At 38.5% G+C, this 72,089-nt stretch overlaps 1 long non-coding RNA gene across 2 annotated transcripts; it reads right to left on the bottom strand.

The window, feature by feature from the left end:
- Positions 1-21,320: 21,320 nt before the first annotated feature.
- LOC144300173 (uncharacterized) lies at positions 21,321-65,811 on the bottom strand. 2 transcript variants are annotated; one of them, XR_013366767.1, is made up of 5 exons: positions 65,692-65,811; positions 27,270-27,387; positions 26,799-26,919; positions 24,051-24,543; positions 21,321-21,557 (listed from the first exon to the last, which is right to left on the bottom strand). It is a non-coding gene; the product is annotated as an uncharacterized LOC144300173 (long non-coding RNA). The 2 variants fall into 2 exon arrangements; XR_013366768.1 differs by lacking the exon at positions 21,321-21,557 and adding an exon at positions 21,564-22,043.
- Between the last annotated feature and the right edge of the window lie 6,278 nt (positions 65,812-72,089).

Below are 72,089 nucleotides of genomic sequence, written 5' to 3'. Positions count from 1 at the left end.
TATTGCTTAGGATTAATCATATACATATTTGTGTGTCTGTATTTTTAAATTGTGGGGAGCAAAGACGGGTGGGAAGTACTACGACATATGTAGTATGACTTTTAGATGTTTTAGACTTGCAATAAAGCTGCACTGTTTAAAAAAAAAAAGGAAGAAAAAAAGGAAAATGTGAAAGCATCCTCAAAGTCTTGGCTGCCTTTGTTGTTGCTATTTTTAGCCTGCCCTGCTTCTGTCAGACTGGGTCAGTGCCCAATGCCTGGAGCAAGATGGCGTCCTTGGCAGAAGCAAGTTAGTGTGGTCGGGATGTTTTTAGAAAGCTGCATCTAAAGAACTCAGAGTGTGTAATAAGGAAATTCTTGCTCTTGAGGGCAGGATGTTGTGAACCCTTAAATGGCAAAAGACTTTGAATTGAAAAGATACCACAATGCCCTTGATCAAGTGAAATAAGCACCATTGGCCACGTTGGCCATTCCTCCAAAGCATGTTAGTGCTATAGTGCTGATGGTGCACACTCCATAAAGGTCAGTGCTCTCTAGATCTTTATTTGGAAAGATTACCTAAGCATCACAGTGTCTTAGAGTTCAATTTAAGTGGCAGGGTCAGAAGCAACTCCTGAACTGTACATCAAAGGAATACCTCAGAAAGAGGAGAAGGATTAGTCTTGATTCTTGGGTTCTTATAGTTATTACACAGAATTGCTAATTAATTGTGAAACAATCTTCCAAAAAGGCACTGCTTTGTTGTTCTTCTCTCATGTTTTCATTAAAGAATCAGGATGACTAGCATATAGTTTCTTGAATCCAGGTGAAGGGTGAAAGTAGTTCAAGTAGTTCAGGTGAAGGGTGAAACTACCCTAATATGTAGTTTAATATTCTCCAGCAGAAGGCTTCCCATATTTAGCATTGGCTGGGAGGAATCTGCTGCTAAGTTCCCAAGATCCATTCCAGATGGTAGGAATTGGGTTCGTTGTTGTCCCAAATTCCTCATTTGTACCCTGACAAAATTGGCCCCAAATTGGCCTTCCACACAAAATAACATATCTTCCTAGTCAGTCTTTTTTGATGATCAATTCTCCCTTTTTATAGTAAGTAGGGTCCTGAGACAGCACATGAGTCTGAATTTTGCAAATTCAAACTAACGGTCAGGTCTGTTTTTTCACCTGGTTCTGAAAAAGCCAAGTCTTTACCGACCAGTCATGCAAATCCAAACTGTAACTGAAATTATATTGCTCTTAACTTTCTTTTTTTTTCTTTTCACATAGAAAGCCATCCTTTTCTCTTTTTTAAATTAGAACATGATGGGAATGTGTGTTCCTGGGTTGGCTTAGAGAAGCTATGACATTGATTCTGTTAAATAATATACTATTTCGGCTGTTGAATAAAGGTTTTTGCTTTCAGAAAGCACCATTAGGTTCTAAAATCTTTGTGTTTGTCTTTCCTAAGGTAATTGTTAATCAAAATCATTATATCACTGTACTCTATTAGCAGGGTTTCTCTTCTAAGTTAGGAAGATCTTTGGCCTGAAATTAATTTTTTTCAGACGTAAAAGCTACTATGACTGCAATCATGAGTGTACACGAGATATGCTTATAGATTCAATATACACCATACTTCCTCTACGCATCGTGACCTATTTAACCTTATACTGTTCCTTGTAGAAGGGTAAGACACAGAATGTTAGCTATAGTGATGTAGTGATGTAAAGTGTCTTAGAAAGCTGAGTGGAATAAGGATCTCTAGACCTAAGAAGGCAAATTCCCATGCACATTATTAAAGGTAGTGTAATTATATTGGCATGTTTCAAGACTTTTTTCAATAGTGATATTGGACGAAGTAACATTTTTGTCATGCCCTCTTCCAAACACTTTATGTGTTTTATCTTATTTAATCCTCACAAGTTTATTACAAGAGTCTTATTATTGGCCCCATTTTAAAATGAGGAACTGGGGTCCCAAGACAATAGGTTACAAGTTTAGTTAGTGGCAGTTCCCTGATAGAAGGCAGTAAAAGACCTGTTTTCAATTCATTGAACCAGCGGCTTATAAATATGTTGTGAAGTTGTAAAATACATGCAAGTTGTAAAAAAAAGGCATCACGCAACTCTTAACTCTAGGGAACAAACTGAGGGTCCTGGAGGGAATGGGATAGGCCAAATGGCTGATGGGCGTTAAGGGGGTCTTTTTTTTTTTTTTTATAAATTTATTTTTTATTGGTGTTCAATTTGCCAGTGCTCATCCCATCAAGTGCCCCCTCAGTGCCCGTCACCCAGTCACCCCCACCCCCTGCCCTCCTCCCTTTCCACCACCCCTAGTTCGTTTCCCAGAGTTAGGAGTCGTTCATGTTCTGTCACCCTTTCTGATATTTCCCACTCATTTTTTCTCCTTTCCCCTTTATTCCCTTTCACTATTTTTATATTCCCCAAATGAATGAGACCATATAATACAATCAATGTGATTCATCATATCAGCAAGAGAAAAAACAAGAACCATATGATCCTCTCAATAGGTGCAGAGAAAGCATTTGACAAAATACAGCATCCATTCCTGATCAAAACTCTTCAGAGTGTAGGGATAGAGGGAACTTTCCTCGACATCTTAAAAGCCATCTACGAAAAGCCCACAGCAAATATCATTCTCAATGGGGAAGCACTGGGAGCCTTTCCCCTAAGATCAGGAACAAGACAGGGATGTCAACTCTCACCACTGCTATTCAACATAGTACTGGAAGTCCTAGCCTCAGCAATCGGCAACAAAAAGAAATAAAAGGCATTCAAATTGGCAAAGAAGAAGTCAAACTCTCCCTCCTCACAGATGACATGACACTGTACATAGAAAACCCAGAAGACTCCACACCAAGATTGCTAGAACTCATACAGCAATTTGGCAGCGTGGCAGGATACAAAAATCAATGCCCAGAAGTCAGTGGCATTTCTAGACACTAACAATGAGACTGAAGAAAGAGAAATTAAGGAGTCAATCCCATTTACAATTGCACCCAAAAGCATAAGATACCTAGGAATAAACCTAAGCAAAGAGGTAAAGGATCTATACCCTAAAAACTATAGAACACTTCTGAAAGAAATTGAGGAAGACACAAAGAGATGGAAGAATATTCCATGCCCTTGGATTGGAAGAATTAATATTGTGAAAATGTCAATGTTACCCAGGGCAATTTACACGTTTAATGCAATCCCTATCAAAATACCATGGACTTTCTTCAAGGAGTGTCCTTGTTGTGATGAGCACTGTGTGTTACGTGTAAGCGATGAATCACCAGATTCTACTCCTGAAACTAATACTAGGCTGTATGTTAACTCTCTTGAATTTAAATAAAATCTTGGAGAGGAAAAAAAAAAGAAAAAGAAAGAAAGAAAGAAAAAGGAATCATGCACATGTCAGCTTTTCTGAGATATCATATAAATCTATCCAAGCCTATTTTGTCATATTTAGGCATGATTGTATCGTGCTTCACTCTACAGGATTATGCTTAAGACTAGAAACCAGGACCCTGTACTTGAAATCTTTCTAATATTCAGTGAGGAAATACTCAAGGAGCATAGAAATTAATCCTCTAATTTGCCCCAGTTCATTCACAAGGGAAATTAAATTATTTTCCAAAATCTGGATGAAGGATAGCATATAAGAGGCAGTAACAAAGGCTGGATAGCACTGAGTCACAGATTTAAACAACTAACCTTCATTCTTAGAAAGCATGACTGTGACCGACCTGGAAATCTGTACAAATAATTTGAGAGGCTCGCTTTACCAAGAGATATAATTCAAGTCATAAGCCGTTTAAGTAACAGAGCGCCACCTTTCTGTACCATGTATGTTGTGGATAGAGTTGTATAAACACACGTGTGTGTTGTTTTCTACTATCCTGTTAACAAATAGCTCTAGGTATTTTCCTTTTTAAAAAATATGTCTACAGCTCAATTCAAAAGAACGGATTAAAGCAGGTAAACCATAGGCTGAATGCTAACTATTGATGACCTATCTCCTTACACAGCTGGACTGCCCTCTTATCTAAAAAGACCTGGTTAAAAAAAAAAAAAGAAAAAAAGAAAAAGACCTGGTTATATAATGTGTTCTAAGCTCTTTAGTGAGAGGAAGGTAGAGTAGACCCTGTCCCACAGTCAGCCTGGAGGGGGTTTCTTCTCTTTCCTTTGTTGCCTCTTTGCTGAACAATGTGGAGCCGGTTAAGCTTTCTCAGTCTATACCTTAATGTGAGGTAAAATTTTGAGAGATTTTTAAATCAACTCACTCCCCGGTATATGTGCGAGGTGCACATAAACACACGCTCATGCTCTCAGTGCTTTAACAGCATGAAGTTTTCATAATATCCTCATGGGGAAACATTATACTCTAGTGCTCAATAAAAGGGCTCTGGAGAACAATTTCCTGAGTGTGAATCCTGTGACTGGCTTGGGAACCTTGGACAAGCCATTTAAATTCTTTGACTCTTCAATTTTCTTCTATTAAAAATTGAAGAAATAGTGATCATGGTCATCTTAAATGATTTTAAATGACAGGTTTCAAGCATTTAATATGTGCCAGGTACCGTTCTAACCACTTAACATATACAAAATCATTTAATCTTTACCACAACTCTAAGTAGTAAGTATTATTATTATTATTATTAATTATTATTATTTCCCCCGTTTTAGATAAAGAAATGGAGGCACAAAGAAATTAATGTATTCAAGCTTACGCAAGGTGACTGCTTTGTTTTCAAAATATTGATATCTTCTTCATCACTGATTTATTTGGATTGCATTTGATTTAAAAAATATTACATTAAGATATTGTTTATCTTGAAACTGAAATTTTTGTTGCCCCCTTAGATTTTGTACCTGATGTGAGTGCCTCACCCTAATCCTGATCTTGAATTGCTTACCTCCAAAGGTTGCTGATGAACTTAAATACTTTTGCACTGCCAGTGGCCTGTTAAATAGTAGCTGCCACTACCATTACTATTCTTTTATATAAAGAAAGAAAAAGAAGAGCTAAGTAATTTTTCTAAATAAGCACATAATGATAGTTTGAGGAAGAATTTACCAGTTTTACCTCTTTTCACATAATAAACAGTATATGACTTAAAAATATGCTTTTATTGCTAGAGTTACCAAAATTTATGTAACGCTTTGTCCTTTTCCAAAATACTTCTATAAATTATATATAATATATGTGCTATCTTTTATTAGGTATTTATTGTATATATAATTTATACATGTAATTTGAACTTTACAACAAGATTAGATAGTAAGGGAAGTATTTTTGTCTTTTTTATTTATTTATTTTTTGTCTTTTTTAATATATGGGGAAAGCAAAGACTCAGTGGGATTAAGTGGTTTGCTCAAGGGATCTGGCTGACAAGCCATGGAAAGCTTTATGTTGTCTTTTACACCCACTTAAGGGAGATTCTTAGTGATTGCATGAGCCAGCCGTGCTACTGACTTAGCATTTATATAAGGCCAGTTCAGAAGTTTGCTTCACACTTTTGCCAACTCCACCTCTGCTCTTCTGTAGACAAAATGCTGGAGGGAATAGAATGGATGAGGAAATACTACTAATTGCTGAATCTCACAAATCCCTTCTTTTCTTCTTAAAGGAACCATAAATGCTTGATGCTTTTATTAAGAGACAGAGTAGCATGAGCACCAAGTAGGGGTGGTGATTGTAGTTAGAGTGAAACAAAGAATTTACAGTTTTTACTTCTTCTTTGCTGCTTTTACGTTTTCGAAGTCATCTGTAAGAAATGTGTACTAGCATTGTAGCTTTATTTGTGAAATATTTTTTAAAGGAAACTTGTGAGTTTTTAGCTTTAGGGTTCTCAAGCCCCATTACTATTAAATTTGCCTAGAAAACTTAGAAAAATTATTGTTGTAATTTCATTTTAAAGGTTTTTATTTTCATCCTGTGCTTTATGATTAATCTGATACTGCTCTTGCTCTTTTCAGATTTTGATTATAGTTTCCTAATTATCAAATGCAATTAACCATAGAACAAAAGGTAATGTCTTTAATTTTCCAGAAATAACACACAGTCTTATGACTTCTGAGATCAGCTGTTCACACTTGGGCTCTTGCTGGGAAGGGGCAGTTTTTAGTACAAATATCTTTTTTCAGGGAAAATGGAAATAAGCAAAGATCTAATGTATAGCACCAATAAAATAGTCATGACAAAATACTGTTCTCTTATTTTATCGTCTAAAGAATAGTTTTAATTCTACTGATACTCCTTTTTAAGAATTGTTCCATAGCTATGTGGTAAACTATCACTCAACTATTTTAAATTCTGAGATTTTTTTTCTCTCATTATTTTTAATTAGTGTGTCTCATTTTGAAGTCAAAACACCATGTTCATGAAATATGGAGGAATTACAATTATCAACTACAGAAAAGTCAATGAATAGTTGATATAAGATAAATTATTTAAGTTAACTGCTTTTCCTATTTTAACACTACCTGCTATTCATTGAGCATTTCCTTAATGAGAAGTGTCACCCGGAGGCTAACAGAGTGGACACTGGAGCCAGATTGCCTGGCTTTGCATTTCGCAAGCTCTGTGACAGCAGGCAAGTTGCTTAATCTAAGTCTCAAATTTGTCTTTCATCAAATGAGACAATTAATACACATATCTCAGGATTTCTTTGAGGATTAAGGTATTAATTGATTAAAGCACACAGAGCAGTGTCTGGCACATAGTAAGTACTCTGTATGTCAGCTATTATTATGAAGTGGTTATAACTGAATAAAATGTTTATGATTACTATAAGGAAGCTCGATAGATAATGATACCCAGTTTTGTACACAAGGAAAATTCACACTCTGTGAAGTTTGTATGCAGTATGGAATAATAAAGAAAGATGGGACTCCGTTTCTCGTATGACCATCCGCTATATCCGATACATAGTCAACCAGTATTGACCTTAGTCAGCCATTCATCTACATGTACTTATATCAGTGTACCTATATCGCTATGAAAATACTAAAGAAATACCACTTTAGAGGGCACCTGGATGGCTCAGTGGTTGAGCATCTGCCTTTGGGTCAAGTCCTGATGCCCGGGTCCTGGGATCGAATCCTGCACCAGACTCCTCGCAGGGAACCTGCTTCTGCCTCTGCCTGTGTCTCTGCCTCTCTCTCTCTCTGTCTCTCATGAATAAATAAATAAAATCTTTAAAAAAATAAAAGAAATACCTCTTTTAGAGACAAACATAAGAATATTGAAGAAAATTCTTAGGGTCTTTTGGAAAGATTGGCATGGGTGAGTCAGAGACACCTTAAGTTAGGTCTTGTGTGAAGTGTAGGATGTGGAGTGACGAAGAAATAGGAGTCAGTATGGGCAGGAACATAGCAATCATAGGCATGGTGAGGGGATCAATATCATCAGTTTAAAGTGCGTCTTCATCAAACCTGATGCGCAGGGACTAGCCTCATCTTTTTAAACAACCCGTCCTCAGTGTTTACCATGGTGATAGACAGAAAAAGTATTTATTAAGTGAATGAATGAGCATAAGCAGTGTGTTCAAGGTATAGACCTGCAACAGCGGAGGTAGAAAAGGTCTTCTCTTGTAAGTTGACTCCTGCACAGAATGGAAGAGAGCTAGGGAAAGATCTGTAATTTCACTTAGAGAAATTTATCTGACAACTCTTTTATCCTTATGGCTAACAACATTTTCAACTGCTTTTTGAAGCAGTTGAAATTAAGTTATAACTTATACCATAATTTTTCTTAACTCTCTCCTTTCCCCAAACATTCAAAGAATTAAAATTTGAAATCAATTGAGCAGAGCAAGTTGCCTACCTAGTAGGCCCTAAGTGATTTCATTTTCTATTATATAAAGAATACATAACTGTGGAAAACATTTAAAATTTTAATGTGCTTTTAAATTTAGTTTTTATTTCTATAAATTTTTATGTACATTCAGTTCATTTTTTCCCTACAATTTTCCCCTCACAAGATGTGAAAAAGATAGAGCAATTTCTTGAAGGTCATCAATTTCATTGTATTTTCTACTTTCCCAAAACAACCATTTTCAATGTTTTAAGCTTATTCTTTGGGAGTTCAACACCATTTCTCCTAATAATTGCCAGTATCTTCCTTCTTGCTTTTTCAGATTGGTTCATTATTTATAGACTTTTCACTCTGAAATATAAGGATTTGACTCCTAATCACACCCCACCCTGCCCCGCCACTACTATGTCTTCCCATAACACTTTGGCCCATGCACTGAATCCAATTATATAGTAATTTTTATTGAATCAACATTCAGTGTATGTCTTATTATGACAATGTAAGTACTAAACCATGTAGTGTACCATGATCATTTTTTATATCTTGTGCAACTCACTACTTCACCTCATGAATAATTACATATATTTTTTGTTTGAATAGTTTTCTATGTGATTATCACTAATTCAATACTAAAATTTACCACCTGCCCCAATTGTGTAAATTGTCTCTCAGAACATTCAAACACTTGATTATTTCAAAGAGAAAACTGCCAAGACCCTTCTGGCCTTCTCCAGTCGGGAGTGGTTGCTGTGTGGGATCACTGACGGCTACCATTTTAGAATCTCCCTTTACCGTGATCCCGTGAGTGCCCTTTGCCTCTTTTATGTTTGATGCCCTGTTTCCTAAATTCTGTGTGTATCTCTTTCTTGATTTACCTGCCCAATTGATAAAACAAGTCTTCCAGTAGATTCCTTATAGTGGTGCAAAAAATGTAAATTATTTGATATATTGCATACCTGAGATTATCTTCACACTTACAATTAATAATTTGGCTTGAAATAGTTAAAACTATATATTCTTCAAAATATTCAAAATATTATTCAATTGCCTTATATTTTCCAATGTTGTTTTAGAGATACTCTCCATTATTCTTCAAATGAATTCATTACTCTTTAATTATTGAATTTCCTCCCTCTATCCCTTTTTCCTTCCTCCTATATTCAATATGTGATATATACACAACTTTGAGGACCCTATGTAAGAAAAAAAATACAAAATCACTTGTGAAAATGAATATTCCTTTGAATGAGCAAACAAATCACAACAAAATATAAATTATAAAAAACTATCCGATTTTGGGACACCTGGGTGGCTCAGCAGTTAAGCATCTGCCTTCGGCTCAGGGTATGAACCTGGAGTCCCGGGATCGAGTCCCACATCAGGCTCCCTGCATGGAGCCTGCTTTTCCCTCTGCCTGTGTCTCTGCCTCTCTCTCTGTATATCTCAGGAATAAATAAAGTCTTTTTAAAAAATAAAATATAAAGAAATAAAAAGCTGTCCAATTTCAGACTATAACCAAATCTAGAAAAATAATATAGTAATGTTATTCACTAGATGCTTGGCATGCTTCTAATAGTTTTGTTCTAGATTATTTATCTGTAAACACTTTGATCACCTACATACATAACAATAATTTTATAATGTCATTTTCTGTCATGAGGATAAGATAATTCAAATCTGTCTTTTAGCTAGCTGTTCACATTATTACATTAATACTGGTCAATTAAAAAAGTTTCTTTCAGACTTATGACTTATTGTAATGTCACAAACCTTTAGGATTGTTGTCAAATTTGGGATAAACTTCCTTTAATTTTCTTTTATATATGAGCTATAAATTTCAAGGCATTATCACCTGTATTCCTAAAAGGAGAGGACTTTTGACTGTTCATTGAGGAGAACTGTATTCTCTGCTTACAATCTATGCATCCTTTTTTTTTTTTTAAGATTTTACTTATTTATTCATGAGAAACACAGAGAGAGAAAGAGAGAGGCAGAGACATAGGCAGAGGGAGAAGCAGAAATCCCTGAGAGGAGCCTGATGTGGGACTCGATCCCAGGACCCCGGGATCATGACTAGAGCTGAAGGCAGACGCTCAACCACCAAGCCACTCAGGTGCCCCATAATCTACATACCTGATAGATGGAAGAGTTTACTGCATTTCAGCTTCAAGTTCCACATTTGTCACCTCTTGGTGCTGGTGCCATAGGGTAACACTTCAGTGCGGTATGATCTTTGGTTCCATACTTTTGTGTCAGGACATTGGGTAAGACCTGTATAATAATTAGCTTTGAGGTAAGTCTACTTATGATACAAAGAATATTGAGACCGGGAAGCCTTCACAAGTAAATTCTTCCAATTAATAAAGAAATGGCATAAATCGTTTACAAATCCTTCAGCAAACAGACATAGAGGAAATACTTCCTAACTTGTTTTATGAAGCTAGTAAAAGTTTTACACTGCAACCTAACAAGAGCATTGCAAAAAAAGAAAGATTGCAGGCATTCTCTCATGATTTAAATGTAAAAGTTTAAACAAAATATTGACAAACCAAATCTAGTAATATATATAACATGAACAAGTTTGGTTTATTCCAAGAATTCTGGGTCTAATCAAATATTGAAATCCATATAATTCAATACATTAACAGAATAGAAGAGGAAAAAAGTCACATGACTATCTCAATAGAGGGATAGCTGCCTTTGTTAAAATATAACATTGACTCATAATAAAAAGGATTAGTGAACTAAGAAAAGAAGAAAACTTCCTTAATATGATAATGGGCATTTATAAAAATCTTAGAGCAAACCTGATGAGAGAAGTGAATCAGGAATGAAATAAGAATGTCTGCTAGTCAAAATTGTACCCGAAGTCTTAACCAGTGCAATAAGGCAAGAGAAAGAAATAAAAGATATAAGGGATTAAAAAGAAGTGATGAAACGTCTTATTCACAAATGACACATTTGTGTATGTAGAAAACCCAAATGAATCTCCTACAGGTCATTATAATTAATAAGAGAATATAACAACATTGCCAGATATAAGATCTTCATATAAAAGGAATTGTATTTTTACATAATGACAACAATTAGCGATTACAATTTTTAGAGTTACAAATGCAGAAAAATAATCCCATCAAATATCTATGAATTAAAGATGTAGAAAACCTTAACATAGAAAACTACAAAATGTGGTTGAGAAATTAAGGGTAGAATAAATTGAAGCATACACCATGTTTATGTATTAAAAGGCTCAATATTATGAAGATTTGATTCCTCTCAAACCACTCTATGAATCAGTGTAATCTCCATTAAAAAATCTCTTTTCTCCTCTTATATCATTGACTGAGTCGCTGGGTAAACATGAAGAAGCTAACTTCTGTGTCTCAGTTTCTTCATCAATAAAATGGGCCAATAGTAGAACCTACCTTATAGGCCAAAGCAAAGTCATCACAGAGCTGACAAGTACCCTTACGGTTTTGTAAATTGGCAGAAGTAAGATCTATAAAGCACCACTGACAACCAAAGTCACAATTAAACATACATGCCGCAATGCTCCAGTTACTTATTCATAATACCTCCTTCTTCATAAAATGACACCTGAAAAACAAATGTTTTAAATAAGAATTTCTTAAAAAAAAAAAAAAAAAAGAATTTCTCTTGGTGATTATAAAAATCAGAGAAAGGATTTTGATTTGGGGAAACAACTCCCCTAATGTCTAGGGGAACTTTGATGAAATAACTCTGCCACCCAGGAAGTTCTATCTTTTTAGTGAAAAGATGGCTCTAACCTCCCAAATGCACTCTGTCTCTCACTTAACCAGTGCTGGGTGAGCTCTGTGGATCTTGTCTTTCAATGTGCTGTCTTTCCTGCTGACCGCTCCTTCTCTCTCGAGATGCAGTCACTTTGTTTAGATGCAGTCACAGTCTGCATTGGCCAAAGGCACATTGTGTCTTTAGACCTAGAGCATTATGTCTTCTTTCATTATGTGCTGATTTAATTAGGCCATTTCTCAGAATTCCCTGACACCCAACTGGCAGAAACCACAAAGCACTGTGAAATTCTTCACTACAAATCCACAAACATTCAGCCAGCACTTGTGCAGACAGTCTTTTGCAAAATGCAGCTTTCCTCAACTCAATTCCCATTTTAATATAGAACATATGTATGTTTGAAATGCTAGGAATTATTTTAATTATGCTTAGGAAGTTTGCTTTCAAGTGTGATTTACAACTTCCTTTAAAAGATGGCAGCAGGTTTATCATAATGATGATACAAAGCTGTCTCTATAGATTGTAGAAAAAGGGTGCAGATCCAACAAAGACAGGAAGAGATAAATGCACAAATTACACAATCGGCATGGCAGAGACAAAGGATCTACCCACACTGCATTTAAGACAATGGTCTGGTGCCAAAAGAAACCCCCACACTGGGCTGTGGGAAGACATGGTCATCCCTCCTCATATTAGCCTCAGAGAAGAGTGAATTCCACCTTTTTACCTGTCATTTATTGCCTCTGTCACACAGATTGGTTCAAAGCTTTTCAAAATCTAAATTATGTCTATCCTTCAGTTGGAACATATTCTATGATTAGTTCCTTAAGTGAAAGCAGTTCTATGTGATAATGTGCTTACATCTTTATTTTATTATTATTGTTTGCCTCTCAAAGATTATTTATTCCTGTTAATGTTTCAAGAGCTGGTGAGCAAATTTGTGCTCACTTTCTTCAAACTAAGCTTTGTTTTCTAAAGTTCACCTTTGACCCCTCTCAGTCTTTTGGGTTGCAGACCAAAGAGCTATCAGCTTTTGTGAGACACTAATGTGGGGCTTTGTTGGTATGCTATACAGAGAAATGCAGGACAATTCTTGTATTAGAGACTTTTAGAAAGTTTGAAGAAGCCAACTGTAACTGCTGATTAGTCACTTTTTGAATACAACATAGAAAGTGAGCAGGGGGCTGATAATACTGGGAGAAGATGATTGTACCCTTTTTCTAAGAAGTTACCACAAACTTAGTGGTTAAAACAACACAAGTGGGGCACTTGGGTGCTCAGTGGTTGAGTGTCTGCTTTCAAGGCTCAAGTTGTGATGCCATGGTCTTGGGATTGAGTCCCCCATCTTGCTCTCTGTAGGAAGCCTGCTTCTCCCTCTACCTATGTCTCTGCCTCTCTCTCTCTCTCTCTGTGTCTCTCATGAATGAATGAATGAATGAATGATCTCAAGAACAACAACAACAACAACAAAACCCAAAAACCCACACAAGTTTATTTTCTAAGTTTCTATAGGTAGAAGCCCAGTCATGATATTGCTGGATTCTCTACTCAAGGTCTCATCAGGCTGAAACCAAGAGCTATGATTTTCATATGGGGCCTGAGGTCTCAGTAGTTGTTGGAAAAGTTCATTTTCTTGAGGTTGTAGGACTGAGGTCCTCATTTTCCTGGTAGCCTTTGCTAGGGATCATTCTCAGTTCCTAGAAGCTGCCTTCACTTCTTTGCCAATGGCCTCCATGGGCAGTTAATGCATGGAGGTTTGATTCCCTCTGGGAGAGCACATCTCTCTGATTTTCTCTTCTGTGACCAACCACGAAAATGCTCTCATCAAAACAGGCTCACCCAGGATCACTTCCTGATCTTAAGTTCAAAGATCTAAGAACTTAATTAAATTTGAAAAACCCCTTCATTTTGGTGCATAAATTGATTCTTAATTGAATCACCTGAAAAAGTGTGAGTATATCAGGGGCCTGGAATCTTGGGGACTTCCTAGAATTCTGCTTAGCAAAATGAGCTAGGAAGAAATGGAGATTTTATTATTGCTGCACAACTATGGTATAGAGAGAATGAGCTTACTCTGACTGGTGGGTGTAAATGATAGAAGTCATGGTCTAAGTGTAAGTTGCCTCTCAGTAGAGGTTTGTGGGCCAAGAGAATTTCCTTCCCAATGGTCTTACCCATTTCCTTTCCACTAATGCAAGTCTTATATAATAACCCCTACCTACAATGAAAATAGGGTCTTGAAACTTCTGCAGTTGATATGTAATTTGTAGATCTGTTAGCTGGACCACTTTTAAAAAATCTCATTATTGAAGTATTACATTTATATGGAAAAGCAACAAGATCATAAATATATACACCTCAACAAATTATCCCAGAATGAACATACCCATTTAACCACACTCAGCTCAAGAAATAAAGAATTGCCAGCATCTGAAAGGCTCTCAATGTCTCCTATCAGACTCTAGTCCTCCTACATCTTCCAAATTAATTACTTTTTTACAATTAGAAACTCACAATAGGTGACATATTGTATGTGACTTCTTTTATTCAACATTATTTCTGTGAGTTTCCACTGTGAGAATGTGCTGCAATTAGTTTATCCATTCTATTGCCAAGAAACCTTTGGGTTGATTCTAATTCTTGATCATAAATAATGGTCAAGAATGGTCAAGAATGGTCAAAGATGGGACTGATTGGTTATGGAACATGAATGACATTCAGTTAAGTAGTCACTCCCAAAGAGAATCCCCATCCTTACTGTGTTTAATGTCTCCCAGTTTGGAGACTCTCTCTTTACCCTCTCCAGAGGAAAAAAACCTTCAATTTTCTGAATGAGTGGGGAGGTTCCATCATCCAGCCTGTTGGAGTGAAAGAAACAACCTGATCCAGCTACTTCTTAGCTATGGTTTCAACTCCTTCTCCTTATTGCAGCCCCACCATCTCTCTTCATCCTATTCCAGAGGTACCAGGTGCTGTCAACTCCAGAATTTTGGGGGCCTCACCACATAAATCAGATTGGTTTGCAGATTTCCCTGCTTCTGGTTTGAAATTCACCTTCCTTGGGTCCACCGCCTTTTCCATCTTTCTTGTTTTTAGCATTTTGATGCTGTTACCTCTTTCTCATTTCTCTGCCCCTGTGGGGCTTATATCTCTAAAACAAAGCCCATCGTCTTTTACTGGGGAGTTGGGAAAACACAAGAGAAGAAGATATGTGTGTTCAATCCAGGCTAGCTGGTAAGGGAACTTTCTTTTGGTGCTCAACATTCTTCCCAGAGTAACAGAAGTTACTTTGCATTATGTGAAATGGCTCATGATTTCATAAATGAGATTCCAGCCTGCCTCCTGTGGGTTGGAATTTGTTTTCCTTTCTTCTGTCACCGTTTTGGAGGTAGTTGTGCATTTTTAGCTGGCTTGAAAAGTGTCCATGGGGAATATACTGTCTGCAGCACCAAGCCCGATGTTACATAACCGCATGTTGATAGAACCAAGTTATTTATGAGCTGTGACTTCCACTGTAATGGGCTTGTTTTTGAGATGATCTGGAATTATTTAGATGTTTTGTTTCTGTTTTATTTCAGCAGTTTGAGAAATGATGTAGCCTAGATAGCGATATAAACTGTTTGGCTGGGCACATTTTAGAGGCAAAGAAAACACCGGTGTGATTAAAATATCGCCCAATTGATGGATTCCCGCAGGAAGTAAGGGGTGTCTGGTAACATAGAACTCTGAAAATTGAGCCAGGCTCTTTTATGTTTGGAGGCATAGTCACCTCGAAGCAAAAATTTTTAAATTATTTTTATTTGGAGAAGTTACTTTAGGGGCCTACATTAGTTATGACAATGTAAGCCCAATATGTACCCATTATCCTAGAGGGGAAAAAATAACAGAACTGAGTAAGGGACAGGCGGGTCTAGGTAAGGAGAGATAGGTAGGGGGCTACAGGATTAGGCTCATGGAAATCCCAAAATGCGGAGATGTAAGGAACAAGAGATAAGGAAACAAATCAGACCATCCTGTCATAGGTGTTAGAGATGGGGTCTTGTTATAACAGCTACTTGTGCCCAAAAAGAATTCCTGGGCCCTAAAAAGGAAGTAAGCCATTAAAGGTATTATCTCTCGTCCTTCCTCAGTGGTGCTATCAGTAAGAGATGTTAAAAGAATTTAAGTTCCCTGGTTAGCCTTCAGTAAGAAACCAACCAGAAAAGCCCTCAGTGGCAACCCTGTGGGGACCCCTCTCACTCCTGAAAGCTTTTACTGTATCCTTGCTTAATAAAACTCTATCGCTTTACTCGCTCTCCTTTGTCCTTGAGATTCATCTACCCCGAGACAAGAACCTCGCTCTCCCACTTCAGAACCATGTGTGCCCTCCTGAACGTGGCCCTCTACATATCATGTAAAATGGGATCTGGTTTCAGGAAGAAGGCAGAAAAATTTATCCAGGCACCAAGGAAATGCTTAGAAGTAAAGGAAACAAGACCCCTTTCCTTTTTTTTTTTTTTTTTTTTTTTTTTAAATTTTTATTTATTTATGATAGTCACAGAGAGAGAGAGAGGCAGAGACACAGACAGAGGGAGAAGCAGGCTCCATGCACCGGGACCCCGACGTGGGATTCGATCCCGGGTCTCCAGGATCGCGCCCTGGGCCAAAGGCAGGCGCCAAACCACTGCGCCACCCAGGGATCCCTCCTTTTTTTTTTTTTATAAATTTCTGCATTGGGAAAGATCTCCTTATCGCGCTGGAATGTCAGTAACAGATGTCCTCTGGTGGGAAAGAATGTCATAGGCCTCAGAGGGGAAGCTGCCAGGAATGAAGGTGGAGCCGGAGGCTCACGGCCTAGAGCTGGTTCTGGCACAGTGGGCGGATGAGGCTGACACCCTTGCACACCCAACCCCCTCAGGCTTGTTGATCCTGTTTGGGGATCAGTGGTCAAGTACGGAAACATAAATTAATGAGCCCCAGTAAATGGGTTTTCCAGCAGCCCCTGCAAGAATCAGGACCAACGCAGGCTTTATTGACAGAATAATATTGTTTGGACCTTGGACTTTGGAAACATCCAAGTGTTCAATAGGACACTGAGGGACAGTAACAGACACTGCGGGAGAGGAGCAGAACCAATGACGTGAATGCACCAGCCAGATGCTTCCATTTTCTGTCTGCCTGGCATTCAGAGGGAGGATTAATTCTTTTGAACTGAGTGGGTTTGTGGCCTTCTCGAACCGTTTACAGTGGGAGAACATGTACGCTGACCCCTCAAGAGAGCAACCTTAGACCTTCTATTACTGAGTTCCTGTTCCTAGACAGTTAAGGGAAGAACGAGGACTTATCTGATTATATGTTCAGCTGGTGAAGCAGGTGTCACCCATTTTTATCACGTGCTCCCACCTTCCCGCCGTGTGCAGGTATTGCGTTATCAGTCCCTGTTGGAGACGACAGTCCCCAAGCTGTGGGATTGCTACTAGCAGTGAAGAAAGTAAAGAATGCAAACGTTTAGCCCAGGGCTTAACACGCGGGGAATGGGGCTGCCACTCTCCAAAGTTCTTTGTGGTAGCAGCAGGGTGTTGGGGGGACAGACACATCTGTGTTATTGGCTCTGCCATCGGAAGCACCTTACAGTCTTCTTTGTTGGACCTTGCTTTCTCTTGCAAGGACCCACAGAAAGAATAGGCAAAAAGAGACTGACCTAGTGCCTCAGGGACAGCCAAGGAAGGAGAGCAGAAGAGTGGGAAAAGGCCCACGAAGGCCGCTGATTTAATTCTCTGAGCCTACAGGACTAGCCCCCTAAGGAAACCAGGCAAAAGTCCTAAAGCTGAACCTCCAAGCAGGACAGAGGGCCACTGTAGCTCCCTTAAAAAAAAAAAAATCCTGAAAAATGGGAAATGGGAAAGCAAGCACATTTCTGGGTGCTGGGTGGACACTGCACACCCTGCGAGAAGCTGGGCGCCCACCCAGGATGCCCCAGGCCGCAGTCCTCACCACACAACCCCCTTGGGGAAGCCAAGTGGCCACCCCGGGATGCTGGGCAGGCTGCTGGGAGGCCTGGTTTAACAAGGTCCAGAGTGTCCTCCAGCGCTCCCTCTCCTCCCTTCCCTGCAAACCTGCCCCTAGTGTCTGGCAATTGGTGCGTCAGCCCAGGGCTCTTCTTTCTTTTAGCTTCTCTGTGAGAAGTGGAGGCTTGTTAGCAGCTGCTGACTCCCCTTCCAGAGACGCAGCCCTTCGCGGTGGGAGCCCTGCTTCTTCACGTCCCTGCAGGGCTCCACACAGGGTCTGTGCCAACCTAGGCCTCGTTGTGAGTCGAAAGGGCGATGGTAAGAAGGGCCAGCCCTGAACAGAGATTTCCAAGCCATGTGGGGAGCTAAGGAATTGTTATTCTTGAGTGATGGCCTTGTCTTTTGGATCCATTTTTATGTTTTATTCACGATTGAGCTTCCCAGTGTTTGTCATACCAGGACACCGAGAAACCATCCGTCTCTTGCCTCACACAGGACTCTGAGTTACCACCGACACAGGAGTGGGTGTAAGGGGGTCAGTCTTCTTAATGATAGAACATTCCTCATTTTCTGTGCTTTCCCCTCACAGGTTTCCACCCTTTCCGTGGTATCTCACTCTAGTGCAGGGTTTCTCAACTTCAACACTATGGACATTTTATGCCAAGTGTATGTATTCTTAGTCATGGCAACCAAACATGCCTCCTTGGGGGCAAAATTACCCCTATGGAGAACCAGTAGGCTAGTGGAAGACAAAATGTTGGGGCAAAATTACCCCTATGGAGAACCAGTAGGCTAGTGGAAGACAAAATGGGTTAAGAGGAGGGATGCCAAGGGCTTGAGTCCAAGTCCTAATGCAATGGCCCTTTGCAGTGCTTTCTAAGTCTTATCTTTGATTCTGGAATGGGTTGTGCTCCTACAGTCTGAAAGCCACCTACTGCTGCTGGCAAGGGCTCGGGGAAGATTAAGCCAAAGCCATTTGTCTCATCCTGAGTGGACCACCAGGGCCCCAGGCTGTCTCTGTGATCCCATGCAGCTGTAGTTATGAAAACTCCTTCTTTCCAAGGCCTGAAATTCTTCTTTCTACTCTCCTCCTCCAACCCCTTGCCACCCAGCTATTATCAGGTATCCTCCCAGAGTCTCTGTTTGAGTATGTGAGCAAATGTGAGAATAGATTCTTATTTCTCATCTGTTTACCATAGAAAGAGCATATGATACTGAACCTTCCTTCCTTATCAATGAATCAGAGAGTTCTTCCTGTGGTCTATACAGAATATTCCTTTTTTTTTTTTTTTGGGTAAATAGCTGTTTTATGTTCCATCATGTTAAATGTATTGTAATTCATTTAACCACTCTCTCACAGATGCATGCTCGTACTGTTATATATATATATATAAAGGGTTATAGTGGAAAATTTGCATATACATCAAGAAGTGGAATTGCTTGGTGAAATATAATATGCATTTATAATTCTGATAGATAGTGCAAAATTGTTCTCCACAGGAGTTGTAATAATTTACCACCCTACCAACAGTACATGACAGCACTGATTTCTCTATAAACAGATCAACAGAGTGCCTCTACTTTGGATTTTTACGCATTGGTGGAAAATTGTGTTTCAGTGTAGTTTTAATTTGCATGCACCTTATTATCTATGAGGTTGAGTGTCTCCTCATATGTTTGGATCATTTTAATTTACTCTCTGTGAACCGTCTGTTCATTCCTCACGCATTTTTCTTTTGAGTTATTGGGTTTTTCTCCTGATTTTTTACAAGCTCTTTATATATTAGAGAAATTAGTCTTTTGTGATAGGAGTTGCAAATATTTTTCCCATATGTCGGTTGTCTTTTGAGGTTGCTTACAGTATTTATTTTCCTAAACTGGCTTTTAAAATAAATTTGTTTTTAGTCTAATAATTTTTCCTTAATGATTGTTGATTTTGAGTTATAAAAACATTCTCCTACATTTTTCTTCTAATTTTTTAGGATTTCATCCTTTATAATATTACATTTTTCATCTTGTGAAATTTATCCTGTTAGCTCAGTGTGCATTAAAGATCCAACTTTGTATTTGTATCCCAGGGGGTCACCCAGATGTCTAACACTATATACTAAAATATCCATTATTCCTACATTTATTTAAGATGGCACCATTATCAGATACTAAATTCCTTCTTATATTTGACTTTTTATTTATGTCTGGACTTTGTGTTCTGTTTTTTTTTTTTTTTTTTATTTTGTCTATTGATGCAACACTGCCTCACTGTTTTACATACACACACACACACACACACACACACACGTACTGTTTTCATATTTGGTCAGCTTGGGGATCCCTGGGTGGCTCAGCGGTTTAGCACCTGCCTTCCGCCCAGGATGTGATCCTGGAGACCCGGGATCGAGTCCCACGTCGGGCTCCCTACATGGAGCCTGCTTCTCCCTCTGCCTGTGTCTCTGCCTCTCTTTCTCTCAGTCTGTGTCTCTCATGAATAAATAAATAAAATCTTTAAAATATATATATTTGGTCAGCTCTTTTTCTTTTTTTTCAGAATACATTGGTTTCTCTCTAGTTTATTTTTTAAGGGTCTTTATTTTAAAAGAGAGCACACAAATATAATTTGTTCATGCTTCAACAGTGCCTCCTTCAACAGGAGTCAGGGGCTGGACTGAGGTTCAGGACTGCAGGCCATCTCTTGCTACATGGCCAGTCCTACAACCTACTTCAAGATCACTGACTTTCCTTTCACAAAATCCTCACATATTTGTTCATAGGATTTGTGGGAGTTTATGGGGTAAAAAGAGAAACACAAAGAGTAGGGGAAACCCCGCCCTTTTATTTTTTTTATAAACTTGGTCAATTTGAAGAAAATGCCAAGCAGATGGAGTATTAAGTTTGTAAGCTCACTCTTGAGTTCTTGAATGTAGCCAGAGTATCTCAAGCATTTGACTTTCAAATGTTTACCTTCAAGCAGAAGTACTCATTCCTCTGTTACTTTGTGCTTCTTTTTCCCTAGGTAACCTGTCTTACTTGAATAGAAGAAAAGATACGATGAGGATGAATGGTTCTTTTGGGTCCTTGCTATCCTCAGGAAGGTCTCTAACCTGATACCCATTTTCATGGAAAGGAAGTAGGTCAAGATCCCCTGAGAAAGTAGATCTACCCTCTTCTACAGTCACTTATAAAAGATCTTGCCATTCCTTTACCAACCTTTTGAAACTCGTATTATTGAAATGGTCAAGTTCAATGTCTTCTGTGTGCATGCCAAAGCCAGACTACAAATGCATCTATTACTCCTTCAGGCCCATTTTTGTCAAGCTGGTACCGAATAAGAGGGGATATTCAGAATAAGAGTGGGCACCCGCACACCTTGGCATCAGAGCATAAGCACACAATTACTAATGTGAGAAAATAAGTGTAGCTTAGGAAAAATCAAGAATTCCAATTCCGATGACTCATGATGATGGCATCATTTAACTCTGTGAGTCCCAGACTTATCCTGCATTTTAAAAATATATTATGCATTTGTCCTTTCTTTTTATAGAATGTAAGTTAAGAATTCATAAGGCATGATACTTACTTTGAAAGCCCCAGCTCACCCCAATTCATGCCAAAATTGATGTTTTTCTTTCCAAAAACTATATTTTGTCTGAATTAAAATTTAAAAATGATTGATTGATAATCACTATCTTTAAAGACTATGAAAATAACAGCACCTTTAAATTAATCCTTTATGTGTTCAATTTTCAACATGTTAAAACAACAAAATCGCAGAACCCTTTGATTTCCTTTATTTTGAAGATAACACATTTGCTTCATTTTAATCTTTAGAGAACATTAAGTGGTATGAAAACGATGCCCCTGCGGGGCCCCTGGGTGGTGCAGTGAGTGAGCTTCTGCCTTTGGCTCAGGTCGTGATCCCAGGGTCCTGGGATCGAGTCCCACTTCTCCCTCTGGCTGTGTCTGTGCCTCTCTCTCTGTGTCTCTCATGAATGAATAAATAAAATCTTAAAAAAAAAAAAAAAAAGAAAGGAAAGTTAGGAGCCTCAGGCTCATAAGGGACAAAGGAAAGAATGGGCACGCTGGAGGTATGCTGGGGAGTTAAGCACCCTTCTACCCCTGAGTCTGTGCTGTCAGAGACATCTTAACTGCTTTGCTCCTCAGGCAGCTACCTCTGCAAATGGAAGTTACCATGCTGAGGTCCTGCTGTGCCAACAACAGTAAAGGAGACACAGTCTGTTGCCCCTGTTAACTTGTGAGCCCCTTAAGGTCAGTGACCATACTTTTTTTTTTTTTTTTTTTTTGAGATCCTACTTTCTTAATTTTGCTTTGCTTCTTCCAATCCCAGCTTCCTGCCTGGCACAAAATAAACTGGCAACACTTTTAGAATCATCCTTGATTCTCTGACGAGTCACATGGTTTCTCTTCACAGCGCAGGCACTCATATGTAGCTTCCTACAGTTCACGGTCATGCCATGTCCTAGATTTCTTCTCTAAAAATGAGGGCAAAAACTTTATTAGTGCCGTATAAGGCATTTTAAGCTTTCTTTACCATGTTCTTACCATGAGCGATTTTCTTAGAAGTTAAGCTAAGAGCAAAAGAAATGTGTGGGGGAGTGGGGTGGGGTGGGGTGGGGTTGGTGGGAGGCTGGGGTGAGGGTGGGTATCAACAGATTCTAGCAAGACCATCTGACCTCAGGACCTTTGCATTCTGAGAGAGGTTTCTCCCAGCAAACAATTTAAAGACACATCACCCAGCTATATAGCTTGTCCTCTATGTTCTTTGTGCCCTTATCGGACTTAATGGAGAGTTAGGGACCTTCACATTAATGCTGTTTATTAAAAGTCTGAGTTCAGAGGATACATTTCTTATCTCTTCCTTGCTATAGTTGGCTTTAAATATACAAAAAAGAATCACAGTGTTTGCATCAGCACACCTTAATCCTTATTCCTGGGCCATGACCCTGCCTGTTTCCTCTCATTTCTCTGGGGCAATTTGGTTGCTTCAGCTCCTTTTAGCTCATCCAAGCATTACCTCAGCATCATCACCGTGGCCCCTATTGCCCACATTAGAAAGATCTCTATGTTCTATTTTAGCTCTTCTTCCCCAAAGGTATGGCATAAATATGGAATGTCAGACTTGTGCAAAGTGCCTACATGCTCTTATTTACTCTCACTCAGTCTTTAGTGGATAGTTGGTGTAAGGCCCCACGTTTCCCATCTATTAAAAAGAGAATTGGTGGTGTGCTTAAGCAGAATATGTTATTGCCTACATAGTGGAGCTTCAAGGGTGAGAAGATGAATCTGTCTCTCACCACTGAATGGTGCCTAAAATTTGACTTTTGGAGTACTATCCCTTTATCTTTAAGCAATAGTAAACAGCAGAATATGGAAAAAGTAGGAAAGGAATGAATGTTTTTGAAATCGATTATGCACCTGGCATTCTTTTCACACAGAATCACTTAGCAGTACCTTATTCATTTAATATATTCAAGAAACTGTGAAATAGATATTATTATACCTGTTTCATGGAAGCAGAAACTGAGGCCTAGCCAGAACTTCAGGTCACACAGTTAGTAAGCATGGAACCAACCCCAGTACACAGTCAGTAATTAGGGAAAACAGAATTTGAGCAGTGTGCCAAACATCAAACTATTTTCTCCCGTCATATTAGGGGAAGAACCTCAGCAGGTTTCCCAGGTGGGAAATAGCATCCCTAGGAAAGAGGCGATTAGCACAAAGCACGGGGGAGGAACACGGCTGGGTATGATGTGGGCGATGTCTGCAGAGTGGGTCTCTCTTGGGACCCTGGTGAGCGCACGCGTGCAAATGTAGACCCAGCACAAGAACTGTACGTATGGGATGCTGGAAGTCACCGCGTCCAGCTACCTCCCCTCACTGCACATGGAGAAACAGACAGGAGAGGACTTGCCCAGGGAGACAGCAAGGTAGAGGCAGAGCTAAATCTGTAGCTGTGCACTCCAAGCTCCCAGTTTCTCCAGCTTCTCGAACTCTTTACCTTCTTAAAGAGCTATCTTGGGTTGCTACTCTCGGTCCATACTTCAAAGTCCATCACTTAATAATATGCCAGCTTCCTGCAACTGTACAAGTGAATTGTGAGGAGTTTTGTATGTATGTATGTATGTATGTATGTATTTATTTATTTATTTATTTATTTATTTATTTATTTATTTATTTTCTGGATGACTCCAACTCCTTTTACCCAGAAGTACATTAAATCTGTATAAATTACTCATAATGTACACTGTAACCTTCACCCCTATACATCTATCACAATTGTACACGTCGCAATATCAGTAAGGGTGGGAGGCCAGCTTCGTTACACCTGCACGACTCCCAGAGCTTCCACGTTTTCTACTCAGCCTTCCTCTACTTATTTTCTAAGATATTAAGAGCATGTTTTCACTAGTCCAGAATGAAGAGGACAGAACAAAGCCCCAGCTTAGAGAGTTAATTATAGCTTTTAATTTCATATTTACCTCTTCATAAAGTCACTCGCTGACTTAGAACGGTCTTATCCAAAATTGCCCGCAGCTCATATTCCCTCACAGCTTCCCAGGGCTCTGCTGACTCATAGCATAAAATCCCTTTACTTTCCAGAGCCTCAGCTTTCTCATTTGTGAACTGAAGTGGCTGATACAGGCCAGCTTTGAGGCGCTTTTGTGACAATCAGTGAAAAATGATAGCGAGCTATAGTGTAGCTTACTTGCACTCAGAGGATAAGGCTATTCTCCAAGACCTAAATGACTGTTCAGATCAACAATCAATAGCTCATTAGATTCAACATTTCCTATGGTTTTGTTTCATAATTCTATCAAAAAATTTAACATAAGAGGGGAAATGAACTTGTGCCCTCTTAAAAGACACTGGAAAAAGGTTAATTTCTTGTGTAGAGTTCTGGCCTGAAGAGGGTCGCATTAGGTGCAAGTAGATCACAAAATGAACCCTCCCATTTTGCAGGATCATCAGACTCTATAAAGAAAGGAAAGAGAAATTGAATTATCACACAGGATTGAGACACCCGAAAGTAGATATGAAAAAAATTCTCTTTCTCTGCATATATTTTCTGTAATTTCTTAGTTACACTCCTTTTGTTGTTGTTGTTATTTTTTGTTCCTGGGTAGGGAAATTATCATAAAGTAGTTGTGATGTGTGTACACGGAGGATGTTACATATTAGATTTGAAAGGACAAATGCTTAATGCTTATTGTTTTAAAACAACTTCATTGCTGAATCATATTGACAGGGATTAAAGTTATTTTGTGTTCAAAATAATTCCTCCAGGAAGCATTCACAGACCATTTCCATCAGTGTCACTCTCCCACGTTACCTTTGTGCCTCTTTTGTGAGTCTATTCTTGCTATTTACTTGGCAATTTATGGTGTTGGTTTGCAGGCTGTCTCCCTTACAGAATGCAGGTCTGAGGATTTTTTTCTGTCTAATCTTACTTTCAGAATTATATCTACTACAAAATGGATACTCGAAAAAAAGCTTGTTGACTCCATTAATGGATTTGTGAGTAGGTGGATGGATGGTACCAGACTAGAAATATAGAACTGACCATGAGAGGCTAGTGTTTGGCATGTGGAGAGTAAAGCAGCTTCTAGTGTAACCAGTTAAAATAAACTTGTAACCAGTGAGATCATTGTGGGCATGAAGGAAATGTGTTAAAAGAATGCTTCTCAAACTTCAATGTATATATGAATAACCTAGGGATCTTATTTATTTATTTTATTTATTTTTTAGAGGTTTTATTTATTTATTCTTGAGAGACACACAGAGAGAGAGGCACAGACACAGGGTAAAGCAGGCTCCAAGCAGGGAGCCCGACGTGGGACTCGATTCTGGGTCTCCAGGATCACGCCCTGGACTGAAGGCAGCGCTAACCGCTGAGCCACCAGGGCTGCCCGGGATCTTGTTTAAATACAGATTCCAATTCACTACATCTGGGATGGGGCCTGGGATTCTCAATTTCTTTCTTTCTTTCTTCTTTCTTTCTTTCTTTCTTTCTTTCTTTCTTTCTTTCTTTCTTTCTTTCTTTCTTTCTTCTTTCTTTCTTTCTTTCTTTCTTTCTTTCTTTCTTTCTTTCTTTCTTTCTTTCTTTCTTTCTTTCGCACAAGGTGGTGAGGGCAGGGGCAGAGAGAGAGGGGGAGAGAGAGAATCTTAATCCACGCCCAGCACAGAGCCTGATGAAGGGCTGGATCCCACCACCCTGAGATCATAACCTGAGCCAAAATCAAGAGTTGGATTCTTAACTGACTGAGCCACACAGGTGCCCCTGGGATTCTGTTTCTACCAACTTCCCAGGTGATGCTGATTCTGTTGGTCTGTGTTTGAGTGGCAAGACCTAGGACCCATTTTAGAGAAGTAGATGGCAGTATGATGGAGCAGCTTTGAGAATGGCCAAAACTGAGCACAAAGTAAGCAGGGCCCTGCGAATGGGATTCCAATGGATTCTTGTAATTTGTGGTAGTTCTGTAAAGTCACTGAACACTGAATTAGCGAATACTGAACCATGGCTCCTAGGGGAAATATAGAGCTGGGTTCCTGTGAGCCTCTGGTTATAGTACTTTTGCCAAGCAATCAGTATATAACCTTATTGTATGTGCTTTTCTGTTTAAAGACACTTTAATATATATTGTTGATTCATTAGCATTAACCTCATGGCCATCAGCACTATACCTCAGGCCTGGATGAAATTTATCTAACACACGTATTTTCTCTGTAAGGCACATCACAGCCTTCTTGCACTTAGGAAACCTCAGACAGCACTTCTGTACTATGCGTAGGAGCCAAGTAAACAGCGAAATCCCCAACAAAAAGCACAAAAATCATAAATATTGCAGTAAATGCACTGAAAAAAGATACAGACTTCCAGTATGAGAGCTGAACTAAGAAGGCAGATGTCACCTTGTTTGACCTCAGCTGGGAACTTGCAAATTGGGTGACTCAAATGTTTTGCCTCTCGGCACATGTCTGCTACTGACCGTGAAAATGTCATGAATATTGAATTTGGGGTTACAAATAGATTTTAGCAAGTAGGTGAAATTACAAATATGGAATCTGAATAATGAGGATTGACTATATAATATTCAGATGTGGGATAAGCCAGAAAAGACATAATAACCTGAAACTAATGTAACATTGTGTGTCAAGTATACTGCAGTTAAAGATATGTGTATGTATATACATATATATACTTTTAAAGACATGATAATTGCACCAACCTCAGCAGAACAATAGCAGAAAGCTTCAGGACATTGTGCTAAAATAACTGGATTCTTTTGAGAAACCACCAAGAAAGCCTGAGAGTCTCACCGGGCAGCAGGCAGGAACTACTGTGACATTCTGAAAGAGAGAAAAATTTCTTAGTCTCAGGACAATGCAACAAGTCCAGCAGTAGCCACATTTCAGAGTTGTGTGGGGGAAATGAAGGCACTACGATTAGACAAAACAGTACTGGTGTTACCATGTAGTCATTAGTTAGAGAAGTATCTCCCAGTCAGCATTTCTTAAGCTTTCCCAATAGAGTTCCTCTAATAGCAGAGGAGAGTCAAAAATGTATTCCCAAGAGCCTGGCTTAACAAGGTCCAGAGTGGTTTTCTAGGTCATAAAATATCTGGACTTGTTGTAATCTAAATTGTTTCATATTATTTACCACCAAAGAAACCGATCTCCCATCAAGAGGGACTTCATACCTTCTCATCCTCCTGGCACACATCTTGGCCTCAGGGGGCCCATCAATCAGCATGGGTACCGGCCATCTGGATCAGTGGTTGGCAAAATACTGCCTACGGACGAAATCTGGCCCACCACCTGTTCCAATAAATGGAAGTTTTGTTGGAACACAACCGTACCCCCTCATTTAATATTGCCTATGGCTGCTTTCATATTGTGATGGTGGAGTTGAACAGTTGTAACAGAGACTATAAGGCCCACAAAGCCAAAAATATCTGCCATCAGGCTCTTTACAGAAAAGTTTGCCCACTTCTGGTCTCAATTAATATGTTTCTTTTTCTTAATAATTGATATTATTATTTTCCTAACTTAAGTAAAGAGGTCCTTCAAATGTTAAAAATGAGGCAAGCCTGAATTCGTTAGATCCAGCTGATTATTAGCTCAGATATCGATTTCTATGGTGTGAGTCAGATTTTCAATTAAACAGGCTCGTGTAACTCAAGTGAAACCAAACAGGGCCCAGGCTGGCTAACGTGAAAGAGCTTTACCAGCCTGAGCTTGAGCCTGTCCCTCCTGACTGGGAGAGCCAAGGATGGTTAACATCATGTAAATGCCTCTGTCAGTAGGCTGTTGTGTAATGGGTGATGAACAATGGGAAATTAGTGTTTGGACTACATAACACTGCTAAATATGAATTAAAATAAGGAATTTAAACACGAAGCAGGAGAGGGCACAAAGAGAGAGAAGTATCCGTGTGCAGGTCTATTGGAGGGATTTGGGACCCTGGAGCCTGGCAGTCCGAGGTAGTCGAGAGCAGAACCAGCTAGGGCAGAGTTCAAGCAGAGCTTTGAGAAAATGCTGAGGGCTTAATCTGGGATAAATGTGACTGACAAATCCAAAGGACAGACATTGAGCTAAAAATAGGAGATAAGCCAAGGGAAAGGAAACATAGATTTGAAACAGAGCAAGAAGAAGTGTGACAGCAAGGCTAGGAAACATCTAAAAGTTTGCATCATAAAGAAAAGAAAACTAGCCTGTCTTTAGTGGCTTTAGGGTTAATGTTTGGAGTTTGGGCAACTTGAATCAGTTGGAAGAAATTGAAGGAGGGCTGTTTGCTCAATAAATAAAATTTTCAGAATGCTTCTGAAATTTTTGTATCTGTATCTATTTCTATATTCCCCTCAACCCCCAAGGATTCAGGGCAAGACTTAGAGAACCACACAGAAAAGACTTATTCTTCAGGGATTGGGAGGTGGATAGTCCCAGGAATTGGCAAGTGGAAAAGTAGAATGGGATTTGTAAGATAAAGGACATTTTTTGGAGCAAAGATTTAAAACTTGCTTCTGGAAGGCTTTGGCTTAATGGAATTTATAGAGAGATTCATGTTGGGAAAATCTCAGTTTTTTTTTTTGTTTTGTTTTTTTTTCCTTAAACTAGGTAATATGGTTTCTATGATACCTATGTGAAATCTGATTGGCTGTTTATATTGCCTGTCCCAAGACTTTCACATCTGGGAAATGCACTCTAAATAGGTGTTCTTCCCTCCTGTCCCCTGCAAATAAAATGATTGGGCTCATTATGGTTGTTGATTATCCACTGTTGACCAAAGGTACAGAAAAATAAAAGGACAAGGATTTCTGTTTGAACAAGGGGTCATGTTGTTCCCGTTGCTTCCCACAGGCATAGCCATGTTGATGAATGGAATTGGCTTTAGGACGAAGATGACCTAGAAGGTAACTAAGTGGAGCTCTTGCTGGCATCATTAAACCACTGGTATACTCTATACTAGACTTCCATTTCTATGATAGGCCAAATTTCTTTTTTGTTCAGGTCATTTTGAGTTGGAATTTATGTTACTTCCAGCCGAAATCATACTGACATACACTAATATGTGCCAAGTTCTCTTCCAGGCACTGAGGCTGTAATGGCAAATATGAGCCAGACAAGGGCTATTTGGGAAGACAAAGAAACCAGATGATTTTAGTAGAATAATCTATGATTATTGTTAGATCCCTAAATTCTGATTATACTGCCCATGCTATCCTTGATGGAATGATTTGCATTTAGGGAGGGGATAGATCCTGGGGAGTGGGGATGAGGATGGGGTGGGAGAGACAATAATAAACCCATAGTAAGAATTAATGTTTCTAAAGGTGAAGAGAGGTAGATACACATGATGAAGACTGGGTAGACATCAGTGATGGGGGGGATGCTATGGCAGGGGAGACAAGAGGGAAATAAAAGGATGTTTCCACTACAGAACCTTTGAAAGAAATTCAGAAGGAATATCCAAGAATGTTGATGAAAACCAGGAGACTATAGAATCAAGCCAAGATAAGAGTAATTAAAGAGGCAACGGTCAACTGTGTCAAAAGCAAGCTAACAGACCAAGAAAGATGCAAACTGTAAATTGTCCACTAGATTTGACAAGAAGGAGGTCATTGAGAACCATAACAAGGTAGTTTCTGTGTAGACAGAGAGGTAGATATCAGAGGGAGTGAACTGAACAGGGAAATGAGGTTAAGAAGTGGAATTGGAGGCTTGATTATTTCTTGAAGCAACTTAGCTGGGAAAGGGAACAGAGAGATATGGATGGCTGTGTACATTTGATGGCAAGATTTGAAAGTTCCATAGGAAATTCTGTTTGGCCCTCTTGATGAAGACCCTTCTAATATAGAGGAATGATTGAGTTCCTTTGGGTCTGGTTCTGGGCCCCTATCAGACAACTGGTGTTTGGAAAGGCCTGTTGTAAAAGGTCCACCCTACGATTCACACGCTGAACAATGGGGATTAAATGGACCGGCCAGGATTTCTCAATAGTATACTCAATTTGTTGAGTTTGGCTGCAGAAGTCATGGCTTTTCATTCATTGTGTAAAGCTGTTGTTTTAAGTACCGCTGTCAGCTAGATGTGCTTACTCCACAGTTTTAAATCAAGTTCACAGCTTATTCAGCAACATGTAAATGTTTGTTTTTAATTGCCACTGTTTTATATATAGATGATTGGGTAATCACACTGGTCCCACCACACACACACAGAGAAAAACCTCTCCAAACACTTGGGTCTACTCCTTTTAGTCTTTTTGCTATTCTTGTATTTATTAGTACCTCCCATGTACTTCACAAGGCCTGCAAGCCAACATGACCAGTTATAAAATGTGAGGTTTAGGCTTCTCGCCAAGAGCTGAATACATTTGAAAAGGTAACCCATACAGGCAGAAGTCCTTTTGAACCCATCTCTCCCACTTACTAGAAGTGTGGCTTGAGCAAGTTATGTGACCTCTCCAAGCTCAACATCCTCACTTGTAAAGTAGAGATCATTAGATGAAGTGAGTTCAAACAAGTAAAGTGTTTGGCTTAGGGATAACAAATATTCAATAAATAGATATTGTTCCAAAAACAAAAATGAATAATTTAGATATTTACTATATAATAACCCTGCCCAATACATATACATTCATGAGTTTGCATCAGTCACTTTTGAAAAAATGAAAAGCAAAAGGTAAAAATTGTTTTAATAATATATATAACCCAACATATACAAAATGGTAATAATTCAGCATGAAATAAATTTAAAAATTATGAATAGGGCACTTTATATTATTTTTTATGCCAAGTCTGGGAAACTGAGTATGCATTTTATCCTTACAGGACACCTCAATTTGGACAAGGCACATTTCAAGTGCTCGGTGGTCACACCTTGCTGGTGACTACCATACTGGATGGTTCAATTACAAACATTCTCAGAGGATCATTGGAGGCAGGAGCCACTGGGACAAGAATGTGGAAGAAATAAGGCATATTCAACCCTTTTTTTTTTTTAGTAGGGAAACTTTGGCAAGAGCACAACCTCCACGTCCAGGGAAATTTCTACTACCCTTTGAGTAACTCTCATGTGCTCTTTGAAATATGAAAAACTGTGAATATTTGGGAACACGATTAGAAAAAAATACCCATTAGGAGGACTACATGACTTCCTCATTAATTTCTAGTAGTTGATCAAACATTATTTGCTTATTCTCTTACTCTATTGGACTCTAAGGACTTCTTAGCACTACCTATAAGCACAGCGACCATGGATTTAAAATACTTTGAGTTTGAAATTAGTTTGTTCTTTGTGCCAAAAACTGATGAGCATTTGAAAACACAACACTCTGACACTTTGCAGGTATTTCGAAGGCTCAAAAAATTCAAACTTAAAGGGAGGGAAAAAACTAAACTAAAAGTTGGTAAAGAATGATCATTTTTAAAAAAAGTCTTATTTAGAGCTAAATTCCTAAAAAGAAACAATGAGCCTGTGGGCAACCTGTGTTTGCTTAATTCACTTGCGTTAAGAAAAAAGAAAACATTTCCCAAAGAACATGTGTAATATTCTTAGATGTGGGATATGATCTGAAACATTTTTTAAGATGTTCACTCCAAGTACATCTGCTCCTTGGCCTCCCTTGGCTCTTCCAGTGGCCTCTTTACCTTCTTCACCACTTTTATAGCACCTTATGTTAGCAGTGAGTGCAAAACAACCAGACTTACCAGGAACAAGTTATTTTCTTAGCATAAAAAAATTGCTGCTTTTCTTTGTGCTGATAGTTTATTTATGGCATTTAACAGTTCACTTCGAGTCAAGCCATAATTTTGGAGTGCATGAATTAACTCTTTGGGGGCATGCTAAGGATGAAATTTCTTTAACTAAAACGTTATTTCCCCATGACGTATATGCTTTTAAGGTAAATGCTGAGTCATTTATGATACATTAAAGAGAAGTCTTTCTTCTTCCAACTCCACCCTCCTGGATTGGAAATAAACGTGACAAATCTCACGTAGAGATCATTTCTGGAGGTTTTCCAAGTCTGAGACTATGGGAAAAGAGGCCATTTAAATTACTGCAGCCTACTGCTCCACCACATAAGTGCCTGGATCAGCAATATCAGCCACACCTCAGAAAGGGAATCTCAAGCTCCATTCAGGCCAATCATATTAGAACCTGCATCTTAATAAGATCCACTAGAGGATTCTAGTATGTATTACTAAATAATAAAGTTACTATTACCAGTCTTCAAATTAAAATGAAGTTTTCATATTTAACCACTTAACTAACTTTAAGATTTCCCTTACAATAATGTATAATACTATGCTGATTTCTAAAAATACCTGTGACTTGAATGTTAGTTTAATAAATGTGTTTTCATGCAACCTACAGGTATCATTGTAATCTCTCCAGGTTTAAAGCTGTTCTTAGTACTATGCCTTTTTCGATAAGGCCTGGGTGTGGCTGGGTTTTTTTAGACTCTCCTGGGGAAGCTGATATGCAGCCAGGGCTGAGAGCCACCATTCGGTCTCCAGGAGATCTGATCCAAACCTTTGAGGTCTTGGTGGGATTCGGAACCAATGTGACCCATCTCTCTCTCTCTCTCTCTCTCTCTCTCACTCTCGCTCTCTCCCTCTTTCTCTTTAATATAATTTTAGCTCAGGTTCATTTTAAATGTGTGACCGTCCCCCTGGGGACTGATACCTGTGAGGGTTTCTTTCTTGCTTTTCCTTGTTCTCTCTGGTTTTCAAGGTCTCAATCATATCCTGAAAAAGCAATCTATAGTTCTTCTGCCCCAACTTCACTCATTAATCATTTCCTTTTACATTTCTGGTCTCTTTCCAGCTTTCCAGAATCTTTCTGGAATCCAGGAGCCTGAAAATAGCATCCCAGATGTGTCTACCTCCGTTTTCCTCCCTCCCTTCCCTGTGATAGTCTTCAGAGACAGCCCAAAATAGCACTGGCCTTTTCTTGCTGGGACTTCAACATTCTCAGGCAGTTTTGAATTTTTTAAATGAAAAAAGATCTGGTATAGCTAAATTAGATCTCTAATAATTCAGATCACGGATTGATTTTCTACAGAGCCATAAGTTATATTTAAAAACTAGAGATTCTATTGGAAAGGTAGCTGAGCTCAGAATACAGTAAGTTTCAGCCTGCTTCTGCTCTCCAGCCTGGATCAATGTGTGTGAGAGGCATCTCAGGGCTTGTTTCTGTGCTTGGGCATAGAGCTGATGATACCCCATCCTGTTATCTTGACTTTAAAAATGGGGTTTTTTGGATGAATAATATTAAAAAAATCCGAAGAATAACTTTTAAAAAATCAGAGAATGGGGGGATCCCTGGGTGGCGCAGCGGTTTGGCGCCTGCCTTTGGCCCAGGGCGCGATCCTGGAGACCCGGGATCGAATCCCACGTCGGGCTCCCGGTGCATGGAGCCTGCTTCTCCCTCTGCCTGTGTCTCTGCCTCTCTCTCTCTCTGTGTGTGACTATCATAAAGAAATAAAAATTAAAAAAAAAAAAATCAGAGACTGGTGAATTTAACCCAACTAAACTAATTCTATAAAAGAAATTTAAAAAAAATTATTATCTTAAAAACAATTCTAGTCAATGGCCTTTCCATATATTTTGGTCCATATTTCACAACTATGGACCAATGTGGATTTAAGAATATAGCTTTTAGAATGACCTATATATTATATTTCTATCTGCTTGATTTGGGGACTGTTTTGAAAAGACCTTAGTACAGACATTTTTTTTTTTAAGGATTTTTATTTATTTATTCATTCATGAGAGACACAGAGGCAGAGACACAGACAGAGGGAGAAGCAGGCTCCCTGAAAGGAACCTAATGCGGGACTCTATCCCAGGACTCAATCCCAGGACCCTGGAATCATGACCTGAGTCAAAGGTAGATGCTCAACCACTGAGCCACCCAGGTGCCCCAGTAAAGACACTTCTAAGAGAAGAAACAAAAACTATTATTTTCTATTTATTATCCTATGTCTAGGTGATCTAGAGTGCTGGATTCTATTTCAGGAATCACTTTGGATCTTTTTACCCACTGGCCCAAGCTTCCCCTCACTTTGGGTTCCGGGCTGAAAGATATCTACAACCTATAATCTATTTTTCCACTTGGTCAGTCTTCTAGTTTGATCTTTAATAATTCACATCTGCATTGAGCAGCAAGATAGGAAGGCATGTCAAGTGAGCACAATGAGAAAACTGATTTAAAGATGGGAAAGAGCATTAAAGGATTGCCTTGGATCTTGAATTCACTGTGAAAAGAAGCGAAAGTGCCCAAGGTCTTGGATTCATGCAACTTCTTCCACCAATATCTTGGCCAGCCAAAAGACCTCAAATCAAGCAGGCTGGTATAATTTGCCAAGAAATGTACTTTTCAGGAAAGTGCCTTAAGGATAAAGATTAAAAGCACTTTATGAGACCTTACAGGCAATACTATCATTCAAAGGCATGCTTAAAAGTTAAACTTTTACTAGAAAACCATATGAATAAAAACAAGATCATCAAATGCTTTAAGTACAAATTATCAAGATTTGAAAATTTTAAAAAATTGATGTAATAGTTTATAAATGGATCCATAATCTACATTGTTTTTGGAAAAAAGGTCTGACGTAAATGAACAAATATAATTTTAAAAATTCTAAGTACTATCAAATAGGTTGTGTAGAACTTATGAAAGCATTTCTGAAAGAGAGATATTCCAGAAAACACACACACACACACACACACACACACACATTTTAATATCTTGTTAACTCATCATTATGTAGTTTGTCTTCCCTATGGATCAGCAAAGGCCAAACTGAGATCCTGAGCTGACTTCTTCATTGTCAACCATATTGAATCTACTTCCAGCTATCTTTTCCATTTCGCTCCACTGATTTGTGCTCTTAATTCAGCTTTAATGTTAGCCAAGACAAGTCTGCTGTTGAAAAAACAAACAACGCAGCAAATTTGACTCCTACCTGTAACCCCGATTTCCCTGGACAAGGGTAATTACAGGGAAAAGTCAAGGATTTCAGTCACAACCATAGTGGGATTAACTCCAGTTCCACTTACATTTGTTATTTTGAGCCAGATGCCCTGGCACATGCCCAATACTAGTGTTATGTGGTGGCTGGTAGGCCAGTGGGGGACTGACCAGAGGGAGAAATTCCCTACACTGCTGTTGCTCCCAGGGTAATCCTATTTCTCCTCATACTGCTCCCCTACCCAGCAACCCCACTGAAGTACTGTCTCTCTGGCTGTTAACCCATCTTGGCTACGACTAGGCCAGAACTGCTCTCCATCTGCCCCACTGGAAGGCCAGGTGCTTTCAGCCCAAAGAAAAACAGATTTGATTGTCTCATGTTTAGCCCTAGATAGTGTGATCGATCTATAAGGAATGATAGTTCTTTGATCCCTTTCAGGAGTATTTTGTGTTTTCCCAGTTCCCTATAGCCTTGGTAGTACATGGAAATACTTAGGGAGCTTTTAAAAATCTATTTAGACGCAGGCTTGAAATTTTAATTTAATTGGTCTAAGATGAGGCCCAGGCTAAGTGTCTTTGAAAAGCTCTCCAGGGATTTTAACACACAGCTAGAGCTTACCTTGGAAGATACCCCCTTGAGCATTTCTGGAAGTCCATGGAAGATGTTACCCGTGTGCTCAGGATTAACTTGTCAGCCTCCAGTGACCCTTGTCCTTTCTTCCTTCCTTTTCTGGTTGTGTCCCCTTCTCTGTTGGGTACCTCCCTATCTGCTTGGCATTGCAACATCCCTGCTCTCTCCCACCAAATATGTCTGTTTCTCCTCTGTCACGAATACTACTTCTACAGGCTGCGCTATACACCCTTGGAACCACCACAGAGTTGACTAGGTGCCAACCTAAGGATTAGGGCCAGTAGGCCTCAAAACTGATAATAATAATAAAACACTTAAGCTTATTCTTATGCACCAGAACTGTTCTAGGCACTTCACATATATTACACCATTTAACCCTTGCAACAGCCTCATGAAGTAGGCACTATTATTATCCCAATTTAGAGATGAAGAGACTGAAGTAGAAAGTTTAAGTAATACAGCTGGCAAAATCCTAAAGGAAAACCCCCCAAATTCCATCCCCTGGTTATAGGCACTAATAGAGGCTCTACTGTGATGCGATTTTGTAGATATACTTAAAGTTCCAAGTCAGTTTCCCTTAAGGTTCAGAGATCAACCCAGATAAATCTGATCCAGTCAAGTGAGTTATTTAAACGAAGAATATTTTCTAGCTGCAAGCAGGAGGGGAAGTCAGAGAGACTTTAAGTATGAGAAGGACTCACATGCTATTATTGGATTTGAATGTGGAGGAAGGTATATGACAAAGAATGCAGATGGACTCCAAGGAAAGCTAGTGGCTAGAGGCTGACAGTGACAAAATGGAACGTCAGACATATGGACATAAGAAACAAGGATGATCTTGGAAATGAATTCTTCCCCAGACCCTCCAGATTAGATAGACCCCAGTCTCCCTGACAGCTTGATCTCAGCGCTATTGGACCTCAGAGAGCAGAGGACCAAGTCACACCCTCCTGGATTTCTGACCTACAGAATTGTCAGCTAATAAGTGGGTATTGTGTTAAGGCTTTAAAGTATGGTAACTTGTTACACAGCAGTAGAAAACTAATACTGGTAAAATTGACCAAGGTGAGCCACACAGGAAGCAATAAAACCAAGATTCAGCCCCAAGTAATATGGGTTGAAAAGCTCTTTCCGATTACCTTAAATTCCCACATCCAATGGATCTAAGCTGTGCTAAATGATAAATACCGTACTGTGTGATCTCCCACTGATGACCTCAGTAGTGAGGCCAAATGTGTTCATCAGACTCCTCCCTTCTGAAGAAGTCTCCCAGCTGGCTACTTAAGCCCCTAAGCAAAATCTTTTGATAGATTTGCATCATATTCCCCAGAATTGGGGAATTCAGTCAAGATATGATATCTTACATACACAGATTTGTAGTTGTTTTTGTAGGAATGTATGATAATGCCTAAGAAGGCCAGGGCTGTTTATGACGGGACCCATTCACTGTTCATACGTAGCCTGCATTTTGAAACTTGATGTGATATTCAGATATAGGGCATATTTCTTTGGATTTTCTCCTATTTCGCTGTGCATGAATCATTGGGATATTTATATTTATATGTCTTTTTTTCTTTCTCACTAGAACAGATAGTGAGTATTCACTGGTCAGTATGTATATAGTAGCTTTTCTTCCTATACATAGCTCTAAAAGTTTCTATTTGCTGAATGACAATGGTGTGCCAGAGAGGATGCTAACTGCTTTGTAAGTAATATCTCACTTAATCCTCCCAATAATTCTATGATGTAGATATCATTATTTTCATGTTACAGACAGGCAATTGAGATGCAAAATTATGAAGAAAGAATCTATCCAAGGCACACAACTCTTAAAAAAGCAGAACTAGGCTTTACATGGGGCTCTCCAACTTCAAAGCCTCTCATTTCAAATAAAAAGGCTCATACTTTACTTATCTTCTGAGCACCCTTAAAAACTTAGACCTACCGCATGCACAGGGCTTCAGTATGGCTCATCTGAATCACTCAAAGACCCTCACAAAGTCAGTCTTTAGGTAACTTCTACATTAGTCTCCTGTGCTAATGTAGAAAGTCATGTAATGGCACATCTGGTCATAGCATCAATATAAAAACCATTTCACTTATAGATGCTGGCTTAGGTCAGGGGGTCTCACCGATTTAAAGTTGAGTATAGTAAAAAAAAAAACAGGGTAAAAAAAATCTTTGTGTGGATCCATTCTTAACCATACTTAGTTTATTTAGAACAAATAAATCACCAATTCTGAGGGGGTCTTCTATACTCTTCTTGGGGTTTCTGATAAATAAAATGTTTATCATATGCATATGTAAGAGTTTGTGAATATTATCACACCACAAACTCTACATGGATAAAACATTTCTGGATGTTACCCTAAGTTAGTCAGTAACGCTGACCATTTCTTGATGGCCATGAACCTGTCAATTAAGCAATCCTCAGACTAAAATCTAGTTTATGCTTTCATTTGTGACTGAAATGATCACATTTTTCTTTTCTAGCATATCCCAAAATAAAGTTGGTGAATTTTTAATACAGAATGAAGGGTGAAGGAGTAGCTAGAAGAAAAGACATCATGGTATGTTTGAATGTGCCCTGGACTGGTAATTAAAAGACCTAAATTAAATTACCCTTACAATGTCACCTCTCAATTATGCTTGGTTGGCTCTCTGAGTCCCAGTTTTTATACATGAAATGAAGATACTGCCTAAAGCAGTATATGAATTTATTATTGTTATTATTATTAATAGTATAACAACTGAGAAATGACAGTAGGTAGCAATCCTAGACCTTGGAAATCCTAAGTCCTCTGTAGGGACCTTTTCTGATCTGGTCTCAATTTTCCAGGTAACTCCCTTTTTGTTTTGCTGGTAGAGCTATTTTCCAGGCAATAGAACAGTAAGATGATGATCTTATTACTGTGGAAATCCTTGATGTGGAAGTGTCCAGCACTATAGTCGGCTATGATTATCTGCCTGCCAGGAACCTTTGCATTTGAGAAAGCTGCAAAGTATAAACGTGAGCTTCACAGAGCTTCACAATGTCTCATTCAGGATATGTCCCAGTACGCATCACACAAAAGTGCTTGATAAAGGGACTAATGAAGTAAGAAATGAAGAAATGGCTTTTTATCCTCAAATGGAGTCCAAAGTCGATGAGCAGACTAAGAAATAGAATCAGAAATATTTCCTCTTTTATTTTCTTTGGTTGATTATTAATCTGAATTTTTTGTCTAAGGAAACCAAACCTTTCTTAAAGGGTAAAATGCAGGTATTATATAATGCCAGATATTTCCCCTTAACATGCAAGAATATATATTTTACCAGTTAAGTATTTTCGTTCATTCATTTGTTCAGATTCTATCAGGACATGAGTAAGGCTATTGATTTTCTCCTGAAGTCTCAGGACTCCGTACATTTATCCATTTGATAAATATTCACTGGGTTCCAGGCACCTTAGTAAGTCAAATATTTACTCTGGTGAAGTCATCCGTGCTCAAAACAGTTCAGAACTTCCTTTCATTTGTTTCCAGCCCTGAACTATGTTAATTCTATAACACTTCTCAGTCATGGGACCAGTCCCCAGACACTGTCTAATCCAATCCTTGTAAGAACAAGGGGTCATCATGCTATATGTGCAGAGAGCACACCTAATAGGACCTCCAGACATGAGTCAGGGATCATCATTAACCATATCTGACAAATGAAGACATGGAGACTTAAAAAAGTCAATGACTTGCACCAGGTCAGCATTCCGACTCAACATCTAACCTTCAGTTCACTTGTTTGAATTCATTGTACCAGTATCTTCAACAGTGACAAATCATTACCTTGGGAGATGTCTTGGTATTTTGAAAACATTCAAAATTCAGTGAGAGCTAGCTTTTATAACTAAGGTGGGGAACCAAACTGGATAATAAAAGGGGGTTGTGTTGATTGTCTTGTTTTTAAGGTTGAGGCTTTGACTTTCAGATATTGAGCCATATTTTCTTGGTTGGCTTATGAAGTGGCCCTGTAGACAATTCTGGGAAAGTAGCTCTAAATTTTTGTGAGCAGTGTCAGGTTGTCTAAGAGAAGTTCATGTGCGTTTCTACAGAACCCTTTTTGGAGGAGTGAAATATTTTTGCAGAATATAGAGAGGATCACAATTAGTTCCAGGAATCTTGGTTCTTTATCTTTCCTTGAGCGTACACAGCGCTAACTGTATTTGTTATTTACTTTTTTTTAAGGTTTTATTTATTTATTGGAGAGAATGAGTGGAGGGAGTGGCAGAGGAGAAGTAGGACCCCCGGAGAGCAGGGAGCCCGATGTGGTACTTGATCCCAGGACACTGGGATCATAACCTGAGCCAGAGGCAGATGTTTAACCAACTGAGCCACCCAGGCACCTGTTCTTTATTTTTAAAGCAGACAGTAAAGCATGGAACCTGAGGTTTAATGACTACACAAAGAACAAGCAAAGTGAACAAAACTCATAATCAAACAATTCTAGGCCAGTCAAGAACAGGGAATGGGGAGGCATCATATACCAAGAGAACTCTGCCCACATTTTCCCTTTCTCAGGATTGTACCAGGAGCACAGGAATGAGACAGCTCAGACTAACTCTAGGTAATTTTGAATAGAAGTCTTTCTTTCTCCTTAAAGACTAAAAGTAAATGGCATAAGCAAGTTAGGCAGAAACCCTTGGTTGTGTTTTCTAGATAAGGATTGCAGCCCTCTGGCCTATGGGTGATAAGGCCGTGGAGAGAATGTTACATAAACAAAAGCCAGGAGGGATTTGAGCTTAGATGTCTTTGTGGGGTCTGCTGATCAAGCTGAACCATTTCACCCTCAGGGATAAACACAATATGCAGAGTATGGTGACAGAGCATAGGAAAGCTCAAATTCATAGCCTTTTATTTCTAAATTTTAACTTTTAGGTCCACGCCTAAAATGTGACATATTCTCAAATTTTCTACATCCCATAGCTATCAAATAACAGTAAGTAATCTATGATTGGCCATTTTGCAGTAGAAAGAAAATAGTTTACAAAAATATTGAGAGTAATCTTTGACTCTCAGTCTACTAGTGTTTGTTTGTTTTTTCTCTCAGGTCAGTCCTGCATCAGGAAACTCCAAAGGTGAACTTTCACATTGCAATGAGGTGGTTGGAGGTCACAGGGAGAGCCAGTTGAGTGCCCAAGAAATCACCAGGCCAGGTTTATCATCCATGACCTAAGAAACTCAGCTAAGGAAACAAGCATTTCTAAATATTGAGACTGATATTGAAGGAAGTGGATGGATAAAACAAACCTAGGCAAATATATAGTAATGGTTGTCATCTGGCAGGATGAAATTTGTAAAACCATGACCATTGCAACAAAGCAGTTATTCAATGTTAGGCGAGAGATAGGTAACCAAACATCAAAGCATACTTAATTAAGAGGACTGCCTCATTCAGAACCACTCACACTGCCTCCCCAGCCACACCTACCACAACTCTCTAGAAGAGAGGGCCACTAGGAAAATGATACCTGCTTCCACCCCACAACCTCTGGCGCTGCTACCAAAACCCAAATACTTACCCTCCCCCATGAGGGAACTAATCCACCTTTCACTTATTCCTGGTTTTACCAGTTACTACTCGTGAAAACCTCCTTTGTTAAACCAACTTATCATCTCCAGACTGTTTGAACCCCAAACCCTATTACTTCCTGTCTCCCGAGCATTTTAGAACATAATTATACAGCCTTCCATTTCAACTTCCTCAATCTCTCTACCTTATCTGAAACCCGGCTGTTCTCTACAAATTCCGCAACACTCTCAAAGGGAGACAGGCCTTCTTTTACTTTTCATGTAACTTAGGAGTGAAAAGTGGGAACACTGACCTTACTTCCCATACCATTTTTAAAGCTTGCTCTTCACTGCCATAGCCACCCCCACTCTTACCCTTGTTTTTTTTTTTTTTTTAAAAAAAAAAAAAAAAAAGGTCAATTAATTTACAAAAGAGGAACCAAGAATGTACAAAGTGCTGGGAAAACTGTATAGTCATGTGCTGTGAAAGTGGACCCCTACCTTAAGCCATAAACAAAAATAAATTCAAATTGGATTAAAGACTTTCACATAAGACCTGAAACCATAAACTTTTAGAAGAAAACATAGGCTGTAAGCAACTTGACATCAGTCTTGGTAATGGTATCTTGGATTTGCCACCAAAAGCAAAATGAACAAGTGCAATTAGGTCAAACTAAAAGGGGGATCCCTGGGTGGCGCAGCGGTTTGGCGCCTGCCTTTGGCCCAGGGCGCGATCCCGGAGACCCGGGATCAAATCCCACATCGGGTTCCCGGTGCATGGAGCCTGCTTCTCCCTCTGCCTGTGTCTCTGCCTCTCTCTCTCTCTGTGACTATCATAAATAAATAAAAATTAAAAAAAAAAAAAGATCAAACTAAAAGGTGTCTACAATGCCAAAGGAAACCATCAACAAAATGAAAAGGCAACCTACAGAATGGGAGTGAAATATATGCAAATCATATATTTCATAAGGGGTTAATATCAAAATATTTTTTAAAACTCATACAATGCAAGAGAACAAAAACAATTCCATTAAAAGACGGACAAAGGAACTGAATAGACATTTTTCCAGAAATATCCAAATGGTCAACAGGTACATATAAAGGTTCTCAACATCACTAATTGTCAGGGAAATGCAAATTAAAACCACAAAGTGGTATCAACTTATACCTATTAGAATGGCTATTATCAGAAAGACATAAGATAACAAGTGTTAGGGAGGGTGTGGAGAAAAAGGAGCCCTTGTGCTCTGTTGGTGGGAGTGTAAATTGGTATGAAAAACAGTATGGAGGTTCCTCAAAAAAATTAAAAATAAAACTATCATATGATCCAGTAATCCCACTTATGGGTATATATCCAAAGGAAACAAACAAACAAAATATATCTAACCCCTTTTGTTCATTGAAGCATTACTTACAATAGCCAACACATGGAAGTAACCATTTATATATCTACATACACACAATATATATATATATATATATATATATATATATATATACATACAATAAAATATTTTTTAGCCATAAAAAAGAAGGAAATCCTGTCATTTTTTACAACATGGATTGAGGGCATTCTGCAAATGAGATGTCAGAGAAAGAGAAGATATCTTTATACGTGGGATGTAAAAATCCAAATTCATAAATACAGAGAATGTGGTTGCCAGAGGTAGGGGGTGGGCTGTAGGGGAAATGGGTAAAGGTGATCAAAAGGTAAAAACTTTGAGTTATAAAATAAATCCTGGGGATATAATGTGACTAGAGTTAGCCATACTCCAGTGTATTTCTGAGAGTTGCTAAGAGTGGAGATCTTAAAGGTTCTCATCATGAGAAAAAACATAGTCTGTAACTGTGTGAGGTGATTGACGTTAATCAAACTTATCATGGTGACTATTTTGCAATTTATATTTATATCAAATCGTTGTTGTACACCTTAGACTAATACATTGTTCTATGTCAATTATATTTCAATAAAACTGGAAGAAAAACCACATCTGTGTTGAAGCTTCTAGCACTGAGCTAAACCACTCTTTCTCCTCATTGCAATCATCCACTGACTCCCCAGCCATATCCCCTCCATTTATTGAGGACTCTGTGTCTGAGACCCTGTGTCTTTCTCTGTACCCCCACATCAGCCGTCTTCCTAGAAGACTTTAATTTTGATGTGAGTATTTACATTCATTTCTGCCGTAGCCATTTCCTCCCATGGTTGCACCAAGGACCTTGTCTTCCAGGGAAAACAGTGTAACCTCCAAAATCACTCACTGAAAATCACCCTTCTCCTAACCTTCCAGCTAGCATGCCCGTTCAACCTTTCATTACTGCGATTGTTCCTTCACTTTACTGGGTTCGCAAATGCCTGGATAACTCCCTATTCCCAAGGAAGTTTCTTTTCTAACTATTCATTAATCTTTGGTTTTCAATCTCTCTCTCTTTCTCTCTTTTTAAAAGACTTTATTTATTAGACAAAAAAGCACAAGTGGAGTGAGGGGCAGAGGAGGAAGCAGGGGCTCAATCCCAGGCCCCCAGGATCATGACCTGAGCCTAAGACAGTTGCTTAACCAGCTGAGCCACCCAGGAGCCCCTGGTTTTCTATCTCTTATTTAACTGGCTCACATTCCACAATATATCTGTTCACTCACTCTCTTGCAAATAGTCTCCTCTCTTCTACTGCCTTTACCTAGGAGAGAATCTCATTTTAAGTCTCCTCATGTCACTCTTAGTCTCTACAAGTAAAATTATCCATTCTTGTGGCCTCTTTATGCTGACAGCCCCCACATTTGCATCTCCACCTCCACACTCTCTTTTGCATTCTGAACACATACACACAGTTAACTGCCTACTTGACACTTCTTTTTGGACCTCTGATAAGCCCCTCAAAAACAGTATTGCTGAAATGGATCTGTCTTTCTACCTTCCTGGGTTGAGTAACTCAATAATATCAGTAAATGGCACCTCATCTTGCATTCACTCTCTACAGTCAGGCAACCAACCAAGTCCTGCCAGTTCTATCTTTATAATTTCTCTCACCTGTCCTCATCTTTCATCCTCTGCCTTTGTCTATCTGGCTCAAGTCTATAGTCAGAATATAGCAATAGCTTCCTCACTGCTCTGACACAACCCCTCTCTATACGACATCCAAGTTCATGCTTCAAACAATAGCCATAGTAACCTCTTTAAAAAATGTGATCATGTTAGTCTGTCTCCAAACCCTTCAGTGACTTTCTTTGCTCTTATTAAGTTGTAAGTCCCTAACATGACCCTCAATAGCAGACATCATCTGACTCTGCTATGTCTCTGGGCTTCTCTCGCACCACTCGCTCAGACACCCTGGCCTCCTGTATGTTTCTCAAAGGCACAAAACATCACTCTCTTTCTATGTTACCCTGTGCTGTTTCCTCTTACTGCTGCTCTTTGCTTGGCTAATGCCTACTTCTATTTAAAGCCTCAACTTAAACATTCTTTAGGGAAATATTCTCTAACGTACAGAACTGGTATTTTCTTTCTTAGATTACAACTAACTAAAATACTGTAAAATTATCACTGAAATGACTGTAAGTAAATAAAAATACATAAATGGGAATTATGTGTTTAGTGTGTGTTCCCATGCTAGACAGAAGTCTATAAACTCAAAGATTTGCCTTGGTCTCGTTTGCCACTCTGTCCCTAGTAGACGGGCCAATCATCTGGGTTTGCTTAGAACTCAGGTGTGAAACTTTTAGTTTTAAAACCAAGAAAGTCCTGGGCAAATTGAGAGGATTGTTTCCTTCAGTCATCTCCAGCACCTAGAACAATCCTCAGCACGTTGCTTGTGAAATGAACATGGTCCTTTCTGTTGAAATCTTTGAAGCTTTTCCTGATCGTTTCCACGCTATCTCTACCTTTCAACCCAACTCCCTTGTTAGGTGTTCCTTCCTCAAGGTTCACATAATTCTTTGCAAGGAGCTCTATTTAGCATGTATGGCATTGCATTTTCCTCATAACTCAGTTTTTATATTTAGCCTCCCCCCTGGACTTTGAACTCTTGGCAGATAAGGAGTTTCTAATCTTCCTTTTTGCAATACCTGCTACAATGCCTGGCACATGATGGACACTGATAAACACAAGAGAAAGGAAAGGAAAAAAGAAAGAATATAAAATAAACAAAGGGAAGGAGGAAGAAGGTTGGAAGTTAAAGAGAGAAAAGGAAATAAGGCAGGTGGTGATCCCGCCAGTCCTTTGATACAAAAGACTGAAGCCGTGTGTAACCTGCTTTATGTGCTCATCATGCCAGGTAGTCTAATCCTCTAGCAGGAAGTGGCAAGCAATGGGACAAACTAGTGGAGCAGAACTTTGAGATAAAAATCTTCCCAGTTCCCCCCAAATTGCCTCCTATACCTTTCCAGACCTGTAGAGAACCATTCTCCTCACTTCCTACATGCTTAACCTTAACAGAGGCAAGCTAATGAGAGGGGCTTAGACACGGGCATTCCTAAAATGCTAGATCAGAACATGTGGCCTGGGTTCAACAGTTCCCATAACCCTTACTGTCCCAGTGCCCTCAATGAAATAATAATGATAATAGTGATAATAATAACAAAATAATACTAATATCTATTTGCCTGGCTCTGGAAACTAAATTTGACAAAATTAATTCCTCTATAAAATGAGGATGTTGGATTGCACACTCTTATCAAACTCAGAAAGTCCTGTGATTTTGTGGATCTATTTTTGCTTCTGTTTAATTTCCTGTATCTGCCTATGTGCTTTCTCATACCCAATCTGATATGAGTGTTGTGAGGCTTCCCAGGTATATTAACTGTTTAGAATACTCTAGAATGGGGAGGGGGATAAAAGTAAAAGGAGGGATTCTGGGCTGTGTGAGGCTAACAGATACCTAAAGAGGGACTGCCGATGAATTTTTAAGGTTTCCTCTTTTGAGTAAGAATCATATAAATTATTCAGCAGTGTTTTGGGTTGGAAAGATATAAAACACATCTCTATTGATTGAAGCCCGCATGCTTTTTTGTAGTCCCAGGTGCTTGTCTTATTTGGTAGGATTATGAAAGCCTTGTGGTCTATTTGGCTGCCTGGCTATTGCAGGTGTCATTCATTAACTCTTCAATTTCTTCAAAGAAAAAGTATGATTTAAAAAAAAAATACTGGCAAAAGAAATTACAAAAGGGAAAGAATCAGTGAACTTTTAAGGAGAATTACAGTAAAGGGCATAAAGAGTGTGAGCATTTTATTCCCATTGTAACTTCCAGAAAGTACATTTGCCATTTTTCAGAATTTAGACCTGTCACCATCTTGATATTGATGAAACAATGGCTCCAAACTGTATTTGCTGTGAATGGGAGAAAATGAGACAACCACACATGCACACATAAGCGTGCCTGTGCACCACACTCATGCATTCTAGAACTTCTCCCAAAGACCACAACGTGAATTCATTTTTATAATCCTTTCTCATAAACTTTCATTTGCTTAACATTTATGTACATTGCTGACTTCACGCCTTTCTTAGATCTAAATAAACATTTCTAAGGGGGAGGACAGATGATAGCACCATTTCTATTTTTTCTTTCTATATCTACCTATAAAGGTTGCTCCCAAGTAAGTGATGAGATTAATATGCTTCATGAAAATTATTAAAACCTATTTAGTTATATGTCCAGAAAGCCCAAACTATACCTGCCATGTTCCCCTTCTCTTTCTCCTATAGTATTTATTGAAACAAGGAGGAAGCATAGAAAATGTATTAGTAGTGCTGAACTCAAGCAGCAGCTTAAACCAGCAGCTAATGCCTTTAGGATTAGCCAGTTCCTTAAGCAGGGGATCTATGGTAACTGCTGGATTACATAGAATTTTAAAAGGTCCTGATAACCTAGTATATATAGTATGGAATTTCCTGTTGCCTAAGCAATAGAAGATTGATTAGTGGTCTGAAAGAGGATAGGAGATGCAGGAAATTAATTAGGAGGCTGTTGCAGTACAGCAAAAATGGCTCAAACTAAAGCTCTACAGGGAAGATGGAATGGAAGTTGTGGATGCAAAAGATACTAAGGCTCTGGGACTTGGTGACTGATTGGATGTGAGGGTTTGGGAAAAGGAAGGCATCAGGGGGATATCCAGATTTCCAGATTGGGACACTGTGGAGCTGATGAGGGCAGGGCAAAGACAGGATTGAAGGCTCAAGATATAAGTTCAAATATCACCGAAGACTCCTGAGGAACATAGAGGAGAGACGGTCCATTGGTGGTTGGAGCTATGAGGCTAGACTTCAGGGCAGAGACCTGGGCTAAAGATGAGTATTTCAATGTCACTGACATAAAGATGGTTGTTGAACGTTAAGAATAAGAGGACCGAAGATGATCAATGTGATAGTCATGCATTTTGTGTACTTCTTCAGTCTAATAAATGCACCGAGTGTGGTAAGCTTCCTCCAAACACCAGAATCACTTCACATCTTGGGATATTCTGACTCACTGTGTTGCTACCATGTTATTTACAAATATAGTCAGTGCTTAATAAATACTTAGAAACCCTGTGACTTCCTGCTTTTAGAAACCTATTTCATCAACAGAAAAAAAATTGATTTGCCCATAGGGATTTCTGAAAATCATCAGCGCGCCGTCATGGGGAAACCACCAGGTTAGGAATAAGAACATAAGAGGCTTTGTTTTTATTTTTGCCACCAACTTGTATGTGATCATGGGAAAATCCCTTTCTGTGCCTAACCTTCAGTCTCTGTATCTATAAAATTATGGGGTAGGATCCCTTCCAGTTGTAATACTTTGTATTGTCCATAACCTTCCAAAAGGAAAGTATATGTCTCACTAGAGGTTTCAACTGATAGTCTACAATCTTTTAAAAAATGTCCAATGTGCAAAACTCTTTCTAACAAGAAAGTCTAGTGGAGTAAAGAAAGATTTCTTCTCTCTGCCTAGTAATTTTCTCAGTAGAGAATTTAATTATTATGTGGGTTCTAAAAATGAAGATAGGCTGGAATCTGCATTATACCTCAGATAAATAGTGATCCCAAAATAGCATGTTTGTATGACCAAAGGAAAGAGCACGGACTGAGCATGGAAAAGAATTAATTTTGCAAAGGTGCTGCTTGGGAAATATTTGAGGGAGAATTTCTGACTCATATACAATTCATTCATTGATCCTTGTTTATTTGTTTGTTTGCTTGGGAAAAAAATAGACCTAGGAAGAATTTTGCCCAACTAATAATAGAGCCAGAAGGCATGCAACAGTGTTTCTTTAAATATCTTCTATTAATTTCCTGTCTCTTTACACTGAAAAGGGAAACTAAGATATGACTTCTTGTTAATTGTTCGTTTCTACTTAGAAATTAAATATACAAGTCCTCCTGAAAGTGTTTGGTGCATATCTAAGAAATGTTTGTCTTAAAAGCTTAATCATGGTGCAGCCTTATGATATGTAAAAGTGATTAGCTAATTGAAAAAAAAATTTTGCTCAGAAAAACTCAACTACTAGCAGTTGAAATTTATTTATGTTCAGAATATTTGAAAAATTGTAAATGAGTATGGTTAAATTGACTTCTGTAGTACTTTAAGTAGTCATTAAAACAAACAAACAAACAAAATGGACATTTTCTTATATTCTAAAAGGAAGAGCTTTTGTTTGACCCAAAGTAAAATATCGTTGAAGTCCTTAGTGAGATTTAATTCAATTTCACCTAATTTCTACCATGATTTTGTAACAGTCTAGAAGCTGATATATTCCAATATGTGTAAAAGAAAGTAAACATTTGTGTGTGATTAACCCAATTAACTATTAACGACTAATCTGTTCCTTGAACATAGTGAAGTGGCCCAAATAATGGGCTGGGAGACGACACAAATGGTAATAAAAACTTGTTCTATGTTGAAATATATTTGAACAAAAAGTAGGCTGAACTAAGGTAAGAATGTTTCTTTACCATGGGATTTTTCAGAGCCTTTCTTTATATGCTAACCTACATATTGAATCTTCAAAGCGAGTTTGCAAATCCAAATTCATTTGGCCATGGAAGCTTCTCTCCTTCTCCACCCCATCGCCTCTTGCGAATAATGAAGCAGAGAATGCACATTGCTGTTCTCTAGCTTCTAAAATCTATCCCTGGATTAACTAGCCTAGTACAGAGCTGCATATCAAGACTACGTAGTAGCCCTCTAAAATTACTGAATTGGCTTTGGCATGATGTCAGCCTCCAAAATATAGATCTTTAGAAAGTCACATGTGTGGCTCTGGCTTTTTTAAGGATATTGCTGAGAACACTGTCCATAGTGTATCTTCTTTGGGAGGGTCCATGGGAGAAATTTTCTCAATTCTCTCAGCACTGAGAAGCACTGTCTTGCATCTGGGTCTATCTTTTGGATGCGGTGAATCTGGTCTCCCCCTAAGCACTAGGGACTAGATTGCTTAGAGCCAAATGTGTGTCTTGTCTCTTAACCTGTGGGAAGAACCTCTTAACCCTTGTTTTGAAATTAGCCTCATTCCTGATTTTTTAATTTCCCCTCTAACTTGATTTCCTCAATTACAGAATGTTACTTTCATTTGATCTAGTCATGTTGTGCCATATTTCTTTTTTAAGATCTTTTACATCCTTTCTGGGTGGGGAAGAAAGGCGCAAAGAGGAGGGAGAGAGAGAAGAAGCCGGAGAGAGAGCTAGGAGATGAAGGAAAAATCTACTCTTGTACATATGCCTTGTGAGTCCTGACCGTGAAGTTTTTGCAAACAAGAAATTTTTAAGAAACTACTGGCAAAATGGAAATGTATTCTAATTTTACCAAGGAACATGAAAGAGATTAAGCTAAACTTAAAGGAGTGGGAAGCAAAGCTCATTGACTGTAATAAGAGAGAAAAAATAGTTTTGTCACAGGGCAGATCAAAGATGTGAACTCTGCAGCAAGGGCCCCAAACAGAGAAAGGTCACAGATGAGGACAAGAGACCGGGAGGGCAGAGGTGACGAGGTTGCAGGACAACGTAATTTTGGCAGAACGAGAAATGGGAATGAGGCAATTGAGTAAAAGAGATGACACGACAAAGCTGCATCTCTGAACCAGAGTTCATTGCAATCGGGAAAGCCAAAGAACAAAGGATTAGCACACGCTAGAGTAATGATGTTTTATGAGAATCTTGCCTCAATAATATATAATTTGGTCTTACTGGCATGTATCCCTAACTTGTAATTCTACTACTGTTATGTCATCCCTTCACATCCCCACCAACTCCTACATTGAAATTGAGTAAAGGGGAGCATTGCTCCTTCAAATTGTAATTACCACTGGTTGCACTAGACTTTGCTTCCATATCGAGCTGAGGCAGAGATAGACTTGGTAAAGCTTAGGTTTACAAGAACTTAATCACACAAATAAGAGACCAAAGGAATAAGATACACAGGTATAAACCCCAACACTAGAAGGGATCTATGCTGTCATTTAAACCAACCTCCTTAAATTATAATGAGGAAACTGAGCCTCAGAAAAGTGACTTGACATTTACTCACTGTAAATGTTTTTACTGTAAATGTAAATTTACTCACTGAGCCACTGAGCTTACGTAGCTCAAAGCAACATAAACAGACAAGAAAACAACAAAACAAAACAAAGCAACACAGCGTGTAGTTCAGGATCAGGAATAGGAAAAGATTCAACTTCCCTAAAGAGGTCCACCGGGTCCACCTGCCAGCCTCAAGGCCAGCCACCATCCCCCTCCCTCTTGACACCAATTTCTTCGCAACTCCATCCGCCACCAGCAGCAGGGCCTCAAGATGGTCCTTCATCTCGCTGTGTGGCACTCCCTGCCTTGGCTCCGCTCCTGCTGTTGATCTCCACTATGTCCTTAGGTTTTCTTCTTCATTCCTTTGCTAGCCACTCCTACTCAGTCTTTTACTTTGAAAGTCAGCCTGGACCTGCTTCCTTCATCAGCCTGGGTAAGACACTGTCTCTGCTGTTCCCATAGCACCACCTTATATCACTGTATAGCATTTAAGAGCATGAACTCAGGGTCAAATGGTCTGCATTTAATTCTTTACCCCTTACTGTCCCATGTAGCCCTGAGCAGGTCACTCTGTGCCTGCACTTGTGAACTAGGGATAATAATAATAATTAAGAATATATCTATCTTCAGAAGAATACTATAATATATTAAATTAAAAACTTACACACATACATTTCTTAGAAAACCACCTGGCACATATTAAGTACCCAATAAATATTAGTAGCACTAACCTTCCAAAATATTTAAGGTCCTTCGGTTAGAGATAATAACTCAATCATTTCTATCTCCAGCCCTAGGACAGCACCTGACACCCACTAGATACTTAGAAAGTCTTTTATAAAGGACCGAATGGATTAGTAAAAAGAAAAATTTTTTATATTTAGTTTGCAGAACTGGCTTAGGATAACACATATTTGAGAAATGGTGGTCAAATGAAGCAGTGACATAGCTCAACTACATTTTGAAACAGGCAAATCTGACCTTCTCCCAGGATGTTGAAGAATTCTAGAGATATTCTTTCATACAACTAAACCCTTAGCTGTTACCAGAATCCAACTGATGGGTGTTACAGGACAAGGAAGGGGATTTTAACCATTTATGCATTATATCAGAGTGAGACTGGTGGCTTTGTTTATCTCATGTCTAGAAGTCCTATGTAAAATCTTTCTAAAATATTAGTAAAACATATAATTATCATTATATTACTTATATTATTAATATTATCAAAAGACAGCTTTAATAATAAGTATTAGTTTGGCAGCCAGGGTGGCTCAGTGGTTTAACACCGCCTTCAGCCCAGGGCGTGATCCTGGAGACCAGGGATGGAGTCCCACGTCAGGCTCCCTGCATGGAGCCTGCTTCTCCCTCTGCATGTGTCTCTGCCTCTCTCTCTCTCTGTGTCTCTCATGAATAAATAAAATCTTAAAAAAAAAAAACAAAAAAAATTATAAGTTAATACAATATTAAATATCAAACTATAAACCTTTTAACATCAGAAAGGATGCTTCTTAAGTGGAACTAGTTCCAAAATCAAGCAAGAATGTGTTGATCATCCATGTTCAAGTAAAATCATTCCCACCTCTTCCCCACTGAATGGTCTGAATGGATGTTCAGCCCCAGGAATGAAGGAAAGAGTTATGAGCTGCAATTGTCACTAACCACCCTTGTGACAGCACAGACAATGAGAATAATCTATAGCATGTGTTTCATCCCCATTTGAAAGGGGGAAAAAATAGTTTCTCTATTCTGTTGCAGTTCTGACACTGTCTCATGAATGAACTTTTGTCCTTCCCTGGCTATTGTTTGGCTTGTATACATGCAGCCTGGAGCTTTTGTAACCAGAGATAGAAAGTTCAGTGATCATGAAGATTAACGCTAGTGTACAGTCTAGAGTCTGACAACACTGACAAGGAACAAAGGACAACATCTCTATTGTGATTTCTAGTTTGGGGAACACAATACAAAATTGTAGCTTATTAGGATCTAATCCTCACTAAGCTTGGGATTTAAAGAAAAACAAAACCCAAAAAACTTGGTTTGTAGATCATTGGCCTGATTCCCCTTTGTCAGACAAAGAGAGCCTTAACTTTGGAATGGAGCCTATACTGATGTCATCATACAAGTAGCAGGCGACTCCTCTCCACTATGGTAATCCCTGGTCTTCCTCTGCACTTTTCTGTTCCCTGTCACCCATCTCTTAACCTTCCATTGGTTAGTGCTCTTTTCTAGGATAGCTGGCTCCATTTGGAGGAGATGAGAAATAAGAGCCTATGTACATAGGCCCCAGATGACCTTAGAGCTTAGTGGGAGATTTGTAAAGAAGAGACCCACTCGAGACATCAGTGCCAAATCTATTGTAGTGACTTAGAACCCCCAAGAGAAGTTTAAATTCATACCCAGAAGTCTTGAGGTAGAGCATAACTTTTGATGAGTTAAGACAGGTTTCATGAAAGTCTAGAAATGGCTTGAGTCTCTTTGATTTTTTGGTGCCTTCCCAGCTACATCAACCAAGGGGTTCTCCAGTTGCCCCTCGGTTCCTTCTACCTCTCAAGTAATCAGCCTCCTCCTCACCATTATCACCACTACTATTAGGACTTCTATTATCTTTTCCAAGAATTAGTTTAATAGCTTCACTTTTGATGACACATGACTTTGGATGACACAGGAATTCCTGTTAAACAATTTCTTTCTCTTCAAGACTGAGTTAATTTTAGTATCCACCTCAGAGGATGATGTCCAGATGAAATGGTATGAACTAATCCCTATCACAATGTTAGACGTGGCACACAATAATTAATGTCTGGTAACAGACCAAAAGTACAATACTTCTAATACTTATTTCCATGTGCTTGATTGCATAAAAATAATGCAAGTTTTCATTTTACAGATTTTCATAAAAGACAGATTTTTTGCTGCTGGCACAAACAAAGTCTAATTTCCCCAACAAAAGTTGAATCATGCTGGAGTAGCACAAAAGCACAGGAGAAGCACATGACCTAGTAATTGTGTAGTAAGGAAGCTTTTGAGTAATGACTTCTGGTCATTTTAAGAACGGTAATCATAGTGTTTAAATGCTCACAGAGCAATTATCAAGAGACCATTTACTGAAAAGAACATTCGTCCTGGAAAATATTGGAAACTTCATTCGTAATACTATTTCTATTAATAAGGATGTGTGGATAAAATGTTGAAGGTTTTCATTTCTGATTTCAGAGATTTAAGGTGATGACAACCTGAAAAAGAATCAGAGCCCCCAGCTGAGTCAGTAACTGAAGACCAGGGTGGTGAGGTCTCATCGGACTGGGTTTGGCTGAAAGGTTTTCCTATAAAGAGCAGTATATGCTCACATACTTGTATACATCATGTAAGTAGTAGGTGATTCATCTCCAGTGTGAGTAGATTATAGTGATTCTTTGCTTACCTAATATTTGCTTTACTGTGTGAGGGATAACAAGTGGCTTAACTACTCTGAAATTTATTTTCAAAATTAAATGAACTCTAGGGCTTTCTAAGTGATGTAAGGAAATCGAGACTGGAATTTCCTGGGATTTTCCAAGAGGTTTAATTATTTGTCCTATTTCTCAACCTTAGAATGTGAGTTGGAGCTAATTAGAATAAAGACAAGATTTCTACTTCTGATCAAAACTGAATTTATGAGATACATTTTCTGGATAAAGTTTGCCAAATCTTACTAAATTCTTGGCTGTTTTCCCCCAGCCTGTATTTTTAGGATGAGCTTGGCCTCTTCCTGTCAGTACAGCATTGCATTTGGCAAGTTTCTCATATTCCTAGGTGAGCCTGGCCTTTCATTGTTTAGAATATTGATTTTAATTAGCACTAGTGGATCAGCAGCTCTCATTTCGGCTAAGCTAAATACCATGTCTAGATGGTTTTGCTTCACTACACCTTCCTTCAAAATGGGGGTGGGGAGGCACTTTTCCACCTTTGAAAATCAATAGGAGTGTTGTAGGCCAAGAGCTCTGTGCCAACAGGGCTGATCTGTGATCAACCAAAAGAATGGAGCCAAAAGAATGGTTGGTTCACTTTTGTTGTAATATACAATTACTTACAGGTGCGCCTATTAAGAAGCCCTAGACAGAACAGGGCATTAAATAGCTCCTGCCAACAAAATGGTTCAGACAGGTAAATAGAAACCAGAAGTCAGCATATGATAAAGAAGAAAGCTAACATTTGAGGAAAGAAAGCCTACGTAGCGTGACCCAGAGGTGCAAAGGTTTAGAGTTACCGTGAGCCCCATTTGGCCCTCTCAGGAGTTTTCCATGGAGATGGTCCATTCAGGTTTCTTTGACCTACTGAAGTGATCTCAACCTGCCTTGCACTTCTTTTCATTAAGCATTGGACATTCTATATTCTTCTAAATATTATGATCTAAATATCAGGTTGATTTCAAACTTCAGGGCAGCCTGGGTGGCTCAGCAGTTTAGCACCGCCTTCAGCCCAGGGACTGATCCTGGAGACCTAGGATCGAGTCCCACGTCAGGCTCGCTGCATGGGGCCTGCTTCTCTCTCTGCCTGTATCCCTGCCTCTCTCTCTCTCTCTGTGTGTGTCTCATGAATAAATAAATAAAATCTTTAAAAAACAATTTCAAACTTCAGAAGAATGTTTTTAGGAGGATAGATGGAACCTATTTTGAAGAGCCTTTTTAAAATCCTCTCATTAATTTCCTGGGCTTATTGCTTAGAACTTGAGTCCTTGAGATTGAATCTAAAAGTACAAATAAATTTTGATCTCTTTTCAGTAGGTTTCATTTTGCATAGTGGTATGTATACAACAATCCTGAAACTATTTTGTGAATTTTATTAGACTGAGAAACTGAGAAGGGAGATCAAGCAAGGAAGATCATCCATGGTGAGGTTGGAATGAAATTGGAGGTCACAGTATATACTCATCATTTCTGAGCTACATAGTAACTTGACTTCAAAGATGGTTGCTGTCAACTTCTTTCCTCCTTCTACATCAATGCCAGTTTGCCATGGAGTGGTGGTATCTATTTCCCCACCTACTTTAATGTACTTGCCTGTGTCTAGGATAAGAGGGTCCCTCAAGAAGATAAATTTTATAATTTAGTTATGTTGTTGAAATGTCACCAACAAGTAAACACCAGTTCAATAATTTTGGTTGGTCAAAAGCATTCAACATCATATCAATTCTTTCAAAATGGGAAAACAGATTGAAAACAGCTAACCATTACTTTGATAGATTTTGGGTTAATTGATACACATTTATTATATCATATAAAATATGAAAAAGTTTAAAAGAATCTGACATAGATCTTCTTTAAAGGGGAAAAAGTGACTCAAGAGGGCAGCAAGATTATTCTACATTTAATACCTTTAATAATAAGAAGGGGCTTACTGCATATGGTTACAAAAGGAACTTTCCAGATTTTAAAAGGTCAGAAAAAAACATGGAAGGAAATGCCAATATATTATATCAGTTGAGAGTGCAGACTCTGAAATAAGATTGCTTATTTTAGTCCAGCTGTATGGCATACCAGATTCCTGACTTGGTCAATGTCCTTAATTTCTTATTTGCAAGATGGGTTAATAATACATACCTCCTGGGATGTTGTGAATATCAAACAAGATAATTACAGAAAATATTCAATAAATATTAGATTAAATCATGACACCTAGTGAAGATGAATACAAAGTGTGAAATGGGCCTACTGGAAGAACAATATAACCAGGGTTAAGGTTGAAAATGAACCAAGGCTTTAAAAAATATCAAGAATGAACAAACGCATTTTTGTCCTAAGTACAGTCCCAGGAAAATAAAGAATAGGTGTGATGATGATGGTGAATAGCGACCTGTTAATTCATGACAAAGAGAAAATATTCCAGCATTTTCTCTATTTGCTCTGTCAAGGAGGTGATTGTGATATTGAGAAGAAAACTTAAAAATAATGCAAAGAAATTATAGCAGAAATGAGGGAAGAAAATGGTTAGAGAACAATTTTTTTATTCCAAATGAGCTTAGGTCTGCTAGATGAAATCTCTCTCAGGGTACAGTGAAAAGATTAAACATGGAACCATTGTCCATGATCTTTAAGGAAATGTTCTCATAAAAGGTACTCAGAGACAGGAAAAAGGGTATTATTTTTCTAAATTTGCAAGAGAGGGTAGATGATGTAAACCTATAGACCGATGACCTTGACATCAATCTCTCACACAAAACTCTCTAACAAATATGATTTTTAAAATATGGGGATCCCTGGGTGGCTCAGTGGTTTGGCGCCTGCCTTGGGCCCAGGGCGTGATCCTGGAGACCCGGGGTCGAGTCCCACAGCGGGGCTCCCGGTGCATGGAGCCTGCTTCTCCCTCTGCCTGTGTCTCTGCCTCTCTCGGTCTCTCTCTCTTTCTCTCTCTCTCTCTGTGTCTCATGAATAAATAAATAAAAATCTAAAAAAAATAAAAAATAAAAAATAAAAAATAAAAAATAAAATATGTAGGGAGTAAAGCCTCATTAATGCTAACAAAAAATTAACTAAGAAAGGTTTTCCATTTTTGATGTTAAAGGTTTTAGCAAGATATCTGGCAAAGTATACTGTTACCGACTTAGTAATACAAGCAGAAGACTGATTGATGAACACATCTAAATTTGAGTAAAATTTTATAATGGCACAGTCCCATTGTACTATCCAAGACTGTCTGTTTGTGATGTGTGTGTAAAGTTTTGTGGTCAGTGACTTCAGTGAGGACATAAATATAATACTGGGCAAATTGGCAAATCCACTGAACCAGTAACCATTGACATAACATGAGGGCAGAAGGAAATAAATATGTTAGAGAAATGGATTTTAAGATTATGATAAACAGATCTATTATGACAAAATTAATAAGGCAAGTAAATATTTATAGCATATAAATATACAAACATAAGTAAAATATAAAACTTATTTTTACATATTATGCAAGATGGCTATATAAATAATATATAAATGTTATATATTAGATACAAGAACACAAATAAACATACGAAGTACATGGATGCCTGGGTGGCTCAGAGGTTAAGCATCTGCATTGGGTTCAGGGTGTCATCTCGGAGTTCCCAGATCGAGTCCCACTTCGGGCTTCTCACAGGGAGCCTGCTTCTCCTTCTGCCTATGTCTCTGCCTCTCTCTATGTGTCTCTCATGAATAAATAAATGAAATCTTTAAAATATATATATATATTAAGTACATGATAAAATATAAATTAAAAATTCCTCGCATCAAGAATCACAGAACTAGGATGGGTGGTTCAGAAGTTTGTAGTTCAGGGCAGCCCGAGTGGCTCAGCGGTTTAGCGCTGCCTTCAGCCCAGGGTATGATCCTGGAGCCTGCTTCTCCCTGTGCCTGTGTCTCTGCCTCTCTCTCTCTCTGTGTCTCTCATGAATAAATAAATAAAATCTTTAAAAAAACAAAAACAAAAACAGAAGTTTGTAGTTCAGAAGTTCACATGTGAAAATCAATTTGATGTTATAGTTGCCATCAAAACTTAAAAACAGTGAATAATGTGATAAGGCTGGGCCAGCAATTAATAGAATATAAAATTTTAGATTCCAGAACAAGGGAAGTGATTGCTCCCTCCTCAATCATCTACACATTAGAAGGTCATTGAATTTCTGTGTACATTTCAGAAAATCACATCTACAAGGGGGGGGGGGTGGTGGCAAATTTTAATGTTAAGAAGACAGAAGAGAAAAATGTGGGCTATTTGGTATGAAGAAGAATGGCCTTTGAAGAAAAAAATATATGCTTGAAAGACTGTCTTCAAGATCACTGAGTCTATCAATGCCAAAGATTAGACAAATTTGGGAAGACTGGGTGGCTCAGCAGTTGAGTATCTGCTCTTGGCTCAGAGCATGATCCTGGGGTCCTGGGATTGAGTCCCACATCGGGCTCCTTTTGTGGAGCCTGCTTCTCCCTCTGCCTCTGTCTTTGCCTCTCTCTCTGTGTCTCTCATGAATAAATAAATTAAATCTTTGAATTAAAAGAAAAAGATTAGACGAATTCTTTTGCAGCTTTCGGAACAGAAAGGGAACAGTAAGTGGAAAGTCATACATAGATTCTATGGTTCTTTCTACCTTACAGGGCTTGAGGAAGTGGAAGGTAAGGTGGAAGGTAACAGCGCCTGACACCGACAAACTTCGCAATGCATAGTAGCTACTAGTGTTGCTGTTGTTGTCTTTATTCTTTGGGGGTCTCATCGCCCACCTATCTCATTGATTTTCCTACTAATCTGAGAACAAAGTCAATATAAATTCAGACTTCTTAAATTAACTGTTAGATATCTCTTCTTAGAATCATATGGCAATGAAGGCGACGGACGAAATTATTTAGAAAGTCATTATGAATATAACTTTTTATTACTACCACGGTAATCACAGAAATTTGCCTAAATATATTTCTCTCAAAAGACACTGGTTCTTGTTCATTTGTTCACTAGAGACTCTAGCTGAGAAGAAACAATTAGTTGAGTTTTCTTTTAAATGAGAAGAGCTGTTCCTACTTTCATTATTCCTGTATTCCTGAATTTACCTCTGGGAGCTATTTTAGACAATTTAAAAGTGATGTTTCTTTATTGAACTAAATACTTGACAAGCCAGCCCAAGGCAAATTTGTTATGTTTATTTGTGTAAACTAATAATGTGACTCTGGTGGCTAGGTACTTCCTACAGAGAACATCACTGAACCATTCTACAATTGGTTAATGAATGATTATGATAGTTCAACTTCCCTGAAATAATTGCCTTGCATTAAAGTGGTTCCGGAGTCATTTCATTAAGTTCAAGGACTTAATTTTTGTCTTCTTGTAATACTCAAAGATACCTGTGACTTTTCCACAACAAAGAAAATGAACTACTTGTTTGTAAGAATAATCATCAAAATTTATGGTAAGTTTGATATATATATATATTTTTTAAAGATTTTATTTATTTATTCATGAGAGACACACAGAGAGAGGCAGAGACACAGGCAGAGAGAGAAGCAGGCTCCCTATAGGGAGCCCAATGCAGGACTCGATCCCAGGACCCCAGGATCACACTCTGAGCCACCCATGTGCCCCAAGTTTGATATATATTTTAACAATAAGTAGGCAGCATCTTTCAAAAAAGGCATTATCATCATCACTACCATCATCATTAAAAGAAAAAGAAGATAATTCAAAATGACCAGAACTTTTATCATCATGAACAGTCAGAGTTAAAACCAATTCCAGCTTCAAATGAATTCTGTGAAACCTGTGGGATGTTGTAAAAAGTTTAAAAAGTTGCCTAAAGCACATAAATGCTTTTCTCACTTCATTCTTTTTCTCTTTATCTCTCCATACTTTCTCATCTCATTTTCTCCCTTTCAGTCTATTCATAGTTGTCTCCCACTTGGTTTTTTCTCTCCACTGTTACTTTTGGGGGGAAAAGAAGTCATAGTTTATATGTGAAATATCTACTTGTCATATAATAAGAAATATATTTGGCCTTTTCCTGAGTTCTGGCAAAGAGCTCCTAAAACCTTTGGAATTTCCTGAGTGATAGGAATGTCTTTTGCTGTTCATAACAAGCCCCTTTGGGTCACACCTGAGTTTACAATGCAATGACTTAGGAGGGGGCCCCCTAGATCACCTCAGGATAAGCCTGATCACCAGACCAGGAGATTAGAGGGTTGGAATTTTTAGACCTATCCACCTGTTTCTTGGGAAGAGGAAGGCTTGCTACACACTGAACTCTCTCTAGAGAAGCTCTGGAACAAGACTTGGAGAGCTTCTAGGCTGATGAACACATTAAAGTTCTGGGATGGTGGTGCACCTGGAGAAGCCATGGGAGCCTGTGTTCCTCTCCCCACCACCTTGTCCTCTAAGTCTCGTCCATTTGGCTGCTCTTGAGGTGTATGCTTTATAATAAACTGGTAAACATGAGCAAAGTGTTTTCCTGAGTTCCATGAGCCATCATAGCAAATTATCAAACCTGAGGACGGGGTGGTGGGAGTCCGCAATCAATCAGAAGAATTAGTGGCCTGGGACTTGTGACTGGTGTCAAAAGTGGCGGTGCCTTTGGGGACTGAGGCCTTTAATTAGTGAGATCTGATGTTAACTCCAGGGAGATAGTGTCAGAACTAAATTGAATTGTCAGACACCCAGTTGAGGTTGGAGAATTGGAGAATTAGCTGGTGTTAGAAAACATCATATTACAAATGCTTCAAAATTAACAGATGATTAGATAATTGCTTTAGATCCTTGTCTATTAATAAAGTATTCAAGAGTTATTTATTATAAATGCTTTTGGTATTCAAGGACATATTTTGCTCACTTTTTAAATGAGTTAAAAGTGGGACTTGTGGGAAATTCTGATGTAAACTACTTTCTTAAAAGACACTGGATTTGTAAATGCCAAGCAGTATGAAGGCATTCTATGCAAAGTTTATCAGAATAATTCTTATTAAATACACATGCAATATATAATTATTATTGCATAGCTGAGAGAATCTTCTCAAATTACAAGACCCACTGTTCAACTTGGGTGCAATACCAGGTGGCCCATTGTATGCCTTGGATAAAGATGAATTAATTATGAGGTCAGTGCATTTATTAAAAAAATATACCTATAAAAATTAAATTTGTAAAACACATATATTGTAATGAGATTTGCATTACAGATAATTTCTTCACATACTAAAACTATTTACATTAGATTCTTTATAAAATAATTTGGAAAAAAATTTCTTTCAATGGTTGAAAAAAATGCAAATGCCTTTAGGGGTTAGCCAACTAACAGGCTAGATCTAAGATAAGGGGTAGTGGTGAAGACTGTGAAACAGTGCATGTCCAACTAAAATATCCACAAGCAATCTATTAAAAAATAGTGCATGGGCAAATAAATACAACTTCAACAATATTGCAGAAAACAAAATCCTATTTATAATAGCAAAAAAAAAAAAGAGAGAGAGCAACATTTATAATAGCAATAAAAAATATAAAATTGAACAAACAATAAGAACACAGTAAAGCTGTATGAAAATTTAAACTACATGCCCTCAGTCTAAAAAAGCAAGAACTGCAAACAAATCTTGATCTCTTCACACTGGGTTTGTGTTTCATAATGAAATGTGACATGTGTGCAGCAATCCTGAAACTATTTGGGGTATGTGTTATCTGATTGAACAACCTAGAAGAAGGGAGCTGCAAGGAAGATCACCGTGGGGCTGGAACAAAATTGGAAGTATCAGTATAAATTCATCATTTCTAATATAAATACAGTAGAAAGATGGATACTATCAACCTCTTTTCTCCCTCCACCCCAGTCTGCCTAAGAGAGGTGGCATCTATGTCTCCACCTGTTTGAATCTGGGCTTGTCTGTGTCTACTCTTATTAATAGAATTTTCAGGAAGAGACATCAGGCCAGTACCAGACTTTGCCTGTTAGAGCAAAGGCAATTCTGCTTCCTTCTCTTAATCTTGGGACACCTGTTCTCAGAATCCACCCATCATGCTTTGGAAGCCTAAGCTGCACAGAGAGGCCACCTAGAGGTACCCTCATTGAAAGTCCTGGCTGATCTCTGAACTGACAGCCAGCATCAACTAGCAAGCTTTGGGTGTCAATTCCAGTCAAACCTTGGACAACTCCCGCCTTAGCCACCACTGAACTACAACTGCTAAGGAAGCCCAAGTGAGAACTGCCTGGCTGAGCCCAGTCAACACACACAATTGTGAGAGGCATGAATAAGCTGTTGTTTCAAGTCATTGTGACTTGAGTGGCTTGTTGAGCAGCAACAAATAGCCAAAAACTACCGAAAGACTTTGAAAAATAAATACATTCCAGAAGCAATGGTCTTAACGCCCAGTTGAGAATTGAAACTTTTCTATCATTCCACACTACAAGAAACCAATTTTTTTGTTTGCTTTAGAAATGGCTGATTCTGGGGCTGATTCAGGGAAAGGACAAAACAAGTCTTAGAATATCTTGTGACAGAATATAAAGGAGTGCGAGTAACTAAATAAATAACCAAATCAAAAGGACACAAGTAGGTAGCATGAAAGCAACAGATCTAGGACAATTTGAGAATCAAAATAAATGAAAACTAATAGATTGAAACAAAATTGAATAAGGAGCACCTGAGTGGCTAAATCAGCTAAGCATCTGGCTTTGGCTCAGGTCATGATCTCAGGGTCCTGGGATTAAGCTCCAAGTCTGGGCTCTCTGCTCAGTGGGGAGTCTGTTTCTCCCTCTCTCTCTGCCCCTCCTCTCCGCCCCCTACCCATGCTCCTGCTCTCTCTTTCTCAATAAATGAAAACTTTAAAAAACCAAAATTGAATAAAAAATAATCCATGAGTTCATACTGTTAAGAAAGAAAGAGGAGAAAGAAAGGAGGCAAGAAAAGAAAGTTTTGAGAAAAAACAAAGTCAACTTCTTTCTTACAGTATACTGCTGACTAATATAGAGAAGGAATATTGAAATTTGAAAATCGTCACTTTATGACTCATAAGAAAAAACCCTTTGGGCAAGAATCATTAGTGGCTGCTTAGTTGTGGTGGGGAAGGGAGTCAGATAAGGAACAGGATGCTTACATGATGTGAGAACCTCTCCTTGCAAATTACTTAGTTAATCACAAAAAGGAAAATAGTAACAATACAGTGGAGAAAACAGACAAAACCTTGGCAAGGTAACCAACATTGACATCATCAAGGAAGGGCACATGCGCATCTCATGTCAGACATGGTTCCCTGAGAAAGGCACAACATCTGCTTTGTAGCATTCCAGCCAAAAATGCATAACTGAAATCCAATCATGAGGAAACATTTGAAAAACCTAAACCGAGTATACTGTATAAAATATGTATAAAAATAACTGGCCTGAATTCTCAAATATGCCATAGATGTCATCACAAGGAAACAAGCAAAACCAAAGAAAGGCTGAGGAACTCTCCCAGACTGAGGAAACTAAGCAGACAGGACAAGAAGCCAAAATGTGATCCTGCACTGGATTATGTATTGGGGGAAGCTGCATTAGGAAATATTACTGGGATAAGTGGATAAAAGTGAAATATGGAAAGTAGATAAGAGAAATATATCCATGTTATATTTTCTAAATTTCATTATTATACTGGGGTTACAGAAGTTATCATTGTACTAGAGTTATTACTGTTCTCAGAAAATACACATTGAAGTATTAGGGAGTAAAATATAGGCGATCTGCTGTTAAATAGTTTTTTAAAAACATGAAAAACAGTAGGTCTGTGTGTATGTGTGGAGAAAGAGAAAGAAAAGCACATGTGCAAAATGTGTAAAAATTGGTGAGTTTAGATAAAATGTATATTTTGATGTTCTTTCTTCAAATTTTCAAAATTAAATATTGTTTCTTAAAATTTTTAAGTTATAAAAGAAACTGTGTGGGAAATACAAAGACAAAAACTATCTGAGTCAAATTCCATCCATGAGCTTCCATTTTGTGGCCTCTGATTTAAAGTATCATTTGACTTGAGTATCTGAAACAATTAAGGAACTAGTTAAATAGAACCCTCCACCTAATTGTAGTAAAACTAAATCAGAGAAAATAAACAAACTTTCAAGCCTTCCACCTCAAGGCTGGTTCTATGTTGTAATGCCTAAGTGTGATTTCTTCCTAAAAATTAACTTTAAAAAAGATAGAGGAGGGCGCCTGGGTGGATCAGTCTGTTCAGCGTCTGCCTTTGGCTCAGGCCATGATCCCAGGGTCCTGGAATTGAATCCTACTTCAGGAGTCTGCTTCTCCCTCTCCCTCTGCCTGCTGCTCTCCCTGCTTGTGCTCACTTGCTCTCTCTGTCAAATAAATAAATAAAATCTTAAAAAAAAAAAAGAGAGAAAAAGAGGAGGTAAATTTCAAAACAAGAAAGTAATGTATTCTAAGAATTTCAGCTTAGACTCAAGGACTTGAGGATTGTCAGGGGCCCTGGGAGTTGGACTATCTGCCTTCCCTGCTACTTTCCTCTTACCACAGAACGGAATACTGTTATCTGTGGTTGGGAGAATAAGGGGTTATCACATATGACGGTTTTCCAGATAACAAGCTTTTACCTTAAACGCTTTTTAAAAATATATATATTTTTAAACATTTCGTTCATTAGGCTACACTTTTAAATATCTTCTTTTCTTCATGCTTCAGCTAAGGTTATTTGGGGTTTATCTGTCAATGCCATGAACATGGGACTTATTTATTTCAATTTGCTTATAGAATATTGTTAAAAGGCGAGGATGTCCATGGTAGAAATGCAAATATTATTATCCAGACCCAGCCCTTCCACCAACATGCTCATATCATTGATAGTCAGTGGTTCTAGTTCATCTGTAGAAACCAAGTAAATTATATCACCTCTAAGACCCATCCAGATCTCATAATCTCCATCACCCAATTCCAAAATTAATCTGCTTCCATCCTCTACTTGAGACTAAAGAAAATGTGGTTATTCATACCGATTGTTTCCGTGCTTTCTGATTGTGCTCCCTCTTGGGGAACAGGTTAATTATGGGTCCCCAGTAGATGTATATTAATCCAAGAAAATATCCATTTACAGTTCCACCAATTGGTAAATTTTTAAAAATACATTAAAAATCGGGCAGCCTGGGTGGCTCAGTGGTTTAGCGCTGCCTTCAGCCCAGGATGTGATACTGGAGACCTGAGATCGAGTCCCACGTTGGGCTCCTTGAATGGAGCCTACTTCTCCCTTTGCCTGTGTCTCTGCCTCTTTCTCTCTGTGTGTATCTCATGAATAAATAAATAAAATCTTAAAAAAATACATTAAAAATATACACTTAAAAAGAGACAAAAAGTAAGTTATAAATGGTGGCCTACCAGTCCTTGCTCACACTACATTGGATACCACCATTTTGTAGAAAAAGACTAAATTTCTACATGTATCATTTGAGGACAGTCATCTTTACCCTGCTAGCTTCCCTCTCCATGGCTCTACTCATGTCCTCTACACTCCAGTCACCCAGGGATTACTTACCATTCTCTGAACAAGTCATGCACTGTCTTGTCTTAGCTCTTGCCTTCCTAGTCTTTAAGACCTTGACCCAAGGTCACCTGTCTTGTGAAGATCTGCTTCTGCATTCCAGTCTTATTTCCTGCCTCGGAATACCACATGGTCACCACACAGTGCCCTGCACCAAAGGAATGTGTATAGATGTGTCATGCCCATACATCACACGAGTCTGTAAACTCATCACGGAATGTCAGTCTGTGAAGACCAAAATTGTCTTATTTTTATCCTTGCCTGATTTCCAGCACCTTCGTACATGGCAAGTGTTCAGTAAAGGCATATCCAATTTAATTTCTTTAGGGAAGTTTGGTCCTAGGGTTGAACTCTTCCTTTCGAAAGGCCCTGTTTTCTAATACAGCTGTGAAGGCAGTGATCCACTGCAGTGGGGATGAGAAGTAAGACTAGTCCCCAGGCGTCTCACGTATATAGAAGTTTATGTGTTACCAAAGATAACAGTCAGGATGAAACTCTAAGTCTTAATGTCTTCTTTCGCTAACAAAACGTTGTTCAAAGAATCTATTCCTATGAGGTATGAAATAAAATAAAATGAATAAAAATAGGGATTTAATTGTTGAGTATGCCAGCTTTATTTAATATTTAACTGGATCAAACTAATAATAACACATTCCAGGAATAAAGTATGACCATTCCTGTCTTTTTTTTTTTCCAAACCATTTTCAGCTTTTCTGACTCATGGTGAGTGTGGCAGCGCATGTCGTGGCACTGTACGGGGACCAGATGAGCCCAGGAAGAGGGTGGTGAGTCAGGACCGTGGAGTTCCTGGTTCACACAAGCAACTGCACTGCCTGGAGGGTGTAGGAGCCAAAGAAATCTCAGTCTGGAGTTAATGGATGAGGTTACAGCAAAACTCACACAAAGAAGGAGGTGTTGCCTTTGTGGTTATGACTTAGGGTCTTCTGTATGTAAAAAATAGTTATGGGTTACTTCAAGGACTAATATAGTGCTTGCTGTTTAACTGGGTGCTAAGCTAATGATAAAAATAAGATCAATTACCTTTAGAGCAATGGGAGGTCCTAGACCAGAGGATTTTAACTATTTGTTTGCCAAGGTTTCTTTTGAGAAGCTAAAGAAAGGAGCCACGAGTAATTTACAAAGATGTGTCATACGCTTGGGGCAAACCTATATTCCTGGGATTTCAGGCTAAAAGATTCTGGAGCCTCCTTTCCTCTCCTATGGTTTCATAATTTTTGTGAGCAATGCATTATTTCTGTGTTGTGCTTTTTCAAAATCAGGACAGTCATTTGTGTGGTTCTTGAACAACTTCTTAAAATTCTGAACATTTATGTAAGGTCTCCAGGAGCATTTTGGCAAAAATATCAATACCCAAGAACCAAGCCAAACTTCCTGGAAGTTTTAACAAAAAGTTTTTTTGTTTTTTGTTTTTTGTTTTTTGGTTTTTTTTACATAAATAAAATATCTTGAATAGCATAGTTTATAAGTTCCAAAATACACATCACCCTACTAAAATGAAGAATGCACAAATAAGGTTTTAATATATACTAGTGATAAGTCAACTCTCCCTATGTTAAACCTGGGCCCTCCTAAATCACCAGTTGTCAGTAAAACAGTCACACAGATTCCTAATTATATGGCCAATATTGAAAGGTCATGTGACTATTCTAATATGAGAATATATTCTAATATATTTGAATCAATAGGTATTATTTGCTTTATTATATATAATTATAATATATAATATATTAATATATATTAATATTCTAATATATTTGAATCAATAGGTATTATTTACTTTATTAAAGCAAAACCTAGACAAACAGAAAGACTTACATGAACGATTCCATGTTATATGAAACTCTTCTACACAATAATGCATTCATCTATTATTATATTTTCCTAAAAAGGAGAAGAAAAAGCCCAGGCCACAAAATTCAGTAAAAAGATTAGCAGTTCGAAGAATTCAGCTGAGGGTAATATAAATAAGGAAAGAACAGTTTTCAAACTTTGGCCTTTGTCTTCAAAATAGAATGGTAAGTCTATAAAATCTGAAGCCTTTGTACAGTTCTGATTATTCCTTTTTTTCTAGAGTAGACATTTTAAATTATTCACTTTTAAATTATCCTTTACACTTTTCAAAAAACTCAGGTGAGCATGTCCTTATAAAGCAAAGGAAATATTTCAGAATATTTTAGCCTGGCTTCAACAAGATCTGATTTAGACAGCTACGAACAGGAGAGAGAGAGAAAGAAAAAAAAGGGGGGGGGGGATTCTAAGATACATAACTGACTTCTCTTAAAATTTAAAATATGGAGAAAACTGAAGTTCTCGTCCAATTTTCCATCCCCATGTCTCTTCTGTGATGCTCTAAAAGCTTCATAAATACAAGGCTGGAGTCTAGGCAGCCAAAGTCTCAAAGGGCAGAGTATTTCTTATTCTATTTTTGTTGGGACTTTGAGCTTATCTCTTCTGCTTATCCCAAATCAAGCTCCTGTTGCCCCAACAGCTACTCCAGTTTGGGAGCTGAGGAAAGCAATAACACTCTTTTGACCAGAGAGACCAGGACTGGAGGGATGGTGGTGGTGGGAATGGGATAGAAGCTAAAATACAGGAAGCAGACTGAAAGAGCAACAGATTGGGGGTCAGGGGGGAAGTCACTGACATCCTGTCCTGGAGAAATTTGGGGACTGTCCCAAGAACTCAGGATTCAGTGAGAAACTGTATATTGAGCCACTGTTCCCAGACAGGGGATGTAAAACTTGAAGCATAATAAATGGCTCCTTCTTAATAAAGCTATTTTATTAAAATGTCCTTACATAGTCATGCCTCCTTTATCATTTAAATTGCCCAGAACTAAAGGTGCAGACTTAAAATTGGCGTGCAGGTTTAGAAAAGTTAACTCTAGCTGTCAGATGGAAACAAGAAGATACATTCCGCCCTCTGTAATTCTTAGGGGAAAACCGGTTGATCCAAAGACAAACCTATTTACACCACTTGACTGGAATCTAAGAAGTAAGCTGGTGATGCTGACCTAGTCACAGCCTAACATTTCATGATCACGTAGTGAACATGGTGATAGGCCCTCATGATAGTCTTAACTCTCGCTTTCTCCATCTCCAAATCCACTTAGTCACCAAGATTTACCTCGTTGAAATGACTCTTGAATAATGCCCCTCTTCCACCATCAGTGTCATCCCTTTAGCTCTCCCAGGTGGTCTGCACACCAGGCTACCGAGGGCACCATTCCAAGGAGGACGTGGCGAATCCACTCTCTTGCACACAGGACAAAGCCCAGCTCCTTGGCACAGTCTATGGGGCCCCATGCAGTTGAGCATCATTTTACCATCACCTGACTGCATTGTCACCAAGCCTGCTCTCCAACCTCTGCACAGGGGATCCCTCTAAGGCTTCTAGCTTTTACAAAGACTATTTCCTCTCCCCAGAAAGGCATTTCTTCAGTCTTCCCTTGGTGAGCTCCTATCATCTTTAACGCCAATTCAAATGTCATCTTCTCTGTAAAACCTTCTTTGACTGACCCTACCCCCATCCTCACACCCACAAAGAAAGGGAGAGCGCTCTCTGTTTCCTACAGCATTTTGCTCACATCCTTATTAGGGTGTTTATCACATCCTCATGCCACAGTAGGGCACAGAGGCCGACTTCAAAGTTGACTCTGCCACAAATTGCTGTGTGACCTCATTGAAACCACTGTACCTCCTTGTACTTCATTTCTTCATCTATAAAATGGGAATAAACACAGCTAGGAAACAGAGCTGTTGTAACAATTCAAGAATGCATTAAAGCATCAACACAACTCCTGGCTACAGTAAAAATTTAACAAATAGAGCTAACATAATCATTATTAATAATGGTTATTATTGCAATAATTATGTATGTAAATACATAAAGCTTATTAAAATTCTATGAGGGTAAGAACTGTGTCTTTTTTTTTTTTTTTTTTTAGGATTTTATTTATTCATGAGAGACACAGAGAGAGAGGCAGAGGGAGAAGCAGGCTCCCTGAAGGGAGCCTGATGCAGGACTTGATCCCATGACCCCAGGATCACGGCCTGAGCTAAAGGCAGACGCTCAACCACTGAGCCACCCTTGTGCCCCAGAACTGTGTCTTTTTTTATACTATCTTCATCACACATACACATAAATTCAGTTTATTTATCTCCTGCATAACTGAATGGATTTTCTCTTTTTTGATGTAATCTCAGTTTTAAGATTCTAGGTTCTTGTCTCTGGAAAATGTGCCCAATCTGAAATGGATGTACCAAAGTTCTGCTAAACCATAAGACACAGGCCCTGGTGAAGAATATAGTTTTCAGTAATTACAGTGATTCAGTGATGATGTGCTGAGAATACTTACTCTAAATATTTCTAGTTCTTTTCTTAAAAACAAAACAAAACAAAACAAAACAAAAAAAACAAAACAAGACCCTGAAGTATTTCTGAAGGAGACAGCAATGGGGAGCGGGGAGGCGAGGATGAAAGTTTGAATGTGTACGTATATGGAATATATATTATCATGGAGTAACCCAAATGTTTAAACTATGTTTGTATTGCTCGCTCCCCGTACTTCCAGATGTCCTAAACTTTCCCTAATTTCCCTAAAGGGATTAAATTAGTACAGCTATATTGAAGACTTGGCGTGAATGGAATTTTCATCATAAACATCCCTTTACTGTTTCATATTTTAGATCACATTCAGTCCCCTGGAGAAATATGCCATTTCAGGAACTTTATATCTAACCTCCTCACATGTCCCCAAATAGTGATTTGTATTTTATAAACAGATGAGTTCAGGTTAAAAAAAAAAAAAAATCACTCTGATGAAAGCAGAACACAGCATGTCTTACAGATTTCCATTGATTTCTCTGCTGTGGTAGCATTTATTGACATGAAAAGGTCCGCATCCTGATCATCCAGAATTCTCCAGAAATTTTCTAATTGCATATTTTAATTATATTTAATTGTATGTATATGATATGTTTAGTTGTATATACTTAAATAATACGTTCTATTTATATTATGTATTTTTTAATTCTCCATTTATTTAAAAAGTTGTGTGCTTTGTGTGTGTGTGTGTGTATATATATATATATATATATATATATATATATACTGCTGGGCAGTTAATGTATATTAGCTATTATCACACATCCACTCTCCCTTCTTTCTGCTCATACCTTGCTCATTCTTCCCAAGAACAATCTATCCACCAATCCTCATGTGGTCATTGTGTAGTTATGATTTCTGCTGCAACTAGTACTGTTAATAGTTTAATCTTGTTACGTCAGATGTGCAGTGGGTCATTAATTCTAAGAGGCACACTTTTTTCAAATTTTAACATCTCTCAAATCAGAATGCATTTAGTCAATGACTTACTGCCAATATAATTTGACTTTGCTTTATTAGTGGCACAGACAAGTAATAGTGTATATCATAATCTACAGCATCTTATATTCAATGAAAATTAATTTTGTTGGTATTTGAAATGCCATCTTCATCACTGGCCATATCCTGTCTGTATATTTTTCTTCCCCAACCTGTATATGGGATTATATGTTTATATTATTGTACCCCTGCCCACTAGAATATTCTTAATTGTCTTTTAGGAATTCATCAAGAATTTGATTAACAATTAATGATACACCATGACCAAGGAACCAAAAGTCCAGGATTTCTGAAGAAACATTTAACTGTATTTAATTGAACAGTAGAAAAATATATTTATTGAGGTAGAGATATGGATATATTTTTAAATGATTCAATATATCCGAAAGATTTTCAGCAAGGATTAAGTTAAAAGAATGCATCTTTTCTTTATCACTAAGATACAACTAGATGCTTTCTTTTTCTTATGCTTTCTCTGACTTCCCCAGTATCTTAAAGACAGTAGGAATCTCGAAGGGGGCTTTGACCATTCCATCTCTCTGTGCAGGACTTTACCTAGACTGCTAGCGTAAAATAAGATACATTTTTAAAAGCTAGTCTCCCCTGTATTTCACATTTTCATGTTTCTGGTCATAGTGAGATGAGAATGCATTTCGAGGTGGAAGTAGTGATGTTCGTTGCGTGTACAGAACTGCCTAAACTGCCTATCCCTTAGCCAAATAAAGTCCACAGTTAACCTACAAGACAGATAACATTAGACATTCATATTCCAAAGGTCTGAGCAATAGCGTCTCTCCCTTCAAAATTTCCACTTTAACGTATATCAAATAAATTGTGGAACCAGAAATTATTTTTCTAAATTGCACTGAGCTGTATTTCTCTTGTGCTCACTTACTGCTGCCTCTAGCCTGACCTAATATGGCACTGGGTTTTACCGCTCTTCTCAGCCAGATAAAGATTCATCTTATAAACAATTGTTAAACACT

The sequence above is a fragment of the Canis aureus genome, chromosome 28 (genome assembly GCF_053574225.1).
Source record: "Canis aureus isolate CA01 chromosome 28, VMU_Caureus_v.1.0, whole genome shotgun sequence".
Classification (NCBI taxonomy): Eukaryota; Metazoa; Chordata; class Mammalia; order Carnivora; family Canidae; genus Canis; species Canis aureus.
Note: the sequence above shows the minus strand (reverse complement) of the source record. Positions and strands in the feature narration are given on the sequence as shown.